At 36.2% G+C, this 72,089-nt stretch overlaps 1 protein-coding gene and 1 pseudogene across 5 annotated transcripts; one reads left to right on the top strand and one right to left on the bottom strand.

Annotated features, from left to right (window-relative positions):
• Nucleotides 1–33,954: 33,954 nt before the first annotated feature.
• LOC149779877 (uncharacterized) lies at nucleotides 33,955–58,843 on the top strand. 5 transcript variants are annotated; one of them, XM_089936561.1, is made up of 6 exons: nucleotides 33,955–34,130; nucleotides 38,968–39,013; nucleotides 45,540–46,550; nucleotides 47,018–47,050; nucleotides 52,071–52,436; nucleotides 57,542–58,843. In XM_089936561.1, exons 3-6 carry the CDS (start codon nucleotides 46,193–46,195, stop codon nucleotides 58,225–58,227), a joined length of 1,443 nt encoding a protein of 480 aa, XP_089792687.1. In that variant the 5' UTR covers nucleotides 33,955–34,130; nucleotides 38,968–39,013; nucleotides 45,540–46,192; the 3' UTR covers nucleotides 58,228–58,843. The 5 variants fall into 5 exon arrangements, with proteins under 5 accessions (XP_089792687.1, XP_089792685.1, XP_089792688.1 ...); XM_089936559.1 differs by having other exon boundaries at nucleotides 33,955–34,210; XM_089936562.1 differs by lacking the exon at nucleotides 38,968–39,013 and having other exon boundaries at nucleotides 33,955–34,106.
• LOC149779878 (uncharacterized) lies at nucleotides 47,079–50,204 on the bottom strand (annotated as a pseudogene).
• Nucleotides 58,844–72,089: the final 13,246 nt, after the last annotated feature.

Raw genomic sequence — 72,089 nt, 5'->3', positions numbered from 1 at the left:
TCCTTGCCCCTTTCACAGGGTTCGACAGTAATTATGGTCATGAGGCAACTGGTCGTCACCCTAGAGTAGGGGCGGGTATAAGTTGGTAGTAATTCATTGGTTCAAATATGTGTCGAATTGCAAATAATTCGATTAATCTTATTGGGCTATTGCCTACAACTGTATTTTTGCTTGCTTACCTTTTGCCTTCCCATAGTACAATATGTTGTTGTAGGTCGAGTTAATGTTGAAGTTACTGTGCTCCAAACATTCTTGGTACGTCGATGGTGAACCTATTAACCGTTGCCTGGTCCTTAAGGTTTCCCGTTGTGCTTGGTTATCGTTTGAAAACATTGAAAACATGATGTAGGTTCTCGTTTGTTGGCAGTAAGGGCAGTTCAAGCACCAAGCCTTGTTATTTGGTAGGCATTTTCCAAAACTACTGGCTAACAGTGTTTTTCCAGTCCTTATACTATATATGATTTTCTGGTCATGCTTGTTAGTCAGCTTGGGTGCTTTTATATTCCTACTGCTTTTTTAAAAACTGTGTACAGTTTGAGTCCTCTCGTACTATTATCCCATTCCTGTTGACATTTTCCTTCAACTTCTTTTCAATAATGTTGTAGATTTCCTTAGTGCTGAAGTGGAGTGGTATCGGGATCGTATCTTTAAGTTTATTTTTGGCTGCTAGATCCGCTTTGTAATTTCCTGTGATGTCTATGTGTGACGGTACCCACATAAATTCTATTTTCCTTTTGTTGTTTTCCAGGTTGTTTAGAAATAGGTTGGTCTGCTTTACAAAGTTAGCTCGGCTGGTAGAGTTGCCGATTTTCAGTGATTTTATTACACTGAGTTAATGACGATGACTTTTTTGGATATTGGTGGTTTGGATCCATTGTAATGCTTCTATTATAGCTCAGAACTCTGCTGTGTTTATAGAGCAGTCTTCCGGGAGTATCGCACCTAGCTCTGCGTTTTCTTCCGGTAATACTATTGCAGCTGCTGTTCTGTCAGGGTCGGTTGATTTTGACAAGTTGGTATATATTTTGGAGTAATCTTTGTATAATTCGTCAATCACAGAGAACATTTTAGCAATTTTTTTCTAGTGGTTGCTCACACCTGGAGCCGAGTTCCAGTGCCAGTAGATTGATGTGTGGATTGATTCAGGTCCATGGAGTGGGATCAGGGTATTTGGTCTGATCTACCTGTAAGGTCTGGATTTCAAACATGTTTTGGTTATTTCATGTATCTTCTTCCGTCCCGGTGTGTTTGGACTAGCATGAAGCTCATGAATCTATTACATATCTCTTCAATTCTTTGTCTAAGGTGAAACATTACTGCAAGGGATTTTCCTTCTGAGAACGTAAAGCCCCATTTGTCGTCACACCGACCAATCCATTCTAAACTCAACTGGAATTCGACGATCATATTTTTTTTCGCTGGAAGGGTAGTACTTCTTTATATTCTGATTGCAATTGGCTATGTTGTCATCTTTTAGTTGTTGAAGGTCATGCCTCCTAGGGATGAGCAGAATACATCCCAGTCAGCCTTGCCAAATCTCCACCAGGGTAAGTTGGTTGAATCAATAATTGGGGTAGATAAATTGAGGGTAATAATTATTGGGAAGTGGTAACTTCTTAATGTGCTGGTCAAATCGACTTATGAGTTTGCTATTTCAGCTAATTTGGACGGGCATATTGATAAGTCTATTGCTGATAGTGAGCCTTTTTCCGGAATAATCCTGGTACGTGGGCTTCTATTTAATATGACATGGTAGAATTCAGATACCCATTTTTCTATTAACTTCCTCTTTTATCTAGACGGTCTACTTCCTATTGTTTGCTGTGGGCGTTGAAATCTCCACATATGATGTACTTTCAACCGTTGTCTGATACTTGGGTATACATCTTGGGCGATGTTAGCTTGTTTCCTCCTGGGTCGTAAATGTTGCAAATTTCATTGATGGACTGTTCTGTGTGGACTACAACTGAAGGATATTGAAGTGATTCTAAGTTATTGGCGTCTGTTTGGATATGTCCTACTGTAGTATTGATGATGGACTAGCTAATATAAATGGTTAGGCCCCTTCTTTCCTACCATTTTTTTCCGTTTTTGTATTATAACATAGAATAACCTGGCATGTTTGGTATAAATCGAGTAACACTTTAAAGGTGAGTTTTTTGTAGACAAAGAATGTCTGACTTAATGATTTCTTTATTTAGTTTGATTATCTATTCTGGATTTTTTTTAAATACATGACGATTCCATTACCAAATGGTTACTGAATATTTACGGTCCTTATTATCTTTTGAAATGAGAGTTTAACAGGTCTTACAACTTGATCATATTTTATTGCCATATTTACAGCACACGGGTTCGGGCAACAAGTTTACACAACTTAGCAACAGCCCTCCCCCCTACACAATTATACACAATCAAGTGGCAAGGACTAACAGTACGTTTTTATGTATATTTAATTTGCATTTATGTTGGTTGATTATTCATTATATGCTATGGGTTATAGAAAATTGTACTTTGAAGCTGAACTTGTCCAAAATCAATTTCATTGTCTACCTGACCAGAATCATTGATTTGTTTTATTCTGTAAACAACTAATACATAGCTAATATTTTCTGTACGAGTGTTGGTTTAATATTAGAATCATTATCAATAGAAGAAAACATATTTATCTTGATCTGAGTCAAGGATATTGTGCTTACCATATTCTTTATTATAATTTATGTAAAATAATTTTCTAGAATGGAAGTTTCCATTAAGTAATAGTTGTTTTTTTATATAGAAATTGCAAATTGTGACCTAGGTCAAGCAGAGGACTTTATAATCTTGTTTACTGGGAAAATTATTTATTCGTGTAGTCATATCTTGAAGCAGAATCATTGTTGTGTTCAGCATTTTGATTTGCGTGAAATTATTTAATTCAAATTATTCTTCTCAAGAAATACAAAGTTCTCTTTAATATTCTTGGAAAGAGACATTAGCTTGGAATTATAGTGAAATCAAACAAGGAAACATTGAATTATATTAACGTGATTCAACATAAAATTGTTGACACATCAGTACAATTCAGGCCATTGGTACATTAGTACATTAGAGACTATTGGATACTACAGGCACATCAACACCTTTAACGTTGGAAATTATTCAGTACTTTAGTAATTAGGACTTATGTTAAAAAATCTAGTATTATCTGGAATTTAATTCACAATACCATAAGTTATTTTAACATTTTCAGTTTGTATTTTAGAGAAATAAATTATTTTTGAATTTACAAAACGTATTGGTTTTCACTTTTTTCTCTTAGACGATTATTGAAATCTTTAAGCATATGTAATATAGGTCTGAAAGATTTGAAAATGCGAGTGTTTAGGTTATTTGATAGCTCAGCTGATCCAGACAACAATACATTTGTACTTATAGGCATGAATAACTGGTTGAAGCATGTATTACTCTCATGCTGTATATTTTCTCATTTAAAAATATAATGGTAGGCATACGAATACATTAACAATAGTTTATTTTACATGGGTTTAATTCAGTTTTTTTAATCATGGTCCAAAATATTATCATGTACGTTTATTAATTTTCCCATAGTGTTTTATTACTTAGTAAGGAATTAAACGTGATTTAAATCTCAAAGTTTGGTTTAAGAGGAAATATTCTAGATATGGTCAAATTGATGCACAACAACGTAAAGTGAAGACTTAAATATGATAATAAGTATAAAAAAGATAAATTCATTTGTATTTAAGTGCCAGACAATTAAAGTTTATCACCATTTATTTTTAATATTTGTAACAAATTTAGAGGAATCGTTTGCCATGCATTGTGTTGAGGTATTTATATTGGCATTTGGGAACATTTTATTCTTATATAACCCCACATTATAATCATTTCAGGTTCGACCAAAGGCATAAATTCATTATTGAACATAATATTATGCTAAGTAGAAACTTAAGGTTAACACCTCAAATGCAAAATTAATGATTTTGAGAAATAAGGTACCATTTGTCCAGAAAAAGATGAAAATGATGACGAATGCATAATTTACTTACAAGCGGAGAGGCGGGAGAAAAGAATAGGAAAATGCTGGTTCATGACAGCCCCTTATTTCTAGCAACTAATCAAATCATGCTGGTCCCACTAGTTCAACACCGTGGCATACAGTAAATGCTCTTTAAATGATTAAATTGTAAGGAAACATAACCAAAGTGAAAATGAAATACGGGCTGACTAAAATTAAGCTAATATCACCTAACATGTGAACTGGATTCGGAAATAATAACATAGTTTCATTAAAAAATTTAAACATTTAAAGAAGAAACACAAACACAAGCAAAAAAGATTTAATAAGATACTGTTTAAACCGATCCATACAAATGTTTTGTTCTCTTCTTCATACTGATGATGATACGGTTCCTGTGAAAAAGGTAGACGTCCAGATATTCAAAACATTTAGTTAAGAATGAAACCTTGCTATAATGAACTCCAATTATAGTCAGGTCATATAAATAGCAACATATAAATATGCCTAATAAATTTCATTTTATTTGTCTACCTCAAGTAGTTTTTGCCTAATTGTGCCAACAAATCTTTTCAATAAAGTTAAAACAAATATGAAAAAAGATTGGAAACGTTGTGTAATAGCCAGACAAATCACGCAAAGTCAGCTACATAGATAGCCATGATCCAGCACGTAAAATTTCATTATAATTGTTGTGTGTACCGCCCAAAAATAAATTAGGGTCATCCATGTGGGATATGAATAGACAACAGCAATGTTGTTGTTGTTGTTCTCGGGTTTAACGCCATTTTTTAGCACAAGATAGGCTATACATGGCGGTCAGTATAACTGGTGGAGGAAGAAGCCTGGAAAACCGAGGGAAGAACCACCGACTCACGAGAAGCTACCGGCAGGCTTTCCCACGTACCCACGCTAGCCTAGCCTTGGACTCGAACCCACGCAGGCAGAGGTGAGATGGCAGTGATCCGAGACGGTGAGCGCTTTAGACCACTCGGCCACTCGGGGCCCCCAACAGCAATGTATGTATGTGTGTATATATATATATATATATATATATATATATATATATATATATATAAGATAACGAAGTGTTAAAAATAAATTACAGTGCATACTAGTATTCTCCCGTTGTTTTATTTTATTTTAAGCTCTGATAAAAGTAAATTTAGCTTGTCAATTTCCCTAAATTTCTAAATTTCTTTAATAAAAACAAACTATAATGGTCAATTTTTAACTGAAGGAAACAAATTAGCGGGACGGAAAATTGAAGTATGAGGTAGTTTCTAAATATCTATAACTGGAAAGAGTAATTCAAACGTCATTTATTCGGTATAATCCGTTGAGCTTGACATTTGTTTTCTCCACATATGGACCGCTCCGGTGGCCTAAGTAGTTAGAGCATCCGCCTCGATGCGGAAGGTCGAGGGTTCGAACCCCGGCCGAATCATACCAAAGACATAAAAACCGTACTAGCAGCTGCCTCGCTTGGTGCTCAGCATTAAGAGGTTAGTGTTAGGACTTGTCGGCCTGGTGTCAGGATAATGTGACTAGGTGGGTCATCATGCTGCATGTCTGCGGCATGTTGTCCCAGTGCTTGAAATCATTATAACTGCTACAATACAGACATAGTGGCGATAATACTGAAAATTTGTTGAAAATCCAAATCAAACACACACTCCACATATAGACCAACTTTTACTGAATCTGATAAATTATGTGTGATACACTTACAAACGGTAATGACAGTGATAGGAAACCTAACCCGAGTGAGGTAAGTGCCGAGTATTCACATAACTCACAACAACTCCGTAAACGTACCCTTTTTTATTCTGAATTCAATGGAAGAATGAAGGTTAATCCTGAAGTTGATGAAACAGTCTACTATGGATCATCAGTTCCAACATCAGAATGCCAGACTGGTTACTCAAAGCGTATCAGTTAATGTTACAAACATTATTCATAGTTGCCTGAGCAGACAAGATTTCATTGTACAGTTTATTCCTGCTATAGTACAGGTGATGCGGCCGATGTTCGAACAAAAAGTCCTTGAAGCTAAAGGAAAGATTAAGTCAGATATCAATTAGCATTTGAGTAATACTATCCTCACCGTCAAGAAAGAACATGATCAAAAAAAAGTACTAAAATTGCAGAAATGCATTAAGATAATGATAGTCTAACACTTGTGATGAACTTGAACAGTATTCAAGACGGTGTTGTTTACGTTTGATGAAGGTACAGATGGACCCAAAGAAGGACAGCCTTGGCAACGTAAATTAGAAAGGGAAGGCCCAGATGATCATTTGGTTCCAGTCATACGCAGCGAAATCTTAAGTTAATAGTGCGAGGAATGCTATGAAAAGCTAATTCTGCTGGAGGATCTGAACAAATACGGTTTCAATCTAGTGAAAATATTTAGGAAACTGAAGAAGGCCAACCAAAACAAAATATTAAAAAAATGAATCCCACCGGACATTTGATGGAAAATCTACTTGCGACATACGAAAGATAGTCATGGAAAGCGAGTCATAACTATGACGTTAATCTCAGAGGCCACAAACCTAAAAAATTTAGATAAACTGAGAGCAGTAATAGATGATGCAGAGGGTGAAGAAACTGAACAGAAAGGAGCTAGAAGATAAACAGTATACAAAACAAACGCTGACCTTGACCGTAAATACCTGATCTCACGTAATCTAGTGACTACATCAAGATTGTTTTCTTTGGAAGTTCTCTAATATGTTTCACAGTCTTAATAACATATGCACTATACATATTACTAACTCGGGTATAATCTTCAAATGCTCTTATTCTATATATATATAAATTGTTTGTCTCGTCCTAAAATCCTCCAACCGAAATTCCTTGTAGAATTCAATACAATCAGTAATGTTTTGACATTACTGTTTTAATTACTTCATATGTATCACTCTGTTTTCGTCAGACTATTACAGACCCCCGCGGGCAACTCTAGCAACAAGACTTTTCAGATCATCCTGGGCAATTCTAGCGACAAGGGAAAGTGGGGTTGTTATCTCTCTCTCTCTCTCTCTCTCTCTCTCTCTCTCTCTCTCTCTATATATATATATATATATATATATATATATATATATATATATATATATATATATATATATATATATATATATATATATATATATATATATATATATAATTTATTTACTTATTTGCAAAGGACACTAATTATTCAACATTTCTAGACTTTCAAATGCAAGATGAATGTATAAATGTATGTTATTAATTTACATGGAAATATCTATAAAAATACTTTTTATTAAGTTTTCATATAATTACTAGATAAACAAAGTTAGATTATATTTTGATGGTATATTCCATTGAAAAGAATGAGTGGAATAGGTAATATAGAATTTAAAATATTTAGAATTGCATCTTTGATGCAGCTATCTTTCTTAATAAATTTCATTTAATTTTGTGTTTATTTTCTATCTATATATTTACGTAAATTTATCTACCTTCTTCAGGACTGTTACTTAGACAAAATGCATCTCAAACACGATTCTAAAGAATTGAAATCGAGAGAGAAAGGGTGGCGAAGATTCATCGCACTGACAACTTGCCAATTTTAATTTAAAATACATACATACATACATACATACATATATATATATATATATATATATATATATATATATATATATATATATATATATATATATATATAAATTGGGGTATTATGGTTAGGGATGATAAATTTGCGAAATTTTCTCTACGTACACACCTTTGATTTTCATTTATATTTACATAAGTAACCACCTGTGTCTATGTTATCTTACGAAAAACATTGCGGTTTCTTAAAATAATTGTATCGACTCATTCCTTGATTAGTTTATTGACTCGATTTCGCATGGCAAATGAAAAAGCAGTGGTAGTAATAATATGATGAAGGAGGAGGTAGAAGGGTAGGATTAGGTAGGAACAGAATTTCCACGGTTTCTTAAGTAACTCGAAGTTAACAGTAGCTAAAGATTTACTTCTTTTGGCCAAAATTAGAATTGCTAGTTCAGCTGGAAGTGGTGTGGAAAAACAGATCACCAGTTCGCCAGATGAACCAACTAGACTTCTGGTATGGTAGAGTTTGTTTTCCTTTCTATGTATAACAAATCTCAGAGAAAGTAATCGCGAGGCAGGTGGTTAAACAGGCATGGGGATTCAGCTGCGGAGCCTAATAACTAATGCATTCCGACCTGAGAGGTCTAGAGGATTGGTCACCTCCATTACCAAAGGAACAATGTCATCAAGCTTATGTTGTCAGTTTGTTTCTTTGGAATTATAAAACGCTTGAATTTCTATGATCTCTACCCATATTATTCCACTGTTGCCGCTTGTGTTTGTGGTAGGCTTGTTTTATGATTGCTATATAACCTAATGGAACCTTTTTGGAATCAAATCATCCAGTTTTCAAAGATTAATGCATTTCTCAAATAGGATTCAACACTGTTGGAAAATGCACACAAAACTAGAAAATTTCTACCATAAAATCTGTGTCCACTGAAGAATCCAACCAAAGAAATTATGTCTTCTAGCCATAATTTTCTGTAAGCTTTGTCTGTTCAGTCTGATAATTTCCCTTCTCCTTGTAAGGCGTATCCTAAAATATTGCTATCCTCGTCTTATGGCTTATGGCATTGGAGAATTATCTAAACATTTTATGATACTTAATTCTAATGTTAGTACAAATAATATTCCAATTTCTGGTCCGATATTCGTTTGTTGTGTGCATACAATGTTTGTATTTTTTTATATTGATTTCAATAGTCACAAGTGATCTCTCTCTGTGTCTCTCTCTTTCTCTCCACATTTCCTCATGTTGCAATGGCAATCCGCTTTCATCTTATTGATCGACACATTTAGTCCCTCAAAAATTGCTTTCTTCTCCCTTTTTTCACTGAGTTTTCTGTGTTACACTTGTACAATTCAATTAGATGATAGACTACCTATTACTACGTAATGAGAATGTAACATTACTTGCACCTTTTGCAAAATAAACATAAACGTATCAGTGCCATATAGACTATGGTACGGCTTAAACCTTATAATGAGCAGTGCCATATAGACTATGGTACGGCTTAAACCTTATAATGAGCAGTGCCATATAGACTATGGTACGGCTTAAACCTTATAATAAGCAGTGCCATATAGACTATGGTACGGCTTAAACCTTATAATGAGCAGTGCCATATAGACTATGGTACGGCTTAAACCTTATAATGAGCAGTGCCATATAGACTATGGTACGGCTTAAACCTTATAATGAGCAGTGCCATATAGACTATGGTACGGCTTAAACCTTATAATGTTTAAACCCAACGACTTTATTTCCTTTCACTTCATCGGACTCTTAAAAATATTACATTTGCAAACTGTTAAACTTGTTTGCTTCAACATTACATTTCTAGGAATCTCTGTTTTCAACTACATTTATTAGATTTCTATGAAGCTCTGTTTTCAACTAAGCATAGAGTTTGAAGGAAAATGCAGATATTTCTTATATTTGTAAGTAGTGAAATTTCGTTTTCTTCTGAGCTTTTGCCATAGTAAACAGATACCTTCAGAGCTTAGAAACAAAATGATTTCATCACATAACTATTCAGTGTTGTCATACAGCATGCCCATTTAACACTGCCATTCAGTATTAAAAAAAAAAAAACGTCTTCGTCATACAGCATTCCCTTTTAAAATTGCCATTCAGTGTCAGAAGAAAAGTGCCACACAGCGTGCCCATTTAACACTGCTATTTAGTTTCAAATGAAAAGTGTAATTTGGCATGCCCATTTGATACTGTCATTTAATATATATAAAAAAAATATCCTACAGCATGCCCATTTAACACTGCCATTCAGTATAAAAAACGTGTTTGTCATAGAGCATGCTCTTTTAACAATGTCATTCAGATTCGAAAGAAACGTGTTTGTCATGCAGCATGCCTATTAAACACTGTCATTTCAGTATCAAAAGAGAAGTGTCATACAGCATTCCCATCTGACATTACCATGCGGTATTTAAAAAATGGTTTGTCATGCAGCATGGCCATTAAACACTGCCGGTTCAGTATCAAAAGAGAAGTGTCATACAACATGCCTATTTGACATTGTCATGCAGTATTTAAAAAATGGTTTGTCAAGCAGCATGCCTATTAAACACTGCCAGTTCAGTATCAAAAGAAAAGTGTCATACAGCATGCCCATTTAACACTGCCATGCAGTATTTAAAAAATGGTTTGTCATGCAGCATGCCTATTAAACACTGCCATTTAGTTTCAAAAGAAAATGTGTTTGTGATACAACATGCCCATTAAACATTGCCATTCGGTAGCAAAAGAAACGTGTTTGTCATACACCATGCGCATTTAACACTGTCATTCAGTAGCAAAAGAAACGTGTTTGTCATACAACATGCCCATTTAACACGGCCATCCAAAATCAAAAGACCATCTTATGAAACTTTTATCATCATCAAACCACTGTATCAGGTTCTCTTCATGTTAAGGTAAACACTAAAATTCAATTTTTGATCAATAGCTTTTATGCAATGTGAGGTCTTCCAATTTTACTTGATTTGAGTGTGGTGTGCAATGAGTCTATTTGTGTCATAAAGTAATAAAATCTTATTTATGTACCGAGTTACTTAATAGAAAAAATATATATAAATTGGAAATTCTTTATTCTATCATCCTTTATTTCATACTTGAAATGTTTTATTCCCCTCGCTTATACGTTCTTCTGTACGTTGTCATTGGCTTACCATTGACGGTTTTCGGTTTTGTTACTATAAACATAAACTATAACCGTTACTTTATGCTAAATTGCTTGTTTGATAATGGTAAAAATGGATACGATAGTTTGGGAATCTTTTTTTTAACGAGCTCATGTGTGTTAAAGTAAAAAAATTGCGAAAAATTAGCAGAAATTTTAATAGGTTTAACAAAATGCAAGTCGATAATTAAAAAATAACGTCTTTTTCTTTTGAGTCTTGCTCTGGATAAAATAATGGTCTAACTAGTTATTCTTCGAAAGTAATTTACTAGAGAAAAAATTGCTACTTACACGCCTGTCATCGAAAGACATAACATTACCGTCAATGGTGTCCAAGGAACGCAGATTTACACATTACTTATTCAGTGATGACAATTTTGAAGCCAGTGCTATTTTTCTGACACCAAATAGGGAAAACAATATTAATGTCACCTTTGACATAAATGACAGCCAGTTATCTCTTCAGCTTCTAATTGTAAATAAGCTATCATGGGCTGAAAAATAGAGTTAAACCCATAACAACTACATCGATTTGTAAGCCGCTATACAATGAAGGTCCGGGGTCATGGGTGGCCGAGTGTTCAAAGACATAGCCTTTACAGATCATTGACATTTCATCTTTATCCGCGTGGGTTAGAGTCTTGGCTCGGCCAACGTGGGTATGTGAGAAAGTCTGCCAGTAGCTTCCCTTTGGTCGGCGGTGCCTCCAAGGGGTTTCCCTGGTTAATATTTTTGCAAATATACTGGCAGCCATGTATAACCTATCATGTCTCGAGAATGGCATTAAACCCATAACAGCAAGAATAATAAATTTCCATTCGGAATGCTCGAGTTTTTCAGACTGCTTCCAAAGGAACACTCTGATTACTTTCAACTACTATAAAAGTAGAAAGGCGTGTTCTTGTTTTTAACTTTTTTTTGTATGGATATTTAAAAAAGTACTGCAAGTATAGAAAGCTTGAGCCTTGAAGCAACAACTTTAGTACTGATAAGGTATTTCCCGTGTATGTGTGTGTGTGTTGGGAGGGGGGTGGGGGGTGGGTGGGGGTGGGAATTAATCTTCTTCGCTAAAATTTATCTAGCGTGCCTACGAGTCGTCGCCAAAAGCTATTCAGCGCAAATGTGACACTCGTCACCCCTAACCTCTATTTTGCATCGTGTGCATTCCATACAAATTTGACTTACTGCAAACTATCTACGGCAATCGTTCTAAAAATCTGTCAAGCGGAGACTTGTCTAAATCTACAATTTTACATCTATTCAAGGAAGGGTGATGCCTAGCAATGGGGCATCATGCCGCAGACATGTAGCATGATGTCCCGCCCAGTCACATTATCCTGACACCAGGTCGACTAGTCCTAACACTAACCTCTTATTGCTAAGCGCCAAATGATGCAGCTGCTAGTACCATTTTTATAAGTCTTAGGTATGATTCGTTCGGGGTTCGAACCCACGACCTCCCGCATCCAAGGAGGACGCTCTAACCTGTTGTTGGGGAAAAAGCTGTACTACAAACATAAACAGAGACGCGACCATGTCATTTGTAAACAAAGCCAGGGAAAACACCGACAGAAAAAAAGGCACACAAGTCCAATAAATTGGAGGTAGTTATGCAATTTCGTATATATCTTATATATGGTATGTCGTGTGTTATATTTCAATTCCAACATAATGCATATTTTTCCATATATATATATATATATATATATATATATATATATATATATATATATATATATATATATATATATATAGCAGCAGGGAGGGCGAATCCTACAAGCTACTTTTTTGATACACCCCATCCACTGAAACTTTTCCCGATAGAAGCGTTATTTCCATGAAATAACACTTTTATTCAGAAAACGAGACAAAAAAAAAATGTCCTTGAAAATGCTTTGTATTTCCGCTGATATAACGCGAGTTACTTCAATAAATCCGACTCGTATCCGACATAATTTCCACGGTGAGGTATCATCGAAAAATCAGGTGTAGTTTGCACCCTCCCTGCTGCTGTGGGAAGACGAAGATTTCCAAGGAAACATTTTCATGTTAACCATACAGTGTATCAAGTCCGATACGGTATCTTGTTCTGGGATCGTGTAAATTTATTGTCACAAATCCGTGCGGGGTTCTTTGAGCGCGACTAAAGAAATTCTTAAACTTATTAATATCCATATCGCCGCTACACCAGGTTTGATGAATATTTCTCAGCGTGTGAACATCAACTCCATTAAACACCGCAAGAAGATTACAGTTATCCCTGATTACTTTTGGTATTTGTGTATAACGCTGAGTAACATAAATCACATCAGTGTTTTTATGACGACCTCGTGAAAATATTCTTGCAGGATTTTTTTGCTTGTCCAGCATCACATCATCATACACTACTAGGTTATTTATTTCCCCGTTAAGGTCTTCCACGGACGGAGCTTCTTCAATATCAGTTATAAATTCAACAACATCCTCGCCGTCTTCACTCAGCGCTTTTGCACTCTCATTAAAATCTTTTATAACATCATAACAACGTTGATCATCCACAGACGGAGCTATCAAGTATAGTTTGTCCCATTTCATCCACTTCATTATCATGTTCAGTAGCAGTTGCGTTTTACCTGATCCTGACGGTCCTATGATGATCATTCTGATAGAATTTGGTAGCACGGAATTATGCTTGACTGGTTCTTTCCTTCGCGTCGCAGAAAAATCAGTGATCTCCATTTGTATATAAAGAATAATAATTATGGATTTATATTGTGTAAAGTGTAAGGCACGAACCCCTACAAACGACATAACAACCATTACAACAAAAAATAACAGACAAGCACTCTCTGGTAAGTGTGTGCGATGTGGCACAAAAAAATTTAGATTTCAAAAAAAAAGCCTGACAAAGTCAGCGGAGGTGACATCGCAGCAACCCTCGGACGACTTCCAGGTACCCCTTGGGCTAAATATCCCGGAGAAAAACATCTTCCGGGATACAATTACTGCGGTCCAGGGACCCGACTAGATATCAGACTTGATGAACAATCTAAACCAAAACCGGGAGAGTATCCGATAAACGCTATCGACGCAGCGTGTCACATACATGATGTTGCTTATCGAAGTAAAGATCTACAAGACAGGCATATCGCGGATGTGAAATTAATTCATGCACTAAGCGCCATAAAAAATAAATCATTTAAGGAGTCACTCGCTAATTGGTTAGTAAGATCAGCGATGAAATCTAAATTAGCATTAGGCGCTGGATAATTAATAACAATGGAAGCGATTTATTATTCCCCAATCGGATACTGGAGAGGTAACTCAGCAATTAATAAACTCGCCAACGCGGCATCAGTAACACGCGAGGTTGCCAAAAAATGGCTGTCAAAACAAGCAATATGGCAAATCTACCTACCACCACCTCGACAAATCAATTTTGCACATTTTGATGTTAGTACCCCCAATGAAGTTCATCAGGCTGACATACTATTTCTTCCTCATGATACTGTCCGTAGAAAAATATACAAATACGCGCTAACAGTAGTTGATGTTGCTAGTAGATACAAAGAAGCAGAACCGTTAGCGACTAAAACAGCCGCTGAAGTTGCTTCTGCCTTTAAACGAATTTATCAGCGAGGACCTCTAAGCTGGCCCCGATTATTACAAGTTGATCCTGGTAAAGAATTTCAGGGCGCGGTATCATCACTGACAAAGCAGCATAACGTTGTTATACGACGAGGGCATACTGAAATTCATCGGGATCAGGCAATTGTTGAGCGATTTAATAGAACACTCGCTGAGAGATTATTCGGATACCAGTACGCGAGGGAATTCATTTACGATACGAGATCTCGTGAATGGGTTGCAAGACTGCCAAACGTGATAGCCGCGCTGAATAATGAAATTACCAGAACAACAAACATGAGACCTGTAAATGCAATCACAAAAAAATATATACCCCGCGTCAGTACACGCAGATATGTTTCAACGCAGCCAGGGACGCTAGCGTCCCCACTGCTGGGTAATGTCACCGTTAGGTATTTATACGAACCAGGCGAACTAGAAGGAGGAAAAAAAAGAGCAACCGATCCAACATGGAGTGTTACTACACATAAGATATCCAGCATAACAAGATCAACTGGGAGAAACGCAATCTACAGATTAGATTCAACTGCTCCTCAACGTGGATTCACACGCGAGCAACTTCAGGTGATTCCCACGGATACACAATTACCACCCCGATCACTAAAGTGATTCGCGGAAGTGATTCAATCATTTTAAATAACTGCAGCAACACCTCTGCGTCGGTTACACTCAAGACAGGTCAACATCACATTTTCACGTGTATGACCACGACTGCTATCTATTCTATCTACGGTAAATTGTCTTGGGTCGTTTTTCGAATACTGCCACAGCAATAAACAATTACAACTCGCGCAGTGATTATTCTGCTGTTGTTGTAATTGTATAATAAATGTTTCGTCGAGATCAAACTCTCTGCCATTTTTTTGGTCGCTCTGTTTGTAACCGGCTAATTTCTTTCTTATTGTATCATCAGCGATTGATCTGTTGATGCTGTCGTTGATAACATCATCTAATACAATTCTTTGTAACTGAGCTATCCTTCTTACTCTTGACACGGCTAAATAAACTAAATTTGACCACTCGATGCGATCATCAACAATCCAAACTGTTGTATCTGAAATAGTTAGTCCCTGCGAACTGTGCATGGTCATAGCGTATCCTAGCGTCCACGGGGATTTGCTCATTTTCAGTGCTTGTTCGACAGCATCAACATCAACTGTGACAATATCATTCAATACTAAATTCTGTTTCTCCACCCCCGACGCAGTCAGGCGCCCTGGAATATCAACATCAATATTCTGCAATCGCGTATCAGCTGGTCTATAACACAACGGCACTACCAGCATGGGAAATTTCTTCTGATGTAACTGAAATAACTGCTGCTGAAGCGTGTCCCTGACTATCTTTCTACTTGCAACAATTAAATCATCTGGTTTCCACGTTTCCCAAAAGTCGCTCAGCTCCGTCTCTGGAATTATTTCACGCATTATCTCACACTGGACTTTATTGGTTTGTAGCCTGATCAACGCCTTAAACTCTTTCAGCGTTTCATCGAGTGCTCTGTGATCGTTAGTTATTTCTTCATAATAATCTACAAAAGTTTTCAGCCACGTGTGTGGAGATTCACCTGTAAATGGCGGTGGTTGACCATGATCGCCGCACATCACCACTGCGGTATTTTTTTTTAGCAGCCAATCCAGAAACTGTTTTAATGTATCCAACGGCACAGTGTCTATCTCATCCCAGATGATTTTCTCAGGGATATATTTCGTCCCCATCCGCGATGGTGTCCACGTACCACCACTGTATTTGAAAAAACTGTGATACGTGCAAGCTTTTACTCTGCGTTGTCTCATCTCCCTGGCAAGTCTGTGTGTGGGTGTTAGCACAATCATGTCAGAGTTTCTAAATAATTCAATCGCTCGAGTTGTTTTACCAGAACCACCAGGCCCGTTCAGATAAACTGTTTTGTGTCTTGTAACAGGATCGTGCACCGGCGGCGACAACGACGTCGAAGACATTTCTGCGCTGCGATACTCATCCTTGATTTCAACGTCAGCTGATTCACAATATCCTTGTAACATTTCATTCTTTATTCTCCACGAGCCCCACGATGGATCATCCGATATAACATTATTCAACACCGCTAAGTGTTTTTTATCGATATAAAATGAATCCGTTGCAACTCTCACTGCGACAACAGGGAATCTATTAATCATTGACAACAAATTTATGGATACATAAGCTAGCATCGAAGATCTCAAATGTGTGTACTGAGATGATTCTCCGTCGATATAACTAAAAACAGTCCCTAATTTTTCCCCGTTTGACAGAAACACATCTTCGCGATTACAGAACATGTTGTTCGTGGCTGCATCAGCGACAACAAGATCCAATTCAGCCTTGTCCATGATTAATCGACTGTGATGTTGTTTATGATCATACGCTCCACCTTGAGTGAATTTCCCTATTATTCTTCGTCCTAGATCTTTTGCTGTGCTTGCATCATTTTTGATAATATCGTCGATAGAAGTTTCTGGATATTCTCGTAACCAATCTTCGATGACTTCTTGTGACGTAACCGGAGTTGGCAACCAAACTTCGGTTTGACGACAATAACATATAATCGCTTCGCTGACCGTCAGCGACAACAGTATTCGACTGTCAAGCATGTATCGCAATAACACTATCGGTGCCCATCGCTTCTCAACGAAATGTCTGCCAAACCAAACATAACACACAGGATGTAAATCCTTAGCGAATTTAAACGACGACACACAAGCAAATCCGGTCAAGTCAAAATCAGGCAATGGTCCGTTTACAGCAACTCTTGTCATCGAGTTTGCAACGTGGCCAAACCGTTTAAAATATTCGCTGCATTCTCCACGCCCAAGGAAACTTCCTGGATAACACGCCGTCATGTCCACGGATATCATACCGCGGTGATCATATCGAGTATTCCACAAACCGCCGTGTCCGTATTCAACACAGCTCTGTTGGATATCCGCAAGAAAACTTTTCGGAGTTGGTCTCCATGAATTTCGTTCCCGGGCTACATGTGCGGCAACACCCGGGACAGTAAAACAGTGTCGCAGTAACGTATCAGTGTCCGTCGCATGATATTTTTCTGCGAGTTTTTTCATTTCGTGCTGTAACGCCGCCGTTCTGTATATTTCCCCGTCGGGTCTCACAAACTGATTATATTCTCCATCTTCGCTCGAGAATAACCACACCGACACTGGATCGGTTTTACTTATCCGATGAATACAATCAAACATATTTCCCGAGTAATACTTCACAACACGGTCTCGCGGAAATATCCTAACCTGGTCAGTCCAAGCGTGACTGTTATGATCGATAATATTTATTGAAGCTCCATTGCGATTATATTTTGACTCGTACAATACCGTACCGGTTAACGATGAAACCGTTATAGGAAATCTCAGCGAGCGTTCCAACGCGGCAACATCATTTATTGACGCTCCTGTATCCGCTACTCGTTTAGCCCATTCTGTTATTTTATTTTTTCTGATCTCGGTTAGACCATTTCCTCGTGGTGCATTTTTAAAATGTTCCATTACTCGCTCAGCTACACAATTCATCCTTGACTCTGTCAACGGCGACACCCTCATCGGGGCGAGTTTATCGACACTTGGTTTCTTTATCGGATAAATTCCATAAACGACCGCGGTCACAGGATACGCTCTGGCATAATACGGTTTATCAATCCCAACAAGTACTCCCGGGTTTGAGTCTTTGCTCAACAAAATGGTTTTTCCGCGCGGATCAAGAACAGGGTCTAGTTTGTCTCTGATAATCCACTTTCGGGTTCCCTCGTCGTCGACTCCAACAATAAATTTTATCTGCACGAAATATCTTCTATCGTCGAGATACTCAATTATATTACGCGCGATTGTATCGTTGATGGTACCATCAATGATGAAACTCAAGGAGTTTTCACGGGAAACTCTTCGAGGAGAAATGCTTTGCATTTCCGGGATAATTTTATACGAAGACCACGTGTGTGCGGCACCATCACGACGAAACTCTTCTTTGGCATCCTTGATAACACCAATTACCGTTGCTAACTCTCTTCGTCGACGATCAGTGGTTAACCGGTCAAGATCGAATCGACCGCCTGCGGGTTTTATTCTGGATAGTCTTTCAAAACTCATTATTATAATTAAGACAAGTATTTAAATAGACAAATATATTATATATAATGAACGGAAACTCAAAGAGTTTCTCATGCAAGTGGATCAAACTAAATTCATCAGCGCCGTGTAACAGACGTTGCAGAGGCGAATACTGTGGACAACATGCTCAACAGGTCCGCGGCGGGAGTCTAGGACCGATACCGTGTATCAGATGCGGCATTGGAGTACGAGGAAAAACGCAATTATGTTCAGCGTGTGGTGGAAAACGCTATCGAGAACTAAAACGGTATTATGATAAAAAATATCCAGCCTCGAACACTCTCTCGGAGCGTGATTACATAAATAAGTTTTCAGACAAATTATGAATTAGACAAATGATTTGCTTATAGTATAATGAATCAAGAATTCGTCCCCGAACAAGAATTTGTTCCACATCCAACTATTCCAAATTATGAAGCGTCACACGATGGTACAGTCAGACACTGCCGGCGACGGAAACCAATCGGTGTTGTATCCAATACCGGTTATCTAAAATTCCATGCTGGAGGAAAAGATTATCTCTGTCATCGTTTCGTCTATGAATGTTTCCATGGATTGATCCCTAAGGGTCTTGTCGTTGACCACGTTGACGGGAATCCGACCAATAATGCCATAAACAATCTTCGGATGGTCACGCAACGCAAGAACTGCCTACTGGGTAACACAGGTCATTGTAAAACAGTTGGAAAACGGGCTGTTAAGTCTCGAAATACAGAGACGGGCCAAGAAATGATATTTCAATCAATGGCCGCAGCTGGCAAATATTTCGGTATTTGTCAACCTTCGGTACAACGAGTCGCAAATGGGATCTACAAAACAGCATTTTCAAAATCGCTCAAACAATATATCTCATTTTCCTACATACAGCTTATCCTCGACGATAACTCGTAAACACTCTCATGCAATTTAAAAATATAAAAAATATAATAATATGAATCACGAAAACATAAATGTCATAATTGTTGAACTCGAAAAATTGCAACAGCGTGGTTTTAATATTTTACTAAACGCTGAAACAATTATGTCAGATTTTGAATCGTTGAATGAGCGCGCCGGCAAGAACAATCTCGCCGCGTGTTATAGGTTCATTAAAAATATACAGAATTACGTTTACGGGTCACTTGCGTCGATAACTGACGATCAGGTATCTGAATTCGTTCCACTGTGCGGCGCAGTTGAGAAGATCAGGCTTGAATTGTCACAACAATATGAGACTCGAAAATTAATCAACACCAGGGTACGACGGCTACAAGGTCACATAAAGAATCTTGGAAACGCTAACACTTCCGAAAACTCTTCGAGTTTCGAAAACTCTTCGAGTTCTGACACGGAAGCGCCTACGGGTACTAGTGTTTGTGACTCCGTCGACGAAGTATAAATGCGTGGAAACGCTATGCGTGAGCGATGCTAGCATCGCCAAAAACTCTTTGAGTTTCACACACTGAAAGTGTCTCACGCTTTGTACATTTTCACGGTAAAAAAAAATAATACATTCTTTTTTTGCCCGAGAAATGCTTTGCATTTCCAATTTCAGATTTTGGAAATGTTTTACATTTTCAGGATTTGCTTGAGCGCGGGTGCATCAATACAACAATGAGAATAGTTCATAATCTGTTCTCGTTGACACCAAGCTGTGATCATATGATTTTGCTGTAGCTCTGTTAATTGTGACGGAGTTAACAAGAAGTCTTCGTTGCCATACACGTCAACGATTATTTTAACGGGGAAATACTGTTCCGAGAAACTCTTTGAGTTTCCAAATGCGGTTTTTATTGCCTCGTAAAGAATTTGCTTATCATGAATATGAACTCGTGCGTGAATGTATTCACATTGATACATTATATACAACCGTTTTTTTTTAAATGCGTGAGCGATGCTAGCATTTCCAATTTGGAAACTCGAAGAGTTTCAGGATTTCACCAGTAAGTTCACGGAGACAGTCTCGCCACGCAGGTCCAACAAATTCCCCCGTTGGTCGGTGAGTTTGAAATTTATCGTTGACAACCACACGGTATGACACCGCAGATAGACCACATTGATTGGTTCTTGCACAATCAGAAAACCAGGGGGGTCTTTTGGTGTGAACGTATACAGGATAAACCCCTGTTGGGCCGTAGTATTATCTGATGCGCTGTAACTGCCATCGATGACGTCACATACAAGATTGACCGCAATAACATCTGTGATCGAAACGATCCCGACGGAGATGTGTCTGCCATCGGCGGTTGTACTGTTGTCGTGCTTGAGAATAATCGGCTGCGGTTTTGTTCGCGTGTACGTGGCAGAAATATCTTCGAAAGATTCCTCGATGAGATCCTGGACTGATTTTCGTAGCGTGCGCGCGTTATATCCCGGAAATTTAAAATCTGGAATACCCGCCTCGGAAATACCAAATCGGGATGCAAAATTCGATCTTTTTTTGTCTCCATACTCGCCTTTGTAATCCAGTAGATTCTGAACTAATTTTTGATTTATAATTTCCATCGCGGATGCGAGTTTGTTTAGTTTTTCTATGGTTGTGATAATGTCCCCGCGTGGTCTTGTTAAATCAGAAATATAATCTTGAAAATATACCCGCAACAGTTCTAGCTGTTGTTTATGTGCTTGTTTGATCGGATTAAAAAAATGAGCTTCTATATCTTCTGGAGAGTAAAGACGGTATTCCCCGCCGCTGAAAGCTACCTCTATTATTTCCAGGGGTATTATATCCAAGGGGGGTCTTGTTATAAACCAGGCTTGGCCTGATTGTAATTGATCTGAAAATAAATAATTGCTGTACACGAGGTCGTGTAGTTCTTCCTTCGTGGTCTCGAAATCCGATTTTTCAGGTTTTGGTGGATCCGGTCCGACCTCGGGTCGTTCTCGTGGCCATCCTAATACGGACCTGATTGAGCTTTTATAAATATCCACGGCGTATCCCGGTGTTGAGATTTCAATGACCGCAGACAGCGTTGGTTCGTGCGCGGTCACAGATATTTTGGCTTCCTTGCCGGTGATTCGTTTTATTTGGCGTTGTATCTCATTGTTGATTTCTTCGATCTGATAACTCCCAGTGGGTAGCGTAATTGTATCCCATTCAAATTCACGTTGTTGTGGGTCCCCGCTTGGTCTCCCGAACACGAACGAATTATTCGGCTGCAAACCACCAAATGATTCCGACCTGATATTGGGCCAGCTGTGATACACACTGAGCTTTGCTAACGCGATTTCATTCACCCGAATTGGAGTTCGAAAATTAATGCTGAATTCTGGTGTCGTCGAGGACGCTGAGATCATTGTGGTCTTTACCGGTGTTGTGTTTGTGACTATTTGTTGAAGCAGTTCTTGTGACATTATTTATTTGTTTAGTTTTCAAATAGTCATTGTACGCATCTGACATTAGTTTGAATTCAGAATCTGATATCAACGCAGCATCGCTGGATTGCGCGTCTAACGATGATGATATCAGCGATGATAATTTCTGATATGCGGTCGTGGCTGTATTTAATTTTGTCGTGTAATCGTGTAATTTTGTGTTAGCACACGAGGATATTTTTTTGCTATGATGCCGAAAACTCCTGCCGTGGTTGTGGTCGCACAAACAGAGATCGTGGCAGCGACTACTGCTGTTACCGGAGTGACCGCTGATAGTATTACTCCCGCGGATGCAACAACGGCGGATACTGAATAAACCATAACGTCTAACACTGTTATGCGTCTGCGGTATTTTTTTACTTTTTGACTGGTTACTTCGATGACAGTTTTTAACTCAGATTGCCACTCACGGACTTGATTGTATCTATACGCGGATGCTTCCATTATTACTTTACCCGGTGACCAATTAAGGTGTTTCGGCGACAAATTCCAGACAATACCAGTAATTGACTGTGGCTAATCCTTCCGGATTTTCGGCTTCCAGCGTAAAAGTTTCTTCGGTTCTTTTGTTTATCACCACAGACGCAACTCGGGAAAACTTACTAGTTAAATCATGTCTGGTAGATATCTTAAATTCTACAGCAGAGAGTACTGTCAGTCTGTATATTCCAGTAACATCTGCAGTATGTGTAATAGTCTTGTTTTGTTGTGACCATGTTTCCCTTCCTGATTTTATCGTACACACAAGGTTTTTTGGGGTTACTCCGGCAGGAATTTTAATTAAATTAAATTTTTCCATTATCTGCGGAATTCCATTTACTACGTTATCTAATGTTTCCTTAATTTCGGTGAGTTTCATACTGACGGCATTAGGTTTCCCGAAGAACTCATCTACGGTGTTAACAACGTTTCTGCGAAGTCTTCCAAACTGGGTCACATGAACATCATACTCAGCTCGTAACGTGGATAATTTGGTATCTATGACGCTGTCGGCTGTGTCCACATACTGTTTGTTTGCTGCATCGTCGTTCGAGGCTGGATCTCTGAGTACGGTTATTTTGTTTCCATTCATGCTGAGTTCTCCTGTCATCGTGTCACCGTCTTTTTTCACGCACTTGTCAACACCTTTATCAATACTGTCTTTGATGCTTGCGATTGATATATTCGAGTCCTTGATCCGGCCGCCATCACTAAATGCAACGAAGTTATCCTTGGTAGCTCCAAGAACTCTGCGAATTATATCATTCCACTTAATGTTGCTCGTTCTTAGTTTTCCTTGCCTGTCTTGAAAAATAGCAACTTCATCTGGGTCAACTCCAGCTATATTCAAAAGATTATCGACTTCATCTCGGGTCGCATATTTTGAGAGATCAACATCCGTGCTTGGTTTACCTCTTCGTGTGAAAGGTCTTCCGTAAATATCCACCATTATTCTTATTGCTGTTTTTCAAATGCGAGCATGAAAATGCTAAGCATTTCTCGATGCGGTATATTCATACACTACTCGATGCGGAGACGTTGCTGGATTTCTTGAGATTGCATCAAGAACATTTAAAACCTCGTTCCCACAAATGGGCGGATCAATTAATGTTTGTGTTGGTAACGTCGACTGCCACACTGGAACATTAAAAAATCTGCTGACATACCTGAGAAACTCAGTTGGCGGTGCTAAACCGTACGAATCAAAATAGATAATTCCACGTGGATCGATCGCGTAAGCAACCCAGTGAGTTCCAGGGCCGTCTTTGTTGTCGAGATTGATAATGCCAGTTTCTGGATTATTCGGCCGCGTCGGTAATTGATCTCGCATAAATACTCCTCTGAAATGTTTTATACGCAATTTTTTAACAGCATCCAGTAAATCAAAATTGGACGCTGGAACCGTCAACGATGGAAGCTTCAACGCTTTGTGTTTTAGCGTTAGAAATTTTTTGGGTACCATGATGCGGGAGTTCCCGGTAGTCTTAGCCCTGATCCGCGAGCGGATCTCCCCTTTTTTTTCTTATACCCGTGTCCGGTTGCCTTCTTTAGTGCCATTCCAGCTGCGGTTCCAACTGCACCGAGTGCTGCGGCTTTTGCTACGGCTGGTGCTGCCGCGGCAATCAACGCCGGTATTGCTGCGAGAAGAGGAAATATTCCACCGGTTTTAGTCATGTCCTTGATAGCTGCAGCAGAGAAATTAAGTCGGACACCGGTTTTTGCTGTTAGTGCCTTATTAAAATGTTTAATCTGAGTATTAGTCAACGACAGCTTGTTTGGACCACCAACAAGTTGATCTCGTTTTAGTGTTATTGATGTCCCGCACGTGCTTGCGTTCTTCGATTGCAATTTCTTTGTCTGACCGGAAGTCAAGGTGACGTTAACGTGACTGTATGACATTATATTTCAGAAACTAATCTAATTGTTATATGTTTTTGGAAAACATCACATGTTTTCTACGGGAGCGTCAATAACTCTCATTCGTCCGCCAACACCTTCAAGCAGCATTGCTTTATCGGAGAGTATAACCGCGACAGCTCTAAAACCAGCAGGCGGGCCGGCGGGAAACTCACCTACATGAGCTTTGAAGTGTATATCAACGACAGATTGTTTGGTTAGATCCAAATGTTCCAGCGAAAAGTAATAAATCGGATACAACGTTGTGAAATCCAACTGTGATATCTGCAAGCCGGTATCAATATTTTGATCACGTCCCATAAATGTCATCAAACGATGATACGCACGCGCAACTTGATTATTTTCAAAATCTATCACTATATCTTCGGATGGTTCTTGATGTCCGTTTATTCGCAGCGAAACTTCAGAGACAGCAAGTTTGTCAAATATCATATGACTCTGTAGTTGGGAAGTCAACCTCGCATTTTGCTGGAGTGCAACAAAAATATGTCGCGGCGCTGATATTCCCTGTTGTGATGATATATGCCACGTAAACTGCCCGAGACCGGCACCTTGAATGGAATCTGTTGATGTTGTTAACCACGATATCAGTGATTTACCACCTGTGTCCATGAAAGAGAGTAACCGTTGCTCTTCAACGAGTGATGGAGACATCACTGGCATCCACAAAGCAAGCTTGAATAATATTACTTTACCGCCAGCAACACCGTCTTCTCGCCAGATGGCGTCAACGTCATCACTTTTTCGGTTAAGTACAACTGTATGATTGGCTCCAAAAATAACCCTTCTGACATGTCTGCAAAATCCAAAGATGTGAGACAGTGGAATTGCGCATGAAAATCTCCTACGGTCACCTGATAACATTAATTTACGCGTAGCAAAACCTAAATTGTACTCTGGACTAGGCCTTAATATTGGAAATGCAGCACCTGGTCTGGCCGCAAATCCAGCCGGTTGCGGGTCTGCAGCAGTGCCTTGTGCTGTTTGGACCGGAATAACAGATCTGTGTTCAGGATGATCAGAATTATCCTTAGCGAACATCATAGTCGGACCAGCTGATCTAGTGTAATCATCTGAGTATCTCGCTAATCCCAGGATTGTTGTAGCAACGTCAACATTATCCTGAATTATTTCAATTTCTCTTCCGTCAATGCTGTATGAAGCACTTTTGAACAGCGCCATGATACCGTTGTTAACAAAACCAACTCGAACATTAGCTCCGTATGCTGTATTAGCGACAACATCTGTTACAAGTTCACCCGTGACTTCAAGAAATGCTTCAGCGGGCAGGAAATATCTACTTGTATCCTGGACTCGTAATTCAATTCGTCCGCGTTGATTAGGTACTGTTGCCTCATAAGAATAATATTGATAATCGCGCACGGACTCATCTTTTAGTGTTGGTGCATCCATGTCGAACGCTGGATCAGATATAGGTTTAAACATTTTATATAAAATTATCGTCTTCTAAAACGAAATCCGCTTCCTGATATCAGGCTTGTATTTATTTGTTCGGGTGTTTGGGTTACAAGCTCTGCAAGTTTTTGATTGGCAGCCTGATTTATTATTTTACCGACATCCGCGGGCATAAGTTCAGTACTGGCCAGTTTCACCGGTGGTGGTTTTTTTAATCTACGAGTTAACCGTGATAGTCTGTCCTTGATTGACGCGAATGCTTTCCCGGCGAGATCACCAACAGATCCAAGGGCTTTATCCTTAATGACATCAATAGCTTTCATCGACAATTGTTTTGCAATCGGTAATGCCTTAGGGGCTATTCTTGAAAACAAACCAGTAATTGTATCACCGAGACCATCTCCGTAGGTTGCTCTGTATACTGGTAATCGTGAGTTCACTACGCGGACTGGTAACACGCTAGCGTGTCTGGGTTGAGAATTGTGCACGATCATTTTATTTAATTATTGTTTCTCTAACTAAATTCACTAGTCGCTGTGGTAACCATCCGTGAGTTCATCAATGAGTCCCCGGTATGTACTTATATCCATGATGCCACGCTGAAATAGTCGCTGACAGATACCTGCGGCCTCATTTATAATTTCTGGGGAGTTGTTTCCGGCACGTCTTCCTCCGATGAGAACTTCTAGTCTGGACACATCGTTGACGACGCTATCAGGACAGATGTGGTCGTATCCGCTGCCTGTTTTCTCTTTTTCTTGTTGTTTTAATTCAGCAATTTTTTTGTCTATTACGGTAATTTCTTCTCCCTTTTTGTTGTATTGAGCAACTGCGGCTTGGTATGCATCCTTATTTTTCTTATTTCTTTGGTCCAGTTTCCATGTTTCTTCTACATTTTTGTAAAGATCGGATAGCTCCGCCGATAGTTTATATTTTTTTACGAGTAATTTTCCTATTTGTTCGGGCAGCGGAATGGACGACAAAACAGGAGTAGTATAATCATCATCGTCATCGGGAGCACTAGCGCCCATTTGTTCAGGCGATAAAAATTCAGACACTGGATCGGGCAGTGTCATTTGCGGGGTCTGTTTTAGAGCTTGTGTTTTCTTCGCCGGTATTTTTGCCTGCTTTTTCATTTCCCTTTCCTGTATTTTTGCCTGCTTTTTCATTTCTTTTGCCTTCATTCGTCGGTCTCTTAGTTCCTTATTAACCCCAATTACGCCAGTTTTTATAAAATTATAGGTATCATCAATTTTAGCTATTCGAGGAATGTCTCGGTTTATTTTGTAAACATAATCCCGCCACTCGTCCTGAGTCATACCCGAGGCAGCTCCTGGTTTTAGAAAATCTTGCCTGTTAGGATAATTTAAGACAATCCAAGTAGAAAATTCCCTAAGCTCATCCGGGTTAGTAAGCGGAATATTTTTTATTTCAGTAATACCATCTTCGGTAAATTTATTAATAAATGTTTCCTTAGCAACTGTCACTACTACGGCGGCACCTGGATCAGCTGCGGCACCTGCATCTGCCTGTTGCTGTTTAAGTTCTTCTATTGCTTGAAGTAGCCCTCGTTTTGATTTGGTAGGGTCAGCAGGATCAGGTTTTCCTACAATTGCATCTTTAACTTCACCAGTAGCTGCTGTAATAGGCTTAAATAATTCCTCCGCAGATGTTGCAAACTCAACTCGCGCTTCTTGTCTTGCTTTTAATTTTTCTTTGACGGAATCACGAACCGGAAGAAATTTTTTAATCGCGGCTAGTCGTTGTCGTGCCAATCTAGTTGTAAGTGCTTCTCCGATATTTGCCATTATTTATTTATCAATGATTTAATTCCGTTAACATGAAAATGTTTCCTTGGAAATCTTCGTCTTACCACAGCAGCAGGGAGGGTGCAAACTACACCTGATTTTTCGATGATACCTCACCGTGGAAATTATGTCGGATACGAGTCGGATTTATTGAAGTAACTCGCGTTATATCAGCGGAAATACAAAGCATTTTCAAGGACATTTTTTTTTTGTCTCGTTTTCTGAATAAAAGTGTTATTTCATGGAAATAACGCTTCTATCGGGAAAAGTTTCAGTGGATGGGGTGTATCAAAAAAGTAGCTTGTAGGATTCGCCCTCCCTGCTGCTTATATATATATATATATATATATATATATATATATATATATATATATATATATATATATATATATATATATATATATATATATATATTATCCTTTATACACGTAAAAGACAGTCGAAACGCGGCTGTCAATTTAGATTTATTTTAGTGAAATTTTACATCTAGCAAAATTATCATTTTGAAGAAATGTGATATGTATAAGTTAAGAATACAACTTGCTTACAAAAAAGTACGTTATTCCTCTATCCCAGTCATAGTTGAACATCCATACAAGAGATGAATGAAAATGCGCACGACTTCTTGTTCACGCGTGTGTACGTTAATCCCCCTTGCGCTAGTAATAGTTCAATCCAATATCGCCTTTCTTGACCCAGTCCAATACCGAACTGCAATTGTAAATGTCCACAGCGATCAATAATTTCCGTCTGGAAATTTGTTATGACTATTATTGTGCAGATCACTATAAAATCACGGACTTGTTAGAACTACAATGTTGTCGGGCATTTCTGAACACTTAAAGTTTCCGTGTCCAATATTGAAGCAAAACGCATACCGAATTCGACGATTGACGAAAATAAAATACAGCAATGTTTATCATTTGAAAAGAAGCAGTTGTCACCAGAATATTTTGTTCAAAATAATATTAATCTTGGACACAGGGGATACCACCCCCGTGTTTTCCTGACTCGTGATATGTCGGCCTATTCTGCAAACAGCGTTGAAAAGATGTAACATTTATTAATCGGGTAATAGAAATGAAATGCATTACTTTGGACCGTTTCTATCAGCATTTCAGTCGAGTAATTTGAGTCTGACTATACATGCCCGTTTGTTTGTACCCCCCTACCGATTTAATATGAAAAAAACTGCACGGAACTAAGTCACTTGAATCATTGATTTATAATTTCTAACCTGACTGTGACCAGAATGGCACTAATACAGGCATCCCCTGCACCTTTCATGCTTAACGGACTTTCCATACTAACACGGCGCCATACTGTGTACACTAAGGGATATAATTCAGACTATAAATCCCCGTTTGCTTGTACGTCCCTAACGATTTCAATAACGAAAACGTTTAATGCGATAAAAAGTGCTCATAACTAAGTCAAATGAATCATTTGATTTATAATTTCTAAACTGACTGTGACCAGAATGACAATAATGCTGGCATCCCCTGCACCGTTCATGCTTAAAGGACTTTCCATACCAACACGGCACCATATTGCGTACACTATGGATTAGTTTATTTTCATCACGACATAATGATGTAGTTCATCATATTGTGTAACTGTCGGATAATTAATATAATTACCATAAGCTTGTGAGTTTGGAATTATATCCCTTTGCACACATGAACATAGAAATTAAATCACTTGTTAAATCCACGTGAAAGGAGAAATTAAATCACTTGTTAAATCCACGTGAAAGGCAAATTTGTTGTTGTCATTTTTTTTCTTTGCTTGATTCAACATTGTAAATATCGGAAGCAGACGACATATGTATGTACATCTGTATTCATGCACACAACCCTTTGCTAGAAATGGACTTGTCCATGAACTGGAAATGGATCTCAAACATGTCCGTCTATTATATTGAAAACGTTAAGCGTGAAACGTGCAGACGATGACGATGTTTGGGATACTCTACTCATGGTCAAGTTAGAAACTGTAAATCAATGAATGAATTGACTAAGTTCTTTGCACTTTTTATCACTTTAAAGTTTTCCATGATTGAAATCGGTAGGGGGGTACAAACAAACGGGGATGTATAGTCAGAAGGTTTATAGCCAGTTTTACAAACCTCATCGTAATAATGCCAGTAAATGGCAAGATATATTAAGCAAACAAAACCGAACTTGTGAAAAAGTTAGTAAAGTTCAACATTTTATTTTTTTAAAAAAAAATCTATGATGTGGAAGAGAAACATCAATGAATAGGATGTAAATGGCTAAAAACATCAGGCGATTAGCCCAAGTGTGCGGATCTAACACCCACTGGTTACTCCATCAAGTCGTCACCCGTTACTCTCGCGGAGGTGGAATTGCTGTTATCACAAAGAACTCCATGATCAAACATCTTAACCACATGACAACATTCAATTTCAACCATACATCTTTTGAACTAGTCCAAACCACACTCACACTGGAGCAAAGGTCAGTCCATTTTTTTTTGCCAATACCGCCCTCCTAGTAGAAAAAAAAAACAAAAAAACAAGCTGACTGAATCTCTCTTTTTGGAGCAGTTTCCGAATCTGCTAGAGTATGGAAATTAGATAGGTGGCAATCTGATTATTCTTGGAGATTTCAACTTTCACTTTGACTGTCCCGGAAACCCAAACATATCAAAACTCTTCCATCAATGTTTTCAACCTCAAACGGTCAGTTAACCAACCCACCCACAAACATGATAACATTGTAGACTGGATTCTTCATAGACCTGATGATAACATTCTACGGTCCTCCCTGGTATCCCATGAACTTGCATCAGATCACCTCTGCATTATATGCCATCTTGACGTATCAGTCCCTAACTCACCACCTTTATCTGCTAATAAGATAAACCTCCGTATGATAAAAAGAACCAAACTAATGCACGACATCCAAGCAAACCTAACAACTTGCTTATCTCCTACAGCAGAACAACTCGATAACTGGCTGCGTTCATTGCTAGACAAACATGCCCCAGCTACCAAGTGCAGAGTAACAATTCAAAAGTGTTCTCCATGGTATAGCAGTGTTAAGGACCAGATTCGCACTGCTTAAAGAGACCGCCGTAAAGCTGAGAGGCTTTGGCTTTCCACCAGACTCACTGTTCATAATCAAATCTATGAAGCCACTAAGAACAATGTCACAAATATAGTCCATGCAGTGAAATCAGCCCACTACACTACTAAGATCATGGAAAGTTCCAGCTGCAAAAAGTTCTTCGAGATTACTAACAAGCTAATGTCAAGGAACCAATTTACTACAGTACCAACTACCTTCTCTCCAGTTGACCTTCCGGGCATGTTTGCAGATTTCTTCCTTGACAAAGTACAAACCATTAGAGATAAGCTTGACACCACAATTTCAATTGACTCGTCGTCACCATACAATTGGGATACAGAGTATGAGCGGCAACCATTAGCAGCATTTTAACCTGTCTCTGTGGATTTCGTACGTACAATCCTGATGAAGAGTGCACCAGTCATGTGAACTTGATCCACTTCCAACATTACTGCTGCTTGAGTGCTTAGATCCAGTATTGCCTTCACTAACTGCTGTTATTAATACCTCTCTCTCTCATCAGGGGAATTCCCATCATTTTTCAAAACTGCCATTGTAAAGCCTCTGCTGAAGAAACCAACACTAGACCATGACGATCTAAAGAACTACCGCACAGCTTCTAATCTCCCATTTATATAAAAAAAAAATGTTAGAAAAGGTTGTTCTATCCCAGTTTGAATCTCGTCTGAATTCAAACAGTCTTTTTAGCAATGTACAATCTGCATATCTTCCTTGCCACAGTACTGAAACTACTCTTCTAAAAGTAGTTAATGACATTCTCTCTGCTTTGGATAGCGGAAAGATTACAGTCCTCACCCTCCTTGATTTGTCTGCAGCATTAGACACAATATACCATGATATATTACTTCACCGTCTCCAGCGTGTATTTGGCATTCATGATACAGCCTTACTGTTGTTCAAGTCCTACTTGGTCAAGAGAACACAAATTGTGTCTGCAAATGGAATACACTCCAGCCCAGTTGATCTATGCTGTGGTGTTCACAGGGGTCTGTTCTTGGACCGGTTCTCTTCATTATATACACTCAACCGCTCTCAAGTGTCATAGATCATCATCCAGTGTCTCACCAGTTGTATGCTGATGACACCAAAATATACAAATCTAGCCACCCAACTGAAGTTGTTACTACCATCCAAGATGTAGAGAGGTGCATTTGTGGTGTGAAATTCATTGATGACATGTAACAAGCTACAGATGAATGATAATAAAACTGAGGCCATTCTGATCAAACCACAAAGACTTTCTCATTCACATCCCTTACCTCAAACAATAAATATCAGCAACACCAACGTTAAATTTACACAATCAGTACGAAACCTAGGTGTTACTCTGGACAGTACACTCACATTGCACCAACATGTCATGAACATATGCAAGGCTGCATATCTTGAGCTGAAACGCATCAGCTCCATTCGCAAATATCTTTCAGTTGATGCCACTAAAACACTTGTGTGTTCATTAGTACTTTCAAGACAGGACAATTGTAACTCAGTTCTGTCTGGTTCATCTCAATATCTACTCCATAAACTTCAAAAAGTTCAAAACACAGCTGTTCGGATTATACTTAGAGTACCACGATCAGAGCACACTACCCGCTGCTCTGTACCCTACATTGGCTATCCATTCGATCCAGAATCAAACACAAAATTTGTTCTCTGTGCTACGTTTTACTGACGGACTGTAGTCTAACATACCTATCCGACATCACCCATGTGTACACACCAGCAAAATATTTACGCTCCTCTTCTGACAATCGTATACTCATTATTCCAACTATGAAAACAAAGTCATATGGACAGTGTTCTTTTGCATACCAGGGCTCAGCAACGTGGAATGAATTGCCCACTGAATTTAAACACAAAGACATAGTGATCACATTTAAGAGGGCTCTCAAAACTCACTTTTTTCGACTGCAAGAACAAACTTAAAGACCTAATAATGTTTCCTACCTTAAATATTCTCAGCATGTTTTTTATGTTTTCTAATTTCGTGGTGTTTGTTTTTGTAATCATATCATTATATATGTTTTTTTTTATTTTTATTTTATCTTATAGGTGTTGTCTAATGTTGTAAAGCGCCTAGAGCTTCTAAAGATTAGGCGCTATATAAAGTCCTCATTATTATTATTATTATTATTAGTAGTAGTAGTAGTTACAGCGTCTTGCTGATGGGAAACAAATTACTAAAGAATTAGAAACAGACTATACGCCATTGAATTTCTTGAGAATTTATATTGTAGCGGCAAGTTGACACGTTGGCTGGCAGACGATTATGTACGTGTGGGACAACTTCTTTCAAAAATGGAAACTTGGATTAAAATGCAGTATTGTTTTAAGGTATACATTTCCATCTTTTACGTAATGTATTTATTTGTATGATTCTAAAATATGCATATAAATAGGATTTTCTGGGTTACCGATTCAAGAAGGTTATGGAGTGGGTCTTCATGTTGACATATAGAAATCACATTTGCATATGCATTTCGAGTCGAAATGTGTGATATTTGTGTACACTTTATGGATATCACTTTCCTTAATTAAATTGCGATCGATCTTTATTGATACAAAATGGATTTTTGAACCAAAATAACACGTGATCCAATGTTTACAGAAATGACGTATCGTTGCGCAGAATTACTCGAAGCTCAGAATTGGCCGACATGGTGGGTATATTACAATTACATTTTAAAACTAAAATTAATTTTTAGATTATATCAGTAAATGTGCTTACGTTATACCTGTGACTTTTACTATACAGTACCGAGTGCCGTAATTCGATCAGTCGCTGTAGAAATTGGTAAAAATTCAGTAATTTGTATTAAAAAAATCACTTAAATTAAAGTACACTTTGATGAGCGTTATTATTGAAACAAATATAAATCTTAACTTTGGTGCTGACACGGATATGTACATGGAGACTATGTAAATACTTGCATATTTCGGTGTTCTTTTTAGCGTATATTGGTGTTTCTATAGCAACCGGACGCAAATTAAGTAATTATCAATATTCGCGTATATTGATAAGTTGATCTTGAAAATTATTTTGTTTCGCGCCTCATTTGTTCTGGTGACCATTTAGGTAACAATGAAGTATATTAATATTGCGATTATTTTTAACCGTTTCACTTTTATGCGCAGTAATTTACTAATTCAACCTCAATATATATATCAACAAGAAACATTTATATTGAGACCTGTCGTGTTTTATTTTAATAATTTCTTATCTACGACGTCGGTGTCACTCATTTGTATTTTTGTGTACACCGTCACGAGCATGTAAACCAGTCTGTTCACACTTTTGGGGAATTAGAGTCGTCGAAACTGCCTGATGTAGAAATTACACCAAACACTTAATTCCAGCGATATATATATGTGTGTGTTTAGGACTAGTGTGTGTTTGGAGATTCATAGGCCAGTCTTGATTTCAGTCTGCTGTTGAAGACACTGTAAGATCGATAGGTTCTCATTAGGTACAGTTTGAACGTGTGCTACTTTCGATTTTATACTTAATAGTCCGTGACCTAAGGCCTGTAAGGGTATAGTCCCACAGGTAAGACATTGACGCTGATATTTATGTTTTGGGCGTCGGGTTACTTACAAAGAAAATTAGGAGTATCCGTCAATGAATCAAGGAATGGGGGGGGGGGGTCTAACCTATATTGTTACAGGTTAGACCCCTCCCACTATCCATTGATTCATTGATAGATGCCCCTAATTTTCTTGGTAACGAACCCCCAGTGGGCACAGCCACTTGATAGTCCTACAATGCAAGACGTATCAGTTATTATGTATGTTTTAGTGCTCGTGTAGCAACAAAACAAAAAAAAAAAAAAAAAATCATGTGATACGACATTACGTTGTAGGACATAGGTAAAATATAGTCCTACAAAGTTAGATGTATCACATGATATTTTTGTTTATCACCAAAACATAAAATAGCATGTGATACATCTTAAACTGTAGGACAAGGGGAAGCTAATGGTAACACCCTCTCCAGCTAAGTTAATTGGAGAGGGTGTTGTCATAAGTTATCCCTTGAATCAAGTGTCTATGCCTCAGGGTTACTATAGACTAGTATAGTCTGACTCTACATACCCGTTTGTTTGTACCCCTCCTACTGATTTCAAAAACGGGAACGTTTAATGTGATAAAAAGTGCATAGAACTAAGTCAATTGAATCATTGATTTATAATTTCTAACCTAAATATGACCAGAATGGCACTAATGCTGGCATCCCCTACACCACTTCATGCTTAACGAACTTTCCATACTAACATGGCGCCATAGTGCATACACTGTAGGCTAGTTTATTTCCATCAGACAACATAATGACATAGTTCATCCTGTTCGTCATGTGCCGGATCATTCCGTAAATTACATAACGTTGAGAATATGAATTATATCCCTTTGCATATATGAACATAGAATTTAAACCGATTGTTAAATCCACATGAAAAGCAAATTTGTAGTTGTCATTATTTTCCTTTGCTTGATTCAACATTGTAAATATCGGAAGCAGATGACTTATGTATGTACATCTGTAGTCTCGATTGACCTTTTGCTGAAAATGGACTTGTCCAGAAACTGGAAATGGATCCGAGCATGTCTGCCTATTACACTGAAAACTTCCGTTAAGCATGAAACGCGCATAAGATGACAGTGTTAGGGCCATTCTACTCATAGTCAGGTTAGAAACTATAAATCAATGAATGAATTGACTAAGTTCCTTGCACTTTTTATCACATTAAAGGTTTCCATCATTTAAATTGGTAGGGGAGTACAAACAAACGGGTTTGCATTTTCAGACTATACTCAATATTTAGGAACAAGGATGTGTGACATTCAGACACTGGATAGTAACACGCATTTTGGTTCCAAGTTTTATTCACCTGGATAGTGCTTCTGTTTGGGTTAGACCAACAAGTAGGTCTCTGCTTTTTTGTTCTTTTTCTGACAGCAGAGACCAACGTTGTCAGGTCATATCCCATACTGAAGTTTTATTCTATTTTAACCTCCCCATCAGTTCTGATTTATTGGACGCTTGCTAGTAATTAATAAGTTTATTTTGACTCACCTTGATATGTGGGTGGTAACTAAAAACCCTCTTCTTTTGACCCATGGCATTAAATCCTTCAGAGCAAACACTTTTTAGTAATAATCCCTGTCAGAACAGAATGCCTATGTATGCATCTATTAGTGACTTTATTTTTAAATTGCTGACACATGCATGGGAAGCAGCATCACCCCAAGGCAAAAACGTCTGGAAACCTAGTGAGGAGTATATCACTAGGAACTGACTAATACTTGGGATGGCCGTCACAGCAGAATTTTGAGAGACGGAGAGACAGGGACAGACTTGTCGGAAACTTGAGATTGAGAGAATGATAAATAAATTGTTAAAAAAGTAAAAACTATAATGAGCTGGAAAGATATGCTAAAAAATAATACATACATACATGCATCATACATAATGAATCAAGTGACTAAAAGTTTTGTGCATTTATTTTATATCCCTTTATAAAATTGTTTTATAGTTTTCTCTTGATTGAATTTTCAACAGGTCTGTCTCTCTCTCTCAAAATTCTGCTGTGACGGCCAGACCTAACTGCAGTTTTGTCCCAAGCATTAGTCTGGTCAAAAGAAGAGGGTTTTTAGTTACCATCCCAGGGATCGTGCTGTGCTTCATTAATGTCACAAATTCTGACTTTTTTCTTCTTATTGGGAAAAAAATATACCATCTGGCGATCTTTTTGGCGACAACATTTTTGGCTGTTAAAAATTGTACAAAATTGTATATACAGTCTTTGGTTTGGAGTTGATAAATTCAAGGCACCAAGACAGGAAGCCACAAACTTGGATGTAAAATTGTACTTGAATCTAATTGCTACATAAACAAATCCTCTGATCATCTTGACAAACCACCCTAACACAACATTGTTATATCATACTCCACTTATGCTGATATCTGGCCTTAGTATTTTGTGCTGTAATATAACCCAAATAGTCATGCTACGTGACTAGCTACAATATACCACCTCTGAAGGCAGGAACTGAATGACTACAATCTACCAGGCGATTGCAGTTTTTTACTTTTTGAAAAATGTTCCAGAAAAAATACTTTTGCTGAAACATAAAAAAAAACTAATTACCTTTGAAGCATCGATCGTTCTGTGTATGTACTAAGCAAATGAAAACAAACTTCTGTCTCCATCAGTGTTTTACAATTATTTGATGTTGCCACAGCAATAACAAATAGTTATTTGTTTGGTCCTTCAGAGAAGGCCTTTAGCGGTGCCTTCAGTAACACTTGAACCTTCATCAAAGAAAGTTGGCAGCAAACATATATGAAAGCATTGTTTCATTTTTCATAGTGAATGGAATATATTTATTGTGCCGTGAAAATTTCCTGTTTGCAACAAAAAAGTTCATCCTTATGAACGCTTCAGATGGCGGTTTAAAACCCAAGTTAAAGTTCTGAATGTTTGAAACAATAGATAATCTGGCCGTCGAGTTCAAATGAAGGTGGGCCATCTCGCAAGAATGTGAATTTTTAAAAATTTATTCACATTTTCCCTATGAATAGCCTCATCCCCTTGGAGGCATTGGCATTATGGTAGTTGTCTCCAACTGACCAAATTCTAGGCCAATTTAGGTACATGTACATATAACATATTAACAACTATACAGCCACGTGCTAAAAGGATAATAAATATGTTGACAATGGGATACCAAACGAGGACTATCATTATATATATATATTGTTTTTGTCTCACAGGATTTGGCTGATACATGAATTTTCTAACATATGATAGAATACTCAAATTCATGGAATTCATATGCATGTATATTATTTAACAGTGTGGAGTGTACAACACAAATATAAGTTGTTAATATACAAGTGTATTTCAGATGAGTTGTCTTCATTTAATCAAAATTTCCATCTTTTTTTCATTGCTTAAATCCTAGTCACTGACAACAGGTCATCTCTTAAAAATTACAGTTGTGTGCAAAATTCAATTTATTTTATCCCCCCCCCCTTACTTTATTTAAGCATATGTCGACAATATTACCTTGGTCCCGAGGATGTCAAGATAAATGGATAGTATTTTATTATGAAAATGGCAACATATTTTTAAAATTGGCAAGAAAATATTGAGGTTCGGGATGTTTTTGGTGACAACCTGCATCTGCATACCAAGGTCAGTCAAAATAAATTTATCAATTACTGGAGAGCATCCGATAAGTCAGAACTGATTGGGAGGTTAAAACAGCATAAAACTTCAGTATGGAAAATGGCCTGACAACATTGGTCTCCACTATCAGAAAAAAAAAGCGGAGACCTACTTGTTTGTCTACTATTTGGGTGTACAGTGTTCCAGCTAAGCATAAACAGAGGGGCGCTATGCCCTGCCCAACTTTTCTAGTGCCCTGATCATTCACATCTGAAATTTAATTCTGTTTTGTCACCATGCTCTTGGCTGGTTTTGATACAGCTGTGCCATTGAGATAACTTCAGTATTTATCGTTAAGACTCACTATTGATGCAGATGCAATCATACTTTATTATTCCACCACTGTGCTTTGCTGTGCAGTGCTGTATTAGAAAATGCTTACCACAGAGAAAGAGTTCGTAATTCACTCACAACTACGGGATCTAAGCAAAAGAGGAAACTGACAGAATATTCTTGGTAGGTGCATTTTATTGTCAATTTATTTATGAGGTCATCTTGTTTATTTTATTCCTGTGAGAGCTCGAACCTTGCACTGGCATCAAGAGCCATTGTCTTGGTAAACCAAAACCGTTTCTCTTGGGTATGTGTTGCTTTAACTTGAAAACAGAAAACTACAGCCTTTTTTGTCCATATACTCATAAATTAGTTGTACATAAAGATATAATTATTAACAAGCAATTACCCTCAATTTAATTTATTATTTTTTTCATTTATATTCATCATCAATTCATTGTACAAGTCTCTCTAATATATAGACGGACTATGAATATTATCTTGTCTTTATAATGAAATTAACATATCTGACAGTTACGAAAATGATGATTTAACAACAAAGATACTATTCTTTTTTATATAAATTTTTTATTTACATTATACAGAGAGAGACAGAACTTATATGGTAAGTTTCATGGTATCAATTTTTGTGATATTAATTAATTCCAATTATCATATATTGTGTGGAGTACAAGATCATTTATTAATATTATTCTTATTTTCATAGCAAATTTTGAAATTTTGAATGATATAAATATTATTGGAGTTTGAAGAGTAAAATGATCATTTGTATTTGTTTTAGATTCTCTCAAAATGAACCGATTGAGAAAACCAGGACAGATGAGATGGTAAAAGACCCCAAAAATATAACCTAGCATTTAGTTGCATATTGGTTGAAAGAGTGAATAGTTTGAGAAATAAATGATTTTGAGTTGAAGTTATTTCTTTTTTCTCTTTTTTATTGGTTGCTATATGACCTAGTTTCACACATGAAGTGCCCTGATCTTGTAAAATTTGCTCGATCATGTTCAAGGTGCCCTGGCCAGCAGCCCGGTCATTTGAAATCCTAGCATGAACACTGGGTGTAAATAAAAGCGAATTGAATTTTAGTGCGTGATTGGAGACGATATACCCCAAATTTGAATACATTTTTAAATGTCATTTTATTTATGCATATGACTGTTTGAATCCCATAACATTCAGTTTGTTTAAGGTATTGTAAGAAATGTTTCTACTTTTTACATTTTTGCAAATTTGCCTTTGTTAAGGAGAAAATTGTTGATCTCCAAATAATCAGAAAATTTGAGGACAGATTATATTTAGAGTTTAATTTTTGGACAGCTCATGATGTAATATCTTAGTGTTTAGGGTGAAAAGAAAAATAAATATGTAATAATGAGACCATGATAAATACCAAAAAGTTTATATTATCCATTGAAAATGCATGTGCCAAAATACCTTGAGCATAGATACATGATGTTGTATATTTTTTTGAAGTTTTGTAGTGTTTGTGTTACTGCATAAATGCCAGGCTAAAGGTCATAGGTTGAAATTGAATAGAATAAATGCATGCAACATTGTCATTTTGTTGAGTCTAGTTAACTTTGGACCAATATGATTAAAGACAGACAGTTGTCATGGAGCTTTCCTACAAAAAAAATGTTTTACTTGTACATCAAATAACAGTTGGTAGTCAGTGTTGGTTCCTAGCAGTCTAACTACTGCTTCACAATTTATGACAGCATTGCTTATGTTATGTACAAGCTTTATACCTAATGTCTTGTTACCCACAGCTAGTGCATTAAACATTTTAAGGTTGGCTTGACTCTTTGTTTGAAGTGAACCAGTCTAAGATTCAGAATTCAAAGTGAACCAGTCATGGATTCAGAATATTAGAGCATTAGTCATAAAAAGAGCTGTATTGAATAAATGAAAAATATTGACAAAACATTAAAGAGTTATGGTCACAGGATTGACCCCTGTGGAACATCTTTTTTTAATTTCACTCCAGCTACTCCAGACACCTTGCATCTTAATTTGCTGCTTTCAGTTTGACAGGTAGCTCACTAAGAGATGCCGCAAACCTAAGCTTAAAATGATGTTATCATTAGTTAGACAGTGAAAAGTCTTGGATAAATCCATGACAGTGGCAGGTGTGTATTTTCATTATGAGCCATTTTCTGGTGTTAAAGTAAAGAAAACATAACATTTAGTATCCATGACCTTTACAAAAACACCTAAATATTTGTTAAATATTTGTTGAAAATGTTCTCAAACAATTTTGCCTGCTTGGTCTCGATTGATTTCACACACATTTTGGATATGATAGGATGAATGCAGACAGGTCTAAAGTTACTTTTATCAAGAAGATTGTTTTGTTTGAAAGTCCAGCAATTTTTGACCTCATTTGTGTATTTTGTGTTACATGAATTTTTATATTAGACAAATTAGATGTAGCATTAAATTTGTACTTAAAAGCTCTCCCTCGCACCTAATCATCTAAATTCCATTAATTTCATGGCTTTCATAGACAGGGGTGCAGAAATTCATTGTCCATATTGTCCAAGTCAGAAATTTGTTCTTATGGGTGAACATCGTTTGCAAGGTTACTTGTCTGTTGGGTCAGTGGATATAATTTACTATTGTGTAACTATCATATGTAACTCGACAAATTATATGACTACTAAGTCATTCCATAGTACAGTAGAAATGGTGTTGAAAGACCATCCCTTTTGCCAAAAAATAATGGTCTCTCAAAACAGGTGGTCTTTCATAACAGGTCAAAACATTATAATCAATAAATCTGTGCATGGAGATTCTGGTCTCTCAAAACAGGTAGTCATAGCAGTGGTCTCTCAAGACAGGTTTTACTGCATTACAGTAGGTCTTCATTGATAAAAACAAGAAAGAAGTCAAGAAAATATGAACAGTATACAAAGAGGACATTGTAACAAGAGTTAAAATTTAGTTAAAATCAGAACATTTACATCAATTTATTAGTTTCTCAAGAAAAGAATATAGTTCCTTAACATTTTATTCTTTTGTATAATTCAATTTTATTACAGTATTTGAAAAATTGTTGGCACTTATAAATAAAAGCATAAAATGCAGTAGATGAATGATTTTAACGTGCTGTAACGGTCATCACAACAAATGAAAACTTGGATGCAGCCAATAAAAAAATAAGTAATTCAATGTATTCAGTGATATATTTTTTTTTAATTGTGTAAATACTGACAAGCAACTCAACTGACATAATCATGGCAAGTGGAAGATTGTAAAAGCTATCCAGTGCAACAGAATTTCTGGTATTACAGTTCATACAAATTGCCCATTACATACATGTATTACCACCTTTAACTTTCACCCATATTTCATTTGTATGGGGTTTTGGTTAAGAAGGTTGGTCAGGTGCCCCTACGTTAGTCTGTCATTACGACCATCCGACCACGAAGCTGCATGGTTTAAATGTTTATTAAAACTGTAATTAAGGGTTTAGTGCAGATGCATGTCATGACTTATTTGCCTAAACCCCACCCGATAATTATAAAAGAAATAAAAAAAAATTTATATAGAAAGATGCTTATTATCAGTGTGTGCTAACATGGAACTACTTTGTAAACAAAACAAGTGTGTGCTAACATGGAACTACTTTGTAAACAAAACAAGTGTGTGCTAACATGGAACTACTTTGTAAACAAAACAAGTGTGTGCTAACATGGAACTACTTTGTAAACAAAACAAGTGCACTCATGTTGTAGACATTTAGGTGTTAGTTTATTAGATTTATTTGTGAATGAACTAAAGAAGCTGTTTTGTCTTTTGAAAGTATGTATGATAAAGGGAACAATCTGGATGAGTTTACTGAGTAACAAATGAAACTTTCAAAGAAGCAAATGAATGAATGTGATACTTGCAATGTCAAGGGCAAATGTGAGAGAGACAATATTGAAAATTCCATTCTAATCATTTAAACCATTATTTAGTAGACATTTTCGTACCTTTTTGTAAATAGCATGACTTGGACTGACCTGTACTCTCAGGGTATATAAAAATAGCATTGAAAAGCATAATGAGGCCAAGGGCAATCATATATCTCTCAGAGATGTTCCATTTTATAAGTCAAAGTACTAAATTAGAGAAAAAAATACAATGAAGGTTTTGATAGAGATGTAAGGGCCTCAGAGCCAGTAAGCCAAGACAACAAAGAATTCTTATTACCACTGCTTGAATAATATCAGAAGAGGTTTATTATGTTGTTTTATGGTGGAACATTGTTTATCCTGCCCATGTTGCTAGCTTTATTTTGCATTGTCCTCGTTTATCCTGTCCATGTTGCTAGCTTTGAATCTTGCATTTATATGCAAGTCCTACAGATATTGGTATGGAATTTCAATAAATGTATTTATATTTATGTTCCTCTTCCGAGTGGTCTAAAGCGCTCACCGTTACAGATCACTGCCATCTCACCTCTGACTGCATTGGTTCAAGCCTCGGATTCGGCCAGTGTGGGTACATGAGAAAGATTGCCAGTAGCTTCTTGTGGGTCGGTGGTTCTTTCCGGGGTTTTCCTGGGTTCTTCCTCCACCATTTATACTGGCTGCCATGTATAGCCTATCTTGTCCTGAAAAATGGCGTTAAACCCTACAACAACGTTCCTCTTCTGACACTTGTATTCTCATGATTGCCACTATGAAAATGAAGTCATATGGTCAACATTCTTTTGCATACCACTGCCCAGCAGCATGGAATGAATTGCCCACTGAACTTAGATACAAAGACAGTGATCTCATTCAAGAGTACTCTTAAAACAAACCTTATAATTTCAATTGCAAGAACAGACTTAAAGGCCTAATAATGTTTCCTTTCCTTTAATATTTTCAGTATGTTTTCTGTTTTCTAATTTCATGGTGGGGTTTTTTGGTAATCCTATCATTATATAGGTGTTGTTCAGTGTTTTAAAGTGCTTGAGCTTCTAAAGATTAGGCACTATACAAAGTCCTCATTATTATTATTAGTATTATTATTATTATTTGGTACAGTGGAGATGTGCGTTCTAGATGATGATATAATGAGGTGTGGATTATGCATGATTGTCATGTATTAATCATTGACAGACATTGAGTGAAACAAATTAAATAGGTATGACTACTTCTCTCTCTTTATGAAAATTAACACAATTACTTTTATGTTGTGTTAGAGTGTAATGTAAATGCATGCAAATCACATTTTCAAATACACAATATTTTATTTGATCTGACAAAAAATAGTACTTATTTAGACTTGTAGCAGTCAATGTTGTGTACTTTTTCATCTTCATTTTTTTTCTACCCAAGATTTATATCTCCATCTGAACAGCTCCATGGAACATTTGGCTGACAGTAATGTCATCTGTTATAAATAGGATATCATTGAAATTGAGGATGTAAGGCATTTCATAATTGAACAAGGCATTTTATAACTGGGGTTGTTATAAGACATTTTAAAATTTAGGTTTTAGTTTATTAGGTTGTTATTAGGCATTGCACTTTGGTTTACTAGCTTTAGAGTTTGAACTTGTGTATCAGAAAATATAAACATATAGTATAATTATGTTAACTATATTTTAGCTCTTTCCCTCACAAGTTATAATTTCATCACTGCCCAATTTATGAAATGTCTGATTTGTTATCATGATGGAAACATACCAACTTGTCCTTTGAATCTTAAAAACATCAGTGTGTGAAAAGCATTTTCTAAACATACTTTTTGATGATTTTAACTGATTCAGTTAACTTTTTCTTAATTGCTTGGAAGTATTTCTTCTTTGGACTGTCTGTTTTCATAATTCACACATAAAAATTAAGGAAAATATACAATTCACAGAAAGCAGGTTTGAAATATAATGGGATAAAAGATTTAGCCTTAGGATAAGAAATTTTTATTTTAGAAACATATGGAACAATGCTATGACACAGTTGTCAGTTGAAAAGCTTAACAGATTTTTCTTGTCTAATCAGACTGTGTTTATAAGAATAACACATTATTGGCGTATGATTCTATATTTGTGTCATTTTCTGGCAGGTTTTAGTATAGTTACCATAACTCTTTGTTGTGAAACCTAAAGCAGAACAGAACTCTTTGTTGTGAAACCTAAAGCAGAACAGAGTTTTCTCCCCTGTCTGCATTCCAGTGGCATGTGATTTTATCAATTTTCCAACAAGATCAATTTAGTGCTGTGACTCATAGCTTGCACATACTGTACACAGATGCAGTTACGCATACTATTATTGGTACATGGTATATTCAGTGGACCATGAAATTAATATGTATACAATACCCTATTTGCAAACAATTATTAAGGACTTACATATAAGTTATTTGAAGATGTGATGATAAACAATATAAGGAGTTATCGGTTTGGAAGAATAAATTTTGACATGATTCACTTGAACAGCAATTAGAAATTACACATCATAATTATTCAGTTAAATCATATATGGGAAAGGTGTGTTCTTCTATCATGGGAGAAGGAATAAGTGTTCATTGGGTTTAATAATTATAGATTGAAGCTACCACAAAATACACCTATCTGGTGCAGATCTAATGACCAGTATGGGTACCATGGTGGTGGCCATCTTGAAAATCTTGTTATTATTACTTGTGGGGGCGCTCACCAGTTAATATGTGCTTTTGAGAGAGTGACGTATGTAAGGTGAAGTTGTTTCCATTTAAAACATGCACAATGGAGAGAATGTTGGCATACCTCAATGCTACATTAATGTAGTGTGGATATTTCTTTGGGTATTGTACTTTTGGAAATTATACATGTTTTAAGCACACTGCTAACTAAAATGACTGCTCTCTTGTGCTAAAAAAGTCAGCCTGACTTAGTCTAAAGTACACTATCCATAGCAGCTATTAAAATAGGGAAAATGAATTTTGCCAGACTAGACAATACCAGCTTCTGAAAGTGCAATGAATGAATTACCAAATACATAAAATGTAAAAAAAAGTTCTCTGCTCTTTTTTTATACTGAAGTTCAGGAAGTGAAAATGACCAAGTAGAGCTAGCACTTTTTTGAAAGGTGCACATCTAAGTAAGGCCCAGCTGTATACTCTATAACCCATAGTACACTCATCAATCATACACCAAAATAAAGGGAATTAAAGGTTCTTTGAATTATACCTAAGATATACAAGGTCTTTTTTAAATAGCCAGTGTAACCAGTGAGGAAAGCCGAGGAAATTCTTTTTCTTTAAAATTCTATTACTTGTGTTGAATAGAAACTCATATTGAAAGTCACAATAAAAAATGTGAATTTAAATTTGTCATGGGTACTATATAGATATATCAGGAATGTAACTCTCATCACAATTATTGTTCATTTCCAGTACTCAAGAGAGGCATCACTTATGAAGATTTCAGGCTGGTTCTTCATACCTGTCAATGAAGGATATGAAGACTTCAGGCTGGTTCTCCATACCTATCTGTGAATACTGATCCAAGCAGGGAATAAGGAATTACATTTGACTGCTTTCCAAAGACTTTATATTGGAAAATCCTATCATGAAAAATGATGTGACTTTTAAGTAAATTAGTTTCATTTAAATCCATGACTATTGTGTATTTACCTGATACATGTATGGTGATTTACACGGAGTTGCCAAAAACCAAAATCTTGAAATGTGTTACTTGACCAGCGTGGGGCATAAATATATATAGGGCATTGTATACATTTTCACAGAGGGAACAAAATTTGCACTGGATCATGCAAACTCAGAAGTACTTTGATTGGTTCATTTCATTTTTCTTTTACACAGTCTCAACTTCATAGAAATTAGTGGGGACTATTTAACATTAGTTTGACTGTGAAGGTAGCCGAAAATCTTGAAGTACAAAATATATATTATAAAACATGATCCATATTTGAAGAACTAATTCAGAAGAAAGCTTTCCAGTCATCAAAAAAGATAAACCTATGAATTTAGAAGAAAAGTAATGTTGTATGCTGGAGGGTTAAGTGAACAAAAGTTTGGTTAAAAAAATGGCATCAGTCTCGAGGGAGGTTGATCGACTACATAGGTCTCTTCTGGTAAAATTGGGTGATATGATGGATCCCAACAATCGCACATACAAAAATTTCATCCGTTGTTTGGAGTCGGATATTCTTCACAGAGGAAGGTTGTCCACAGTACAGCAAAATCCGACAGATGTATTTGCTCTGATGGAGGAGAAAGGGGTTCTGAAAGTAGGGAGCTATGATGCTCTGAAGGAGGCACTGAAAGATAGTGGGTATATAAACATACTGGAGGTTTTAAACAAAGAGGAGGAATACATAACCAGACAAATGAGAAAACGTTGTTTTGGTGATGGACCAGTTACTGGTGGCTCATCTACTATCGGTATATCTCTCTCTCTCTCTCTGTAGGAACATAAGGCATACAACAACTAAATATTTACATCTTGACTGAAAAAAGCTGACCATTACAGAGTATATGGGCACAATTTTGGCATTTGACAAAAAGAATAACTACGAAAAGTACATTGTAACCTGGAAAAAAGTATATTGAATAAAATATATGCAAATAGGTGAATATATTGGACCATATTTGAGTTTGCATACATAGCTCTCTTTCATGAAGTTAAACTAGATTGTGTATCTGTTGTGAACAAAATGTACAGACTGCAGCTTAGGGCACTAAAATATTTAGAGATCACTATCAGAGATAAATGCAACATTGTCCCTTATTGGGAAACCCACATTTTCTAAGCATCTGTTGGTCTTAAAGTCAATTTCCTACCATCCTACATCTACTGAAATAAGACACTTAAGGAACTGAAATAACACATTTATAATTTATAATTTCAGAAGCTGCAACTGTGCCATCAATTGGCGCAGAAGGTATGGTAAATTTTGTCCGTATATTTTTACTTCAGTTCTGTGTAAATGTAATCATACCTATGATGTTGATGAAGCCTGTCTATATTGTTACACGTGCATAAAGATGTTTGTGTGTAATATCATTATAATCTCAGACATCATTCACACTTGAAACTTGATAGTTCTGTGGATTTAGAATGTGCAACATGTTTGCCATTTTGACTTGGGACATGGTTCTATGAGATGGAGCTGACAATCTCTTATCCTTGAGTGTGTTGAAATCCCTGCACTATAACAACTGGTGTGTGTGTGTAGCTACAGAGCATGAGCAAGTAAACTAATTTGCATACAATTTATTATTATTAGAAAAACTTAAGTATAGCCCACATAAGTTCAGTAAGTTTTTTCACACCCTCTTAGATATAACCATGAGGTAAACAAATTATAGATTTCAAAACATTATCAATGCACAAACATATACACACAGAGTTGCAGGGAATTACTCCTTAATTGGATAGGTATTAAAGTCATTTTGCTGTGACCACAAAACCATAATAATGCAATATGTTAGATTTGAAGCCAAAGTAGGGTTGGTTCTTGACAGTCAACAACTAAGGTTGCTTAAGTAAAAGACTAAAAAAGATCACAATGTAGAAGACTAAATACACTAAAGAAAAGACTAAAGATCACTAAGTAGAAGACTAAATACATGCATCACTAAAGAAAAGACTAAATATCACTAAAGAAAAGACTAAAGATCACTAAAGAAAAGACTAAAGATCACTAAGTGGAAGACTAAATACATGTATCACTAAAGAAAAGACTAAATATCACTAAAGAAAAGACTAAAGATTACTAAAGAAAAGACTAAATATCACTAAGTATAAGACTAAATATCACTAAGTATACGACTAAATATCACTAAAGAAAAGACTTGAAGGTCACAGGCCGTACTCTAACATTTTTCTTTCTACTTCACATTTGCATTAGGTGATTAAAAGTAGTTATACTTGCACAAATTTTTTTTTTCATGCATAAAGATGAAATAATTTAATTACTCGAAATAAAAGTATACAGTGATGTTACGTCCCCATAGCTAAGATTTCCCACCTATAGAGGACGCCAAACAGAAATGACATACATTTATCCCCACAAGAGGAAGTACGTGCTTCTTGCTGTCGAAAATTAAAATAGTTATTTTTTAAATTTGAGTCTGAAATTCTGACAGGACTGGCTGTAGAACATATGAAAGCTTTGATATTTGCAGTTAAACTGCACCAGACATTGAGATTTTTGAAATAAGCTGATTTAATGTAATAACTCATAACTCTCCACTGTGACTGTGTGTATGTTTGTGTAATACTATCTCAGAGTAATACCTCATATTTCCTTGTTTTAAACTGTTTTGAGTTCATATTGGTTGTAATAATAAGTAAAGAGTTTGATCAAAGTCTACACTATGCACGTTCAAAAGAGTATTATGATTGTTTTAAACATTAAAAATATACATCTGCAGTAACATTTTTGTACTATAATCTTTATTTGATATAATTTAAATATGCTCTTTCTGTTCCTCTTCTTATATGTACCATACAGCTTTCTAGGGGATTTAGGAGGTCCAAAGTACTTAGCATATGGAAGTGATTTTTTCTTATATTTGACAGTCTCTGGGAAAATTGTAGACACTGCTGACTTTAACAAATTCAATTTTATTTGTACACCAGTGGATTTCATTGTGAAATGAGGAAGAAAGCAACTGTCCTCAAAATACCATATTCACAAGCGGGATGTTGCTGTTGGCACAAATGCTACAACTTTTCCATCCCTCGCCCTATTTGATCCCACAGCTTCAATCCACTTTTTCCAGTAAACAGGGTCTTTCAGAAAAAGAAAGAACCCTTTTGTCCGATCGTCACTTTTGGTTACATCCATATGCAACACAATACACCATATTTGCTGTAGAAAACCACAGTCGCTAAGATATATCATGTAGACATTTACACAGTGTTACATGTTTAGGCTCTTACAAAATGTGACAAGAAAAAAGTGAAGACAACAAGCTTTCAAAAATTTAACAAAAAATTTATTTTCCATGAAAAACAAGGTAAAAATGAGAAAAAGAACTTAGTTTTACGAATCGAATCCAAAAATAATCCAAGATTTAAAAAATAGAAGTCCTGGTAATAAAAAGCCCTAATGAAACTGAGTTCAAATCCTGATGAAATCCAAAATGGAAGGTTATGATGTATGCTGTGGTCAGCATCATACTGACGTGCCAACAGTTCTTTGTTGAATCACAGAAAATAATATTCCAGTGTTTGAATTCTATGTAAATTTTGATAACTGTCCTTGACCAAGAATTAATTTGGAGCACTAATATTTCCAGGGAAAACAAACTTGAAATCCAAATAAATTAAATTAAACAAAATAATTAGGCCAAAAACTGGTCACAACATGAACACTTTAACTTCTCAAGTGTTAAGGCAAGTAATGACTATTCTTTCTCAATACATCAATAATAAATCTAGCTACAATGCAAAACAGATGCCTGGATGTGGGTCAATCCTCAGGAAAAACCTAATGATACATGTCATGTCAAAACACAGCTGCTTGGATCATACTTAGAGTACCACGATCAGAGCACACCTTCCCGCTGCTCTGTACCCTACACTGGCTATCCATTCGATCCAGAATCAAACATAAAATTTGTTCTCTGTGCTACGTTTCACTGTCAGACTCTACTCCAACATACCTATCCGACCTCACCCATGTGTACACACCAGCAAGATACTTACACTCTTCTTCTGACAATCGTATACTCATTATTCCCACTATGAAAACAAAGTCATATGGACAGCGTTCTTTTGCATACCAGGGCTCAGCAACGTGGAATGAATTGCCCATTGAATTTAGACACAAAGACACAGTGATCACATTCAAGAGGGCTCTCAGAACTCACTTATTTTGACTGCAAGAACAAACTTAAAGACCTAATAATGTTTCCTACCTTAAATATTCTCAGCATGTTTTTCTAATGTTTTATAATTTCATGGTGTTTGTTTTTGTAATCATATCATTATATGATTTTTATCTTATAGGTGTTGTCTAATGTTGTAAAGCACTTAGAGCTTCTAAAGATCAGGCACTATTCAAAGTCCTCATTATTATTATTATTGTTATTATTTATCATGTACTCCAAGTATGGCTTCGATTTCACTTTATGAATCTTACTCTGAGAAAGAATACAAAAATAAAGTTGTTTACTATAACTCTTACTGGTTCTGAATCAAGGTCAGAACTAGGTCAGCATTAAATACAAAGTTTCTATTATTAGTTGTTTATTAAAAAAACAGGTCAAACTGAACTGTCAAATCCAGTAAATAAAGTTACATTACAGTAGCATGTAATGAAATAATACAAATGTAAAACTAACAAAGAAACAATTAAATTAAATCAGATATAAATTAAATCAAATATACATAACAGCAGGGAAATTAAACATTTGAATGGCTAGGTAGAATAGATGAAAGAAATGTATGTCATATCTGTTTTTGGCATGCGGAAACTACCAGTTTTTTACGGAGATTGCCAAATATTATTTTTCATTTAAAATACTGATGTTTAAGTCTAATTTAACATTTTTATGCATTTCTCTTGTGACAATAATAATATAACACTTTTGTACAATATGTGCGGCAGGGGCCCAGAGTGGTCTAATGCGCTCACAGTTATGGATCACTGCCATCTTACCTCTGTCTGTGTGGGTTTGAGTCTCAGTCTCAGGTGTGGGTACGTGAGAAGCTTGCCAGTAGCTTCTCATGGGTTGGTGGTTCTTTCCGGGGTTTTCCCTAGGTTCTTCCTCCACCATTTATACCCTATCTTGTGCTGAAAAATGGCATTAAACCATACAACAACAATATATGTGTCCAGTGACCTTTAAAATAATTAAGTAAAAGACTAAGTATCACTAAGTAAAAGACTAAATATCACTTAAGTAAAAGACTAAATATGACTAAAATAAAGACCAATGGTACTGAGTAGAAGACTAAAGATTACTGAGTAGAAGACTTGAAATTAGTTAAGTTAAAGATTTAAGATCACTTAAGTAAGAGACCAAAAATCATTAAAGTAAAAGACTAAAGACTGCTAAAGTGAAGGACTAAAGATCACTTAAGTTAAAGATTTAACATCACTAACATAAACAAGAATTAAAATTCACTTTAGAACACTAAAGTTAAAGAATTTAGATCACAAAAAAAGAGACTAAAGATCACTAAAGTGAAAGACTAAATATCAATAAGTGAAAGACTAAAGATCACTAAAGTGAAAGACTAAAGATCACTAAAGTGAAAGACTAAATATCAATAAGTGAAAGACTAAAGATCACTAAAGTGAAAGACTAAAGATCACTAAAGTGAAAGACTAAATATCAATAAGTGAAAGACTAAAGATCACTAAAGTGAAAGACTAAAGATCACTAAAGTTAAAAAAATTTAAGATCACTAAAGTGACACACTAAATATCACTAAAGTAGAAGCCTTAAAATTACTAAAGTAAACACCTAAAGGTCACCTAAGATCACTAAAGTTCAAGATTTAAGGTCATTAAAGTTCAAGATTTAAGGTCATTAAAGTAAAAGACTAAAGACTAGATAGAGGGCTAACATCACCAAGTAGAAGACATTGATGGAATCATATTTAGCCAGCTGAATAGGATACATGATCATACCTGGGTTATATTAGGGCCACATTATACTGTATCTACATACCTGGATTACATTAGGACCACATCATACTGTATCTACATAGCTGGGTTATATTAGGGCTACATTATACTGTATCTATATAGCTGGATTATATTAACACCACATTATACTGTATCTACATACCTGGCTTATATTAGGGCCACATTATACTGTATCTACATACCTGGCTTATATTAGGACCACATTATACTGTATCTACATACCTGGGTTATATTAGGGCCACATTATACTGTATCTACAGAGGTGATTTTTAGTGAGTGACATTTTTTATTTCAGGTCCAGAGGATTATACACCTTCTTGCAAGGAATCTGTAAGAACCACAACATCAAGCTCATGCCAACCTGCCATGTCTGAAGTTAAGGTAGAGAAGCTACAGAACGATCTGAATGAAAATTCTGCAGCTGATGACGAGGTTATCCCAGTACCTCGCTGCCTCTTTTACCCATCTGGCCCCTCATCGGGAAACATGAAGGCCCAGTTTGATGAAACAGATGCTATTTGCAATCAAAGGTTACTTGTGGATCTTGCCAAATCTGTCGGAATAATTAAATCTCCCTACGGTCCATGTGGTACAGGATTTCGAGTTGGAATTGATTACATCATGACTGCAAAACATGTTAAAGACAATATTCTAAATGCAGGTTGGTATACTTTGCCCTCAAGCTACTGTTGTGCATATGGTGAGACTAAAATAATCTTCACTATATGTGTGGACAGGAAAAGAAAAGCTGATGTGAAATATAAGATTTTAATAAGTGTAAGGAGTGCTATGTCCCTGGTGCAGATCTGTCCCCTCCTCCAAGGGTTTAATTTCTCTATTAAGTCTACATCCATATGTGGAGATTGCCCACCATATGCTATTTTCCTCAGCAAAACTTTTGCAGAATTATGTTAACTTTGATACCAATCAAAGTCTGTAATTATGAAAGTGTGTGAACATATTCCTAGGTAAAGATGGGTCTTGATACATCTGCCATTATGAAGACGGGGTTATTTATTAACCCATGTGTTTCTCCATCCTTCTATCTGGCACACAGTCTCATTAGCACATCTAATTCCAAACTTTTGGATTGCTTGACATAATAATAATAATAATGATAATAATAATGTGAACTTATAATAGTGCCTAATCTTGAGAAGCTCTTAGCACTTTACAATATTAGATAACACCTAAAAACATATACAATGACAAGATTATAAAAACAAACACCATGAAATTACAAAGCAAAAATGTGATGACAATAATTAATTATTACATCAAACTTGGTACATGTTATGGTCATATTCTGAAATGCACATATTGGCAAATCACAGATATTTATTTTAAAATTATTGACTATTTTTCAGTTTAATACAGTGTGTAATAAAACATTTTGAACACAGCTTAACTCTGATTATTTAATGGATCACATTGAAACTTATTAAATGTTATGGCTGTCATCTGACAAAAGCACATATCTACAAATCACTTTACCTTTCCACCCACAAATTTTGCCTGAGTTATTGTATTTTTTTTGTAGGTTAATGCAGTGAATAACAAAATCCTATTGGTGCAACTGTACCCTGCAATTTTTTTAGGAGTTTGATAGAATTTTTTAACACAACTAGTCTTACAGATTACACTGGATTGCCAGGAACATGGGATCACCTGTGATTATCATGTAAAGTTATCAATATTGATAAATAAGTGTGCTTGCAATTTTGGCGAAGTTATTGTTTGTTTTTACTTGGAACTTGATTTGGTGTGAACACAGCTAATACGAGATCTCAAGATTGCCCCAAAACTTAGTTCATGTCCATATCTTACTGTCCTCACTTAATTTTTGTTAGTATTATTGCCCTTTTTGTCTTGCAGCTGAGTACAGTGTATGACAGAATCTTGTGTATACAGCTGTTCCAACAAAGACTCATATTTGCCCCAAACTTCTGACCACACCTGTGCATTTGACCCAAAAGTGGAATTACCCTATACCATACCTGTGCGTTTGACCCTAGAGTGGAATTACCCTATACCATACCTGTGCATTTGACCCTAGAGTGGAATTACCCTATAAACACCTGTGCATTTGACCCTAGAGTGGAGCTTCTCTATACCACACCTGTGCATTTGACCCTAGAGTGGAATTACCCTATACCACACCTGTGCATTTAACCCTAGAGTGGAATTACCCTATACCACACCTGTGCCTTTGACCTAGAGCAGAATTTCCCTATACCACACCTGTGCATTTGACCCATAAGTATTCAGCTTAAATTTTACATTCGTTTGCAGTGACATCAGTACATCATATAATAGCATTCATTTTACAGTGTATTAGTAGATTGCAAACCTGCCAGTCCTTATGATTTTGTTTAAGTCTTTTGAAAATGACACTTAAAATATGGACTTACTGAATAAAAGCAGAAACTATGTAAATATGGTTGTTGTAAAATTGGCATAATTGCATCATCCGTCTTTGATTTGGATCTGGGTTTCATATTAGATTCATTGGAGTTAGTCAGGGAACCAGACCAGCTTTACAGTGTTTAATCTGCACTTATTTTTTTATGCAAAACAGTGCATCATGAAACTGTTGATTATAGTTTGTAAAATGTGGTGTCCAGCAAGTGGTGACGAAAGGGAAAATAAGCCTCTTAAATAGAGTTAAAAATCAGTACAGATGAATAAAAAGGAATATTAAGATTCTTGTGAAGAAAAGCAGGAAGGGACACAATTACGTTTATTGGAATCACGTGTCATTTTGAGTACCATATATACTTGTGTATAAACCTGTTTGCACAAAAGCCACCCCCCCCCAAACTGAATAGGCATAAACACTAAAAGGTGCAGGACCAATGTATCAGCCGACCCAAAAGTCCGAGACGACAGCATAAGATGCTCAAGGTAAGTTCTAAATGCATTTATTTAGGCAAACTTACATTAAAGAAAATTACCCATATAACTCTCTCAGGGTTGGCATGTACAATTATTACATAGAAATGGTAAAAATTTGTTTGAAAAGTCAAGAAATTTATTTAATTTTCTGTTTTCTTGTTGTTTTTGCCTAATTCAGATTTGTGTATGACTTGATCGGACAATGATAAGAATTGAGCATTCACAGAATGCTGTAACACTACCTCTCCCCATTGGACTCAATTATTGTTTGTTTATCCGTTATTGCATTAGACTTTTTATATCAGTGTACCAGTAATTAAATTTTTATTTTGCCTTGAAACTGTAAATACCTAACTCATTAAAATATTATCCCATTTTGACAACAATGAGCATTAGAGTTTGATTCAAAGCTTGCAGTTAGGCTAGTGAGCCTATTTACATAATGGCACCACCACATGTACATTGTAGTGTTGAACACATGCTGAATGAAGTACATTCCGCTGAATGAAGTACATCCCTTGGATTCGAATCATGGGCACCACTGCACTAAACTTTAATGATAAATCGAAAACACAATAATGAAGTTTCAGAAATAATGCTTCGAAAATTATGCTAATACTGTAAAACTTGAGTTGTAGTTTGATGTAAGCGACCTTACATCCCGTTTTACAAAACTACAGTAATCATGCTAATACTACGGAGTGAAAGGCAATTACACATCAAAGTACTGATAAGTTGCAGGTAAAAAATTCACTCTTAACCCAAGCCAGTTTCATGGTTTTAATGATTAACCAGCCTGTATTGCTGTCGGAAAACAAAAGACAAATCCGCCAATTATAAACAAAAGAGACGCCAAAACATCCAGCTTTCCACTGTGTGGAAAATTGTAATTTTATTCAGCCAAAACACAGAAGTAAGATAGATTGATGATGATCTTAGTTGATCTGTATTCAGAATTTTAGCCTTTATTATTACCATTCTTTCATGAACATGTAAAAGTTATGCAGGTTGTGTCTTGCAAAATTGAACGTGTGTACCTTTTCATTAAGATTACCTCAATTTGTCGCATTGTTTATATCATTGAAAATGAGTAACTCGTGAGTGCGTGGATCAGTGTAAATGAAACAGCTAGTACCGACTAGCTGAAGTGTTATCTGGAAGAATGTCATTTGGTCAAAAAATAGAATAAAGCAAAATCTGCATCAAATATGTTTGGGAATAAAAAACTTTGAAGTGTAGACCTTGGCCCATGGATAAGCCGATCCCCCCTTCTTCCAGGCCTTTATTATTTCCTAAATTATTTGGCTTATATGCGAGTATATATGGTATGTCTTGTGGCGGGAGATTAATTGCCGTCTTCATGTGAAATAAAAAGCAATCCAAGAATTACATCAGTTTGCAGGATAGTAACAAGCCATTGAGCTGCATAAGGTTTGGGACTGAAGTTTGTGTGCAGCTGTACTAGGGATAAATAAGGTCTTCATGTACTTTACAAACTTTTCAGTTGAACATAATGTTTTCCATCGCTTCATCCGTTTTGAATACTGAACTTTGTAAATACAAGTTTTCCAACTTTACAATAGCAGTACATGATATTTTGTTACACCATGCTGAAAACTGTTCCAAATTATTGAAGAAAATCAACTGCCTTACTGAGACAGTCTTGTTAGGATTGGTAAATTGTATCAGGGCATTCATTGACAGTGACATTAGTACATCATATCATGACATTAATTTACAGTGACGTTAGGACATTGTATAATGACATTCATTTACAGTGACATTAGTACATCGTATCATATCATTTACAGTGATGTTAGTACATCGTATCATGGCATTCATTTACAGCGATGTTTGTGCATGGTATCATGACATTCACTGACAGTGACGTTAGTACATCATATCATGGCATTCATTTTACCGTGACATTAATACATCATATCATTAAATTCATTTTACAGTGACATTAGTACATCATATAATGACATTCATTTACAGTGATATTTGTGCATGGTATCATGACATTCACTGACAGTGATGTTAGTACATCGTATCATGGCATTCATTTTACCGTGACATTAGTACATCGTATGATGACATTCATTTTACAATGTCATTAGTACACCACATTCATTTTACATTGATGTTAGTACATTGCATCATGACATTCATTTACAGTGATGTTAGTACATTGCATCATGACATTCATTTACAGTGATGTTAGTACATTGCATCATGACATTCATTTACAGTGATGTTAGTACATCATATTACCATATTTTACAGTGATTTTAGTACATCATATAATGATTTGCAGTTGAATCACCGCAGTCCGCTTCTATTAAAAGTAGGGAGACTGAGTGACCAGACTAGTCATGAAGTTTTTTTATTTGGTGTCTGAGTATGCTCTAAATACAAGCGTTATTTTCTTTTACTGTGCTGTTTGCTTGTCGATTAAGGGCAAAAATAACTTATACTTTGGTATGTATAATATAGTATTTTCTACCTGCTTGTTTGCTTTGCTGTAAAATGCCTTACATGGAATTAAACAAAAAATACAGCAAGTATGTATCCATAAGTGTAGATAATTCTTGCTTTCTCAAAGTCACACTTTGCAGTCTTTGCTTTAACTGTGTGTGTGTGTGTGTGTGTGTGTGTGTGTGTGTGTGTGATTTGCCATCAACAACCCTAGGTTAAATCCAGAACCTTTTTTATAAAGTATTGCTTGAAATTTGTTTCTTACTGATCAATGATTTTGCAGCTATGGAGGGCCTTGCTAATGAGAATGACATTATGATAGGTTCTGTAGAAAAATATCTCTTGAATGTATGTGTTGTGATGCTTACTGACTTAAATTTAATCTTTTTCCAGCTCCAGTTCATTTTAATGATCTGAGTCTGCCATCTCGTATTAATCATCTGAGTGATGCATACATCGATTTTGCCTATGAAGTCCATGATGTACCTACTGATGGGAATCTCCGGTTTTACTTTGAGCCCGAAATAGTTTATGAAAATGAAGATATGGACATAGTTATACTGCGGCTCAAAACCAGCATGCCCAGAAAATATCCACCACCTCTGACTTTTGCAGAATTGTCTGATCCATGTGGTCAACTCTATTTTATTGGCCATTCAAGAGCTGACATAAAGAAAACAGATAAGTTCCGCTGCGTCACACTGATCAATGAAGAAAAAACTGCTGCAGAGGAATGGAGTTTCAGATATGCTGGTGTGAATGGCTTTAAAGGCATTGATAACCCTTGTAGACTGTTGTTTCATTGCACATTTGAGAAAGGGGCGTCTGGCTCTCCTGGGGTAAGGATTTACCATAAAAACCAACAAACCTATGCCAAAGTTGTCACTGTGCTTCTTTGTGGTTATCCAGACTGGTATTATGATATCAATTATCCCCAGGAGAAGAAGATTGGAATCCCTAAACACCTTTGTGTAGAACAGGGTGTCTGCATCAAGTCTCTCTATGAAGACATGAAAGTTACAAAACCAGATCTGTGGTGGGAAATATTTGTTTTAAATGCTAATAATGGTGATGATTAATGAAATGAATGTAAGAGGACACGTGGGGAACCAGAGTATGTATCCTGTTTGGACCACAGTATATATCCTATATGGTCCGATGTCCTTGCCTTAAAGACATTGTGCTTTTATGTGGATTGAATATTATAAAGAAGTTATGAAAAGGGAATCCGAAGTGTCTTTTATGAACAGTGTCCTTTTATTCAGGTATCTGGTAAGGCAGCTTGAGTGTATGCAAGAAAAATGAATGATTAGAGAAGATCAAAAGAAAATCAGAAAAATGTCTATGCATGTATCAATGATGCAAAGCATCCATTAACATTTTATGTATGAGCTTGATCACAGACTGGAGTTAGGAATCCTGTGTATTAAGTTAATGCCCCCAAGAGAGTAGGAGAGAGAAAGAAAGAGAGGAGGTACAAAGATTAGTATTAATAGATATTTAATTCAAGAAAAAATATGAAACTTTTCATGTATTAAGATGATGAAGTGATACAAACATCAGTAGGATCTGTGACTATGTAAGGTTAAGATTATTATGTTTGGAAGACTTACACCCAAAATTCCAATTAATGTGTATTGTAACAATAAGCATATAATGCAAATGATCATGAAGCAATACACAAGTACATTTTCATTGTTGCCTCAATTGTTCTTTCATAAAATGAAGCATCAACATATATCCATGATTGGTGGATTCTTGTTAACATGACTGTCAATCTATAAAATAAAATACGGAGCAATCTGATATGACTCACCAGGCTGACAGCCATCTATGATATGACTCACCAGGCTGACAGCCATCTATGATATGACTCACCCAGCCGACAGCTGTCTATTGCATGACTTAAATTGCTGACAATTATTATATGACTCACCTGGCTGACATCTGTTTATGATATGACCCACCTGACTGACATCTATGATATGACTCGCATGGCTGACATCAGCAGCAGGGAGGATGAACAGACCAATTTTGGAGCAAGTCTTTTTTGAAAATAAAGCTTCCTACAAAAAAAAAAGGAAAATACAATGTCAATAACACCAAAACCGAAGCCTCTAACCAACCGAGATTTTCTCTAATCGGGTTAGCTTATTTTGTTACTTTATCTTTGTCGCTTGTGTTTTCAAATTTGTATGTGAGTTTGTTTACCAACCCGGACACTCATTGTTGGTCTCACCCTTCCTGCTGCTATAAATGTGTGCATAATTAAATCATTAATAATGTAAAATAATGATGTGTGATTGTATACCATCAGTGGAATCTTACACAGATTACCTCAAGAGTGACTAGAAGCAATTAATAAATATCATCCATCTTGCTGTCAAGCAACAACTACAAGCACGTCAGGAGTCTCAGGTGTCATTTGCAGAAGGTGTAGAACAATTATTTAAACCTGTTAGGAAGGCCACCAAAGGAGTTACAAAGACTACCAAAGATCTTCTTCCCATGTTTTGAGCAAACTGCTAAAGCAACTGGAAAAATAGCAGAAAGAACTAAAAACAAAAAAAAGATTCTACAAGATGTTCCGGGTGAAATAGCTGCTGTTCAGCCACAATTACAAGAAGAAATAAACAAGTACTTGAGAGTGTTGACAATGTTCTTGAGGAGGTCAGTGATATAAGGGATCTTGTTATGCCAAAACCAAAACCACCAGCCCAATTTACCAAAGAAGGTCGTATACTGCTTCAAGAAAATGATGTAATTGTTGCTGCAACAGGATATCCACATCATGATAAATTATTAGATCTAAATACCGCCAGTGTTTCAGAAAAGAACCGAGTTCCTTTTGTATTTTGAAAGTCTCATGGTATATCTAGAATCACTGGTTAATATAAGGATAAATTTGCTGAATTTGAGAAACAAGTCAATGAAGCAAGAAGAGCATTCTTACCCGGAGTTTTGCCATTCAGTCCACCTCATATTGAGGAAGAAGAAGCTACTGGAAATAGTCGTGGTACAGGTACCATGGGGAATGCTCTTATTACACCATGTCCCAGCAACATCCTTTCCAACGTTGAACAACTCGAAATTCTGATTGGCAGAAGACGAGCTAGTAATAATTCCCCAGAAATTATTAATGAAGCAGCTTATATTTGTCAATGATTATTTATCATGGACATTAATATTTATTGATCTCTCATTGATGAAATTGTTGATGATTATCACACTGATTGAGGGTATGCAATTAGATCAGTGACAAGAAAATAAGATGATCATACATAATGCTTAACATGGACTGATCATGGTCAGGGTGATAAATTCGCAATTACCAACCTATAAAGCGATCTACGGTGATGGACTCGGTGATATTGTTCAGGGTCTATTTAAAAGGATAGCCCCAAAAGCAATACCAATTGCAAAACAATTATCAACGAAAGCTATTGACGTTGTTTGTGATAATGGTGTTGGTGATATTGCTAGTAAAGCATTCTCAGCAATCAAGGATAGATGAGCAAAATTGATATGACGATAACTGCAGCCAGTAAAATTACCCAGTACGGAAGCTATGCCTTCAAATGTTACAAAAATAATAAATCAAGGTGCAAATAAAAAACTAGCAGAGTTGGCTGGTGTACCCCTGTCAGAAAAAGAAAAAGATATAACTGCTAGTCTGATAGCAGGAAGTGGTCTTTGTGTTAAACGATAACAATTATAACAAAATATTTAAACATGTATCTGATCCAGCATTTGACATGGATGCACCAATTCTCAAAGATGAATCTGTGTGCAATTATCAATATTATTTTTATGATGCATGAGAGCCAAATCAGTGTGACAAATCAAACTTAAAGTTCAGGATACAAGCAGATATTTCTTACCTGCTGAAGTATTTATTGAAGTAGAAGGTAGACTTTTACAAGCAGATGGTACAGGAATCAGCATTGCTGCCAACCCTCACGATTTTGGCATGAATTTCACAACTTTTTCAGCGATTCACAGATTCATGTTGCAAGCAAAACATTCACGAATTCTCCAATTCTCAATTATTTTAAATCTTTAATAAAATAACCAATTTCCCATTAAGCGCTAGTCGTGATGTTGGCAATTGCCAAAAAGGTCCAGTACTACTGGTCGCAATATTAGTAGAACTACAGCCTATTGGTACAGTTAGCCCAGTAGCAAGCATTTATGCCTATTTTGATCTCTATGTATAAGAGTAGTTTTACAAACACTTTTGAGAGAAACTGGGGCCTAATCGGAATTTCGCTCAGCGCATGCGTAACCAACACTGATTTAAATTACCGTTCAGCTTCTAATCTAAGATCTTGAAAATGGCTTCACCATCAAGGAAAAAGAAATGTATTGTTCAAAAAGTGAAGTTTAATTTGGAATATACAAAAAATTCGCCGTGCATTCAGCCATCAAGCATTGATATACATCATGCTTTTTGCACACAGTGTGCCACAAATTTTAGTATTGGGCATGGTGGCAGAGACGATGTGACGAAGCACATCAGTTGAAAAAAATACATAGAGGTTGGGAAAATTAGGAATTCGCAGATTTCAGCTCTGGAATATTTTAAGCCATCAACGGAAGACCTGCAAGCTACCAATGCTGAAGCATTATTTTGTGAAGTTTTTATTGTTGAACACAATCGACTTTTATCAGCTGGAGACCCTGCTAAACATTTGTTCCAACAAATGTTCCCGGACTCGAAGATCATTTCGAAGTTTTCCTGTGGAAGAACCAAAAGTGTGGCACTAGTTAAAGCAATGTCAGAGAACGCCACAGAAAACTTGGTCACCAAGATCAACCAGCAGGCAAAAAGCCTGAACTGGTTTGAAAACAAATTTATGATCAAGCAATTGTCAGGAAGTTCAAGTCTACCACAGCATAATGTCTTGGTAAATAACCACAGGAACAAGTGAAATTTATGAATACTATAATAAATAGAATTGCAGATATATTTCTGCATATATGTAGTGTTTTAGTTTTATTTCGTGATCATGATATAGTGTAGTATTGATGTCAGAGTGGATGGAGTTATTGTCATGGTATGTTTCACAAATTCATGTCCAAATTCACTACTTTTTATCCCTATTTTCACTTATTGAGAGCATGGAAGGTTGGCAGCTATGAATCAGAATTGGGGATTGACCTGGTTTCATTAACAATGGTATTATGGTGTTATTTAAAAGTGCTATATACATGATTGGCAGAAGACCCACTGAATCATGCTTGGAAAATGTTGATATTGCCACGACGATACTTGGCCTTGCTGGTCCGTCAATGATGTTTGCAAAGGATACAACTGATCATCCAGAAAGCAGACAGTATAATATAAGACGACCAAGAAACTATGCCGACAGCGCTGATGGTGATGCGTGGCCAGTGGTTCATGATGCTAATCCAGAATTCAACTTAGGATTTGCTGCACGTAGATTAATGTTAAATGATGAAGAAGAATTTTCATGTGTGATTCCACTATCACATATATTTGGATTTTGTAGACATGTCAGAAAGGTTATCTTCGGAACCAAGTATACAGTTGTACTTGTTAGAAAAGACAATTGCGATCTGGCGCAGTTGGTGACTGTATAGTAAGACTAACAAAACTTTCATTGTGGTTGCCAGTAGCGACTCCATCGATCGATGAAGAACAATGGTTACTCTCTTTTATGAGTCAAGTTGGTAACATTGTCATGGTTGACGATGACAACAGACAGTATTTCAAGTGAAGTTGCAGGTTTATTTACATGGAAGATAGCATTACAGCAGGGTGTTTCTGCACCGCGACATATATTCATCGCATTTCAGGAAAATGCATGAGAAATACACAAACACGAAATTCAATGGCATTTGACACACTTGGAGTTTCTGAGGTTTCTTTAAGGATAAATGGGCATCAGGAACCATTCGAAGAAGTATTGCTGAGTTTTGATTGCAATAATGTAGCACACGCATATCATCATTTGATGACATTTATGGGGTGTGATCAGAATGTTGACTCTGGTTTACAGATATCTCAGCCTGATTTTACAACGCTGTATCCAATCTTTTACTTTTCGTTGGAACATTTAGACTTACTCTGGCAATCTATCATTGATATACACTAATGAGCTCGTGTAGCATGATCACCACCAAGAATACCTGGTCCACCAGTTATTCCTGGTGGTTAGAGAGCAATCACTTTTATACTCTCAGACAAAACAATTATACTTGAAGGTGTTGGTGGACAAATGAGAGTTATTGATACCCCAGTGGAAAAATGTAATTAAATTGCTGATGATATTATGATGTCATATCATCACGTTAGTGTCTGACTCCTGGTCAGATTAAAAAGCTTCAATCGAAATCAGGAAAAAAATGTGGAACAAAAATAGCACTAAAACAAGAACAGATCACAGGTGGTCCAGATAACTATCACTGACATAACGTCAACTCAGGCACTTCACTGAAACCTAACAATCAAAGACTGGTGTTAGACTTAATCTTTCTGCAGGTGCTATTAAAGATGCAGTCAAGACGGGTGGTATATTTCGACTTTCTTGCAGCTATACCAGTGTTAATAGCCACTGCAGCCCCAGCTGTTGCAAAAGCAGCTGCAGATGGTGCTGTTGGAACTGCTGCTGGGATGGCACTCGTGGTACGGAAAAGGTCTAAGACTTCCCAGGACACATCGTTAGATGCAAAGCAATGCCTTCCTATGTCCATTTTTGATTTACTTGATGCTGCTAAAAAATTAAACATAAAAACTACAGAGGTGTTTTTATGTTTGACCAGTTACCAAAGCAAGCAAACAATGTTGAAACTGGTATCATTAATCTCGATGGAGGTTCTGGAAAAGGTACTCATTGGGTTGCATATGCGATTGATCCACATGGAATTATTTATTTTGATTCATATGGACTGGCACCACCAAAAGAATTTTTAAAATATGTCAGCACTGGAATACGTATTATTCCTGCAGTCTGGTATTCAACATTACCAACACAGACAATAACCGATCTCCCAATATGTGGCTGTGAAGTAAGTGCTTTACTCGACACTGTGTCAAAATCTTCCGATACACCTCGTAAGGTTGCACATGCGTACATGAGTTCTGTTTTAAATAATTACTAATCATATAATGGTTGATATTTATGGAAGATCTTCTATTAAAAACAAGAATGAAAAAAGATGAACTTGATTTGTCGAATTATGTGACTAGAGATGATCTTGCTGATTTTATGAATCTTTCTGGAGTTGACCAGGGATGAAGTTTCTATTTTTCAGGATAAATACGGTGTTTTAAGGACGAGTAACATTAAGTGGGTCAACATAGTTCGTAGAGTTCACTGTGCTACCATGGATAACATTCCAGTATTTACTGACGGCGGTAGAATCAAAGACTCAAATGTATCAATTGCAACTATCAGAAATGAAATTATAAAACGTGTTGCTAATCGTTTATGATCCACTGGTGATACAATGACAGGTGAACTCATCATGAATGGAGAAAAAATTAGTTCTTTTAAGAGAACCAACAGCCGATGAAGATGCCATAGCCAAAAAATATGTAGATAATAACTATACTACAGTAGATACCAAATTAACCACGCTGCAATCTGAGTATGACATTCACATAAATGTTTTCAAATCTTCGTATAAATTTTAAAAAACTCACAGATGATTTCTTTGGAAGGTCGTTGTTTATTGACTTAAAACTCAATGAAATTAACACAGAACTCGGCGATATTAAAACAGCTGTGTCAGATATTGAAACGATCAATCAACGGTTAGGTATTATCAGAGATCCTAAATCCTTTTCACATCTAATCACGATAGTGCAGAGTAATATCGCTGATGTTAGAAAAAACTAGAAGATGTTATCAGTAGAATTCCTGATATTGTTAAAAAAAATTAATCTGATTAAAATTCCTCACAAACAGATCATCAACGTGGTATACACAGTGTCCTCAGGATCATCAACATGGTCACAGCAAAATAACACTATCAAATATACCGCGGAAGTCACTGGTGTTCAGTGCTGCGAAATTTAGTATTTTTACCACGTATCTATGGCATCATTCAACCGATAATTTTTCTGGAACCGTACCTATTGTGTTAAATAAAGCAGATGAAGAAATATGTATGCTGGAACCATCTGATAAAAAAATTAACCACAGTGTCTTACTGGTGGTGTCTGGAATTTGTCGCTGAAAAACCTCAGTTAATTACTTAGTAATTAGAATATATGATCTCACAATCGTCAGATCTAAATTTTGTAAACAAAAACATGTTCGAACAAGTATGTAGGTGGCAAACCAAAATAAAAAATATCATTGACAAGTATACAGTAAAAGTAAAAAAATGTCGCAGATGTGTAGTTGTCATGACATAATTGTGTATTTGGCGTATGCTGTTATTGTTGGAACTGTCATACTGCTATTAACAATAACAATGACATTGACAGCATCTGTAACAATTTGTGTTTCAGCTCCAACAACAATTGCTGGTGTTCTTAATAACATCGCCAAAAAAATATCTACATGTACAAATACAAAATTGCATGAGTATACAGTAAAGTTGCATACAGCGACGGTAGCATGCTTCAAATTATTTTCATTGATATCATCAGGCCTTAGTGACGGAATAATATCAGATACTGAGTTCACAGAAATGATTAAGATTTACAATGAAGCAATGACGGTCAGAATCTACGTCTGATTTAGAAAATCGGGATTTAAAATCCTGATTTAAAATCATGGGTTATATGTCATCACAAGAATTACTACAACAGGTCATTGCTAATACAACTCCGTCAAAAACCACAATCATATCAGCAAACTCAATTAGCGTTAGCTTTTCAACTCCTATTCCAGCGAAAGAAATAGCACTATGACAATTACGAGTATATCATAGCTGGCCAAATATTAGATCAAATTCATTCGGTGGGTTGCATGCAAATAATTCTCTGGTATTTGCGTTATAAAATTAACCCGATGGTACTCCAATTGGCAAGTTGTAGTTATTCCCACAGGTAATTCTCAGATCGAACAAATCGACGATGAATTCCAGTGCAGAATTAAATCTATCACTGGAAAATGATCCAAAATAGATATCACTGTTCACGAACCAATATTATCAGCTGCGATAGAAACAAATTCGCTAGATTATGCCGCCGATATATAGCAATCCTCGATCAGAACCATATTAGAATGGCTTGAGATACCACCTGTATATCAAGGACTGTTATAATCTAAACAAGCTGATTTTATCACAGATAAACTTTTAAAAATTTCCAGAATATCGAAAGAAATATCCATGGACGTATATAGTAAATAGACTGTAATACATGATGAAGAAATCTATTTTACTGTGTCTGATGATGAAAAGCTTCCTAAATGAGGAGTAAACATATATAATATTAACATAGATGTTATAAAACAATTTATCGATGAAAAATTAACATCCCTGTTGTTAAACCATTTATTGATGAAGATTTTATTAACGCATTTTCCAATAAAAATTAAATCTGAGCACCAATGGGTACTCGGTGATCTACAAAGCTTATTTTCCAGTATATCGTAATACTACAATGACGAAAACAACACATCATTGAAACAATACAACATCTAAACCAGCATTGGATCTCACATTTGTTAACAAAATTATCGTTGAAACACGGTTTACCCCAAGTGATGTTGCAAATTTAAAATTCAAATATGGTACAACGACCCGTAAACAGTTATTTCTCGATCATTTTAAAATATCCGAAGCAGAATTACCAACATTTGTAATACCAGGATTTAAAACTAATGAGCTAACAAAATCGGTCAATTATATCGGTGAATATTTTCCTAAAATAGTTGAAGCATGGAAAAAATAGCCCCTCCGAAGAATATTCTCAAACATAATAGTGATCCAAATGGCGGCGGTAGACATATTTTGCTAGGTGTTGTTAATATCACATCAACGATTGGAGTTAATCTTGTATGTGATGCATTTGATGGCAATTATTAAGTTGATCTTGAAAAATCCAGGCAGGCTCAAAAGGGATAAATTTTATTTACATTTATACCTCAAGCACCCACAAATATTCCTTGATTTAATCAAGGGATATTATATAATGTATCAACACGTGAGAGTTGTTTTATACAACAAAGAGATACTCGAAAGTGCCATCAGAACAATATTGACACTTCCACACACAGAAAAATTTAGTGTTAATATAATTACTGGTGAATACGGCAATGAAGAATTTTTCTTAACACAGGAACAGTTAAATGAGCTGCAGCAAGAATATATTATTACGATTATGTGACAGAGATCAGATTCTGAATTAAGCACATTCTTACATTGAATTTGTTCAGCGTAAAAATATTATAATCTGATTCTGAATAAATATTATCAGAATAAAAGTAAATATCAATAACATCATTGAATCTGATTCAGATTATCAAGCCATTTCATCAAATTAACGGGTATATTACCCATAATTCTTCAGATCATCAATTTCATAAAATTGATGGGGTACGTGGCACTCAAAATAAAAAAAATCTCATCAAAAGCAGAATAAATATTAAAAATTGCATAATAATAATAACCTGAATAAATATTACACGTGTTATTATTCAGTGTTAACACTCATTTTCACAATCTGTTAATACTTTCACTTTGTTTAGCAGTTACTGACTGCTTTCACAATTACTATGGTCACTGGTGACGGTACTTTCATTTCACTTTCACCAGTAACAGAGTTACTTGCCGACATAATCTTTTTCAGTTGTCTTACGCGTATATTAATAATCTTTTATGTTACATATTCGTGAGATAACTCTGATCTAATTTTCTCAATCGTGTTTGCGAGTGATACGAATTTTTCAACTTCTGTATCTTTGACTTTCGCCAAGGATTGTAACATAGATTGTTGAATCAGATTAATTAATTTCTATTCTGCTGGTAGTGTATATCTATCTCGAAAGTTTTGTTCTTGTAATGACTCAAAATCACAAACAACTTTTTCAGGATTGAGTTGATCAGATATTTCTATACCGTCATGTTGTGATTTTCCAATTGCAGAAATAATAGCATTAATATTTTCGAAACTCATTACATAATAAATATCTGTTTAAAATATAAAATATTTAATAACACAACCCCATGTGAACTCCTAGATTACCAGACGATTTTCTAGCAAGTTCAGAGGGTACAGTTATAATCTTAGATCTATGGACGACACAAAGCCCATGTGAACTCCTAGATTGCCAAACGACATTCTAGCACGTTCAGAGGGTACATATATAATCTTAGATATAAGGACGGCACAACGCCCATGTGAACTCCTAGATTACCAAACAAAATTCTAGTTCAGAGGGTGATACAAAATATTTACAGTAAATAAAATCTTAGCTCTAAGGACTGCACAGTACATATAGTAGCATATTTACAGCACTATATACAATCTTAGTTCTAAGGACGGCACAGTACACATATTAGCATTATATATAATCTTAATTAAGGACGGCACAATACATATAGTAGAATCATATATATATATATATATATATATATATATATATATATATATATATATATATATATATATATATATATATATATATATATATATATATATATATATAAAATCTTAATTAAATAAGGCATAATACATATATAGGGAGGCCTTCTCTACATTCAACCGATTTCTGCACACCCTCTCCCCATAATCAACCCCGGGGAGTACAAAAGAATACACATCACTTAGTTACATGGTGGGAAAGTGTACTTTTTTCTGTTGAAGTTCGAGCAATCTAGGGTTTCACATGGGTTGTGTTGTGTAAATATTTCGTACCTCTGAAACCCCCATCTATTAATGAAAAATTGCGATTATCGACCACCATCGTCAAATTTGTCAGTCATGGGATTAGAACGACAGACCTCGAGTATGAGATTTCAACACACTAGAACTACAACACGGACACATCTTGCAGATATGTTTCAGAAATTATTATAAAGTTACCTATCATAGATTCCTACAAATGATCATTATAATGAGTAAATTATCGTTTGTGTAAAATGCAGCATGGATTTATTTCGAATTCCAGAACACACCATATAAAATAATCGCACATATATTTCTGCCGAGTTAATTCATGTAGGTCTGTATACAGCTATTTACCAAGAGATCTAAAAATAACTTAGCTGTATTTGTACACATAAACGGGGCATGTGTTATTTACTGTTTTTCTGCCTTGACTTTGATGATGACGAAGTAAAAAGGTGTAAACATCCTTCTACTAATTTGAACTATTACAAAATTACGTTACTCCACTAACTGCTAATTGCACACAGTTAAGTTATTGAATGATGACACAAAAATAAATAATCGCCTTAGTCACATAATAATGCGCAGTAACAAGCGGGGTAACTACTTAATTACTCTACCGGAGAGAGCTTTGCTTGACAATTATATCCCTTCATCTGTATCGAATACAATCGGGAGATACTGAAATGTTATTTTATTTTTATAGGGGACAGGGGACAGTTTTTATGTACAAATTTAATGCCGCAATCAGCGACCTAGTACCAAAAAAAAATCATTAAAATAATCAAATACACAAGTGAGGTTAAAAATGTCCTTATTTTTGGATATCTATATTTAAAACAAACATAAGAATAGTATCCGTTTGACCAAAGAAGTCAATGGCAGTTCATAGCAGAAGTTGAATCACCCCAATCCCGAATTTCTACCTGCAATTTTCATGTCCAAAGGCCATTTTTGACACCATGTGATGCTCACAGTGCAAACACAGGTCCTTTTCCTAGATGACAATTCTGCAAATCAGTGTGTACTAGACAGGCTGATACAACTGAAAATAGTTGTCATTCAAGCCGCTTTTAAGATATGCTACTTGCCCCAAACCCATATGTTTACTGCTATGGGAGGCTAGCTCTTCTTCCTAGCCGACTATTGGTATTTAACTATCAACATACTGCAGAGTAATTATGGAAGGTGTACATGCCTGACATCAATTTCAAGAATAACACAAGCCCGAAACACCCAGACCACAAATATATCCATATCTTTAAACAGTAAACAATAGTAGCTGATAAGTTCATACAATAGCCTTAAGTTAAGAAATTTGCCAGGGCCAATTTACAAAAATGTACCCTGCCACCAACATTTCTTCGAAAACGCCGATCTGGTAATATTATCTGCGACATCTTGCACAGAACGCATTGAAATATCAAAATATTTTCCAGCTGCTTCAATGATTGAAATATTATTTCTTCACCAGTCGCTACATTCACATATTCAATAGCCCTCCTTGCAAATTTATAGCGTTTACCAGTACCATCAAATTTGCTATTTTGACTCTGTGTAATAGCTCGTAAATTACCCAAGGAATTATCAAGTTTCCTGCCGTTGATATGATCAATCACAAGTCCATTTTTGATTAATCCGTGAAAACACTCGTACAAGAATTTATGACAAAGATATATTTTATCTCCCCTCGTACTGAATATGAGATACCCAGTATTAATGACATAAACGATTGGTTTTTAACCGACAATGCCTGATGATACCATCACGAGATGCTTCATCATTTTTGATAATGGGATGTTTTACAAATTCATTTTGCTCCATTTATATAACATTATTTGTCTAAATAATTATTTTGAAAATCTGGCGAGATAGTCTTCAGCGTTTATATGGAAGATTCATTGGCATTATTTTTTCATCATAATATCATTTTAGCTCTGTATGTTTACCACAACATTACACACATAACCGTGTTTCTCCTCTAACCCCAGCACCACACTTTAAACACGGTTTCGGTCCTAGACTTCCTCTTCGCACGCTTTGCATTTGAAGTCCAAAGAATTCATTTACACAAGCTTTATTTCAAGGAACTGAAGAACCGATCAATAACCATTTACAGTTGTTTTTTGTTTGAATCATTATATATATATATATATATATATATATATATATATATATATATATATATATATATATATATATATATATATATATATATATATATATATATATATATATATATATATATATATATATATATATATATATAATTATACTTCACTTTAAACATATGTCTTAATTATAATATGAAGGAGCTTCAGATATTATTTACAATCCAAACTTATGAAGATAGATTCGATCTTGACAGAAGAGCCCTTGACTTGCCGAGGCGAGCTCTGGTTGATCCGACGAAAACTGATTGAAAGTATTCATTACGCCAAGAAAGAATTTCGCATTGATGGTGCATCTCATGTGTGGTCAACATTCAGAATCATGCGCAACACCGAAGATGCTATCGATGCTACAATGAATGACCAACGAGCAGCGACGATTAATAATTATCTCGACAGTCAAAGTTATCTTTTTTAGAGTAAAATTTATTGCGCAAGTAGACGATACTTGGATTATCCGTGACAAACGTGACCCTGGAAATATTGTTACGTTAAATAAAAATTCCAAACCAGGAATGTTGACTGGTATTGACAAACAGTATTATGAACAAGCGTATCCTGTGACTGCAGTTATTTATGCAATATATCCGCTGAATAATAAACCTAGCGTTGATGATCTCAAACCTATGAAATTTTCGACGCTGAATTGTGTAGCCGAGCGAATTACAGAATACTTCACAAACGCGATACTTGGAAACGGTTTAACGGATATAAGACGTAAAAAGCAAAAAGAGTGGGCAGAAATACTTAAAGACACCGGAGCGTCTATCAAAGATGTTGATGAACTGGAAAGAAACTAAAATTTCCAATAAGAGTAAAAACAATAACAGGAGAAGTATTTTACGAATCGAAATATAAATCGAGAGGAACTCCGATAAATATCATTGATCATAATGTGCATGCGTTGACTTCGGCGGTGACAATATTTCCACGAAATTGAACTGTTAAGTTCTATAAC

Source organism: Sinohyriopsis cumingii, chromosome 16 (assembly GCF_028554795.1).
Source record: "Sinohyriopsis cumingii isolate HCF-2022 chromosome 16, ASM2855479v2, whole genome shotgun sequence".
Classification (NCBI taxonomy): Eukaryota; Metazoa; Mollusca; class Bivalvia; order Unionida; family Unionidae; genus Sinohyriopsis; species Sinohyriopsis cumingii.
Note: the sequence above shows the minus strand (reverse complement) of the source record. Positions and strands in the feature narration are given on the sequence as shown.

Excerpts from the sequence above, each read along its gene's own strand:
- LOC149779877 (XM_089936562.1), top strand. The coding sequence starts at position 46,193 with ATGGCATCAGTCTCGAGGGAGGTTGATCGACTACATAGGTCTCTTCTG. Across the intron at positions 47,051-52,070 it reads GCCATCAATTGGCGCAGAAG|GTCCAGAGGATTATACACCT; the intron begins GTATGGTAAATT and ends TTTTTATTTCAG. Across the intron at positions 52,437-57,541 it reads AGACAATATTCTAAATGCAG|CTCCAGTTCATTTTAATGAT; the intron begins GTTGGTATACTT and ends ATCTTTTTCCAG.